This window comes from Lissotriton vulgaris, chromosome 7 (assembly GCF_964263255.1).
Source record: "Lissotriton vulgaris chromosome 7, aLisVul1.2, whole genome shotgun sequence".
Classification (NCBI taxonomy): domain Eukaryota; kingdom Metazoa; phylum Chordata; class Amphibia; order Caudata; family Salamandridae; genus Lissotriton; species Lissotriton vulgaris.
Window position 1 is genome coordinate 1,263,002,746 of NC_141695.1, and position 72,089 is coordinate 1,263,074,834.

The window sequence follows — 72,089 nt, forward strand, 5'->3', positions numbered from 1 at the left end:
GGAACTGGAGCCTGGACAGAAAGTGTGGGTGATGGAACCTGGAGAGCTAAACGCCCTCCAGGACCGTTGGACAGGCCCCTTTGAGGTTTTGGAGAAAAAGGGGAAGTCCACCTATTTGGTGGATCTTAAGACCCCGAGGCAGCCCCACAGGGTGCTGCATGCCAATCGCCTCAAGCCACATCATGAGAGGCCCGAGGTTGTCTTAATGATGGTAACCGATGGAGCAGAGGAAGAAGAAAGTGAACCTCTCCCTGATCTTCTCTCGTCCCAAGAAAAGGATGGGTCGGTGGAGGGAGTAATTCTCTCGCCATCCCTAACTCCTGAACAGCGGAGTGATTGCCGCCAGATCCTGGAGCAATTTTCTTCTCTGTTCTCCCTTGTCCCGGGTAGGACCCACCTGTGTACCCATGACGTGGACACAGGAGACAGCCCACCTGTGAAGTCTAAAATCTACCGGCTGTCGGACAAGGTAAAGGCCAGCATCAAGAGTGAAGTCGCCAAGATGCTGGAGCTGGGAGTGATTGAACCTTCTGGAAGCCCTTGGTCTAGCCCGGTGGTTTTGGTACCAAAAGCTGCCCCACCAGGCACCACACCTGAATTGAGGTTCTGTGTGGACTACCGAGGCTTGAACTCAGTGACCAAAACTGATGCCCATCCTATCCCACGGGCGGATGAGCTGATTGACCGGCTGGGAGCTGCTCAATACTTAAGTACCTTTGACCTAACTTCAGGGTACTGGCAGATTTCCCTTACCGAGGAGGCGAAGGAAAGGTCAGCCTTCTCTACACCTGAGGGACACTACCAATTTCGTGTGATGTCCTTTGGGCTCAAGAATGCCCCTGCCACTTTTCAGCGGCTGGTGAACAGGGTCCTTTCTGGAATGGAAGCTTTTTCTGCTGCATACCTGGACGACATTGCTGTCTTCAGTAGCAGCTGGGAGGACCATTTGCAGCATCTGCAAGCTGTTCTTCATGCCCTGCAACAGGCTGGATTGACAATCAAGGCCAGCAAGTGTCAGATCGGACAGGGGTCGGTGGTGTACTTAGGTCACTTGGTGGGCAGAGGGACGGTGCAGCCCCTCCAGGCAAAGATTGAGGCTATCATCGCCTGGGAGCCCCCCAAGACTCAAACAGAGGTCCGAGCCTTCCTGGGCCTCACTGGATACTACCGTCGCTTCGTGAAGGGGTATGGCACTATTGTGGCCCCCCTCACTGAGCTTACTTCCAAGAAGCAACCCCGACGGGTAGTCTGGACGGAGGCTTGCCAGCGAGCCTTCATGACCTTGAAACAAGCATTGTGTTCCGCTCCTATTCTCAAGGCTCCTGATTTTGCTAGAGAATTCATTGTCCAAACAGATGCGTCAGAACATGGCATTGGGGCAGTGTTATCGCAGCTAAATGATGAGGGCCTGGATCAACCCGTGGTCTTCCTGTCCAGGAGACTACTCCCCAGGGAAAGGAGGTGGAGTACAATTGAGAGAGAAGCCTTTGCGGTGGTTTGGGCTCTGAAGAAGCTGCGACCATACCTGTTTGGTTCGCACTTCCTAGTTCAGACTGACCATCGCCCCCTTCGTTGGCTGATGCAAATGAAGGGGGAGAATCCCAAGTTGCTGAGGTGGTCCATCTCCCTACAGGGAATGGACTTTAGGGTGGAACATCGACCTGGGGCAGACCATGCCAACGCAGACGGTCTATCCAGGTATTTCCGCCTTAGTGATGAGGACTCCCAAGGGGTTGGGTAGTTCTCCCCACTTTCAGCTGGGGGGGGGACGCGTGTTAGACCTGTCTGCTGCTGGGAAGACTCTAACCACCATGATTTATTTTTGTCCCCCTTAGCCTCCCAGAGTTTCTATTTTTATTTTTACATGTGTCCATCAGGAGTTTTTTATGCTGTCAGGGGGCTAGGTGCTCCTTGGCGATGACGCCATTTTTTCCCTCATAACCTGTGAGGCCTAGTCAGGCCCCTTGAAAATCTAGGGACATCCAGAAACCTAAAATGGTGTCCACCAACTGCCATAACGGACACTACTGGAAAACAGGCCATAGGCTAACATAGGGAATTTTCTAGAAGCAACCAGTGACTTCTGCAGGTCCCAGGCCACCCTATAAAAGGCCAGTGACCAGCAGCCATTTGGTGCATTTCTTGGAATGACCAGTGTGGAGAGAGGCGACTGGAGGAGGAGGATTGTGCACTAGTTGTGACAAGATCGACCTGCGGGGCCGGCTGTCGCTTACTGGGAAGTGCCCCCACCTTGGCTGACCAAACCCCACTGTTTCAGCAATCATCTTCCAGTTATCAGAGACTCTGCGACGAGTCTGTTAAGGACTGACATCCCTGAAGTGTGGCCACCAGGGATCTGTTCGACCCATCCTGAAGGTCGTGGGTATAGAGTACAATTGAGACCCAGCCCAAGCTAACTGACCCTAAATTCAGGGGGTAACAGACAAAGATACGCGTGACTGCAGCGCACCAGTTCAACACCCAAAGCGGCAGAACCAGCTGTCGTCCCTACCTGGAAGCGACGCTGCCGCCGAGAGCATTTCCTGACGTGAGGGCATCGGAAGAGGGAGAGCCCAGCTGTCTTGCCTCGTCATCTGAAGAGCTCCGTTGAGGCGCCGGAAGAGGCGGGAAGCGAAGCAGAGCCCAGCTGATCGCCTGCGAGGTGGTGAGGAACGCCGTCGCATCGGACGAGGTGCGCAGAGCCGGAACCGGCAAGAAGGACCCAGCGCGACGAAAGAGGCGGGCGCTAGGCGGAGTCAGGAGAGGCCGGTCGCGTCATCGGAGGTGCGTCAAGGCAAAGCTCCAGCCAGCGGTAACATCGAAGAGGCAGAAGCGCCGCATCGGTTACCTCTGTGAAGCGCCTCGGTCTGAAGTAGGCTTCTCTGACACGCCTCGACATCTGCGGGAAGACTTCCCTGGCACCGCGTGACCCGGGCAACACCGGCTGCATTGACCAGAACCTAAAAGTAAGCCGGGTAGAGAGGGAGCGGGAGGCGGAAGCATCGGGTGTCTAAAGACATCAAAGCGGGGGATTTCAAAACAAGGCAATTGACTTGAAAGCCGCCAGAACTACATACGAGGAACTGAGTTACAGAACTGCCCAGACCATTTAAAATCTATCACCTAACTAGATAAGAGGGGGAGAGCGGTGTGCAGGGAAAATTACAAGGCTCACTAGTAAAAACCCTTATAGCCTGCTATTAATTGAGGAAGTAGAACCTCCACCAGTAAGGTGCAGCTTGTGAATTGACCAGGGGGGAACCTTGTTGATTCTGCTTTGTCTTCTTTTAGTCACATGGCTGGGGGTTTATGCTGAGAAGATCCACCCCTGTGGTAGAGGTCTGTTGGGTTGAGAAGAAGGCTAAGAGCTGTGGGGTAATGTACCTGCTTAAGAGTGGTTAAATAACATATTGAAACTGTAGAGTGCAATTTCCTATCTGTAACCTCATAGTGGAGTAGTGTATTGTACCATAGACAGCCACTTATCACAAATGTAATGTACCTTTGAATCTCATATATTGACCGGGAAAAGTATTGAATGTGATTTGAAATCTATGAGAACTGTATAAATTAATTATACACTGCTTTTATTCAAAACAAGAACAAGAAAGTATATTATTTTTATAAAAGGTAACGGTATTTTTCCAAACAGAGGTGTTGTGTCTTTATTTTGGTGGTTCATCACTGTGTTACTGTGGGTAAGACTTGTAAGTACTTAGCCAACGCCTGGAGTTAGCTGTAGACCACTACTGTGCCAGGCTACCATATGTAGGCTTGGGTAATCTAGGTCCAACAATGTCTCTTTGTAAACTGTGTCATACTAGGATGGCAAGAGTCAGAGTTCCATTATCCAGGTCTTTACCTGGGATAAATGTGCAGCAGGACACACTGATCTTGGCACACACTCCTCCCTACATTTTGGTCATTAAATCAAACACATATTGATGTTGTATCTCCATGAGGCAGATAGCTCTCAGTTCCTCTTTGATCGCATTAAGGCTGAGCTCAGTGCTGTAAATCATCTTGAGCATCTCTGTTAGAAGGGGCGTTCCCAGGGGACAGGATGTACTCTCCCGACCACCCCGGAATCCTCCTCTCCCCCAAATACTGCAGAGTCTTATCGTGCGGTCCCCGCCGGGGAAGACTGGTGATCGTACACACTGAACTCACACCCCACTTAGGAACAGACACCACACCGTGGATCTTGAATAAGCACGTTCTTTATCACAGTTAAAAGGTATCAATATTTACAATACTCAACGGATCATAAAGTCTTGTTTGGAAGGAATAGGGAAGCGGGACAGTCTCAATAGTAAATGTAAAAATGTAAATTGATACTTGTATAGCGCACTACTCACCCGCAAGGGTCTCAAGGCGCTTGTACGAATACCGCTGTGGAACCCATCCTGGCTTTCCCTGTAAGGCGTCTACTCCTGGGCACCCCCAGGGTGAAGGCCAGGCATCCTTAGCGTTGTGGGGGCCATTGTGGAGATTAAGCAAGCTATTGCCCAGAGTTACAGAGTGGGACCCATGATTGGAATAGGCACCGAGGCGAGAATGATAAAATCCGTGGAATTTTGAGCCCAAGACGGGCCGAGGCGGGGAATTGAACCCTGGTCCCGGGCTAGACCTCTGCATCAGCGTCTGCCGCTCTAATCATTGATCCACACTTCTCCTAGTAGTAAGGTCAGTACGTCACGTACCCTGCGCACAGCCCTCAATCCTCGGGCCGGGAGAGTACGGAAGATGGAGGTGGTCCTACTCACTTCGGGTCGAGTCAGGCCGTTGGTAGCGTCGGTGGACCAGTGGACTCCTCAAGCCGCGACAAAGTCCGCAGGGCTTGATCCGGAGTGTACAGAGGCACAGTTAGTTTGCAAGGAGCCGCGACCGCGTCAGCAGGGCTCAGGATATTCAGCGTAGTCCTTTAGAGTTTCAAGGATGAGCCGCGACGAGGTCAGCAGGGCTCCGTGAGCTTAGGTCCTTTGGTTCGAGGGTGAGCCGCGACAGCGTCAGCAGGGCTTGTAGTTGGTAAAGTTCGGTCTCTCCCCAAGGTCAGCCGCGATCCGATCAGCAGGGCTTCCTTGTCCAGGATACTGATGGAGCGGTAATTTCTTCTGGTAGTTGCTCAATGCAAAACCTTCATGCTACCTCTAATTTACCGCTCAAAAGGTGTTGGGCCCTTCACACCATGTATTACCTTCAGGAGACTTTAAATAAAGATGAACAGTCAAAAATGTAATTACTATTTAAAGCCAATAAAGAGAGTTGTTGAGTATTTAAAGGGTTTTATTTTCTAGTCAAAAGTTAAGTTTTCTCTGATAGTTTATTCATTAGTAAAATATCAATCAGTTTACAGAATTTGAAAAACAGGAAAAATAGCATTAATACAGAACACATCACAGTCTGCATATAAGCATTGCATATAGGAAAGAAAATGTTGCGCAAAATGTCATTCAAAACTCTTAAAGAGTTTCTAAGAAAAATATAGTCTTGCAAGGTTAATCAAAAATCAAATAGTTTGCAAAAATCTCCCATTAAGAGAAATAAATGCATAAGTCAAATAAATCTTTTCAGACCTAATTAATTAGTCAAAGCATAAACTTATAGTTTAGCATCTAAATCTAAAAAGCCTTTCTATCTGTTTGGTGCCCTGTGCATCTCTGTGTCTAAAAAGCAAGCAGGGAGGGAGACAGCCCGCCCTTCACCAGACCTCAAAGGCATGTGGCCTGCAGTGCAAAAATATGACGTGGAAGCAAGAAACCTCCCCCTGACACTCCTCGGACGCCACTCCTACCTTCAGCAATCTCCTGGGATGTCTCGTACCTAACACATAGAATGTCTGGCCTAATCTGTTCCTTCTCTCAAGAGCTCACACACCACCCTAATGAGCCTAGAAGCCAGCTGAGCTGAGAAAGCCAGCCCCTCCTCCGGTGAGGTCAGAATTTATACACAAAATTTTGGCACACTACACAAAATGTTTCAACTTCAGGAAAACCTGTACGTGATTGGTCAGTCATGATGGCATGAGTTCTCACAACCCTGACTCATTCTAAAAAAAACTGACTTTATCAGTTTTAACAAAAGAAGCATACATGAATAACTACATTTTATAAGTTTGCAACAATTGCTAGGGAAAATGTTTCTATAGTTCCTTCCTTCCTGTCACAGTGCAGCAGGACGGATACTTTTAACTAACTGGTACATTGGCACAGTCACAAGAATGTACAGTTCAAGCTGTCCTTGACTCCTTCCACAGTTTGAGTCAAGCTGCCACAGTCTGCGCATGCTCTCTTCTCTTTCAAAGCAAGCCATAGCCTTGCTGGTTTCACAGGCAGCCATTTAATGGTAGGCCCCAAAATAAAACAAACACAAAGATAATATTAATTTCATGTAAATCAGCCCATTATGTTTCCCAACTCTATACTAATACCCCTTATAAATGTTTACCTAGCCAAGCTACTAGTGTAAAGCAGCTTTTCTATTATTTATGACAACATGCAAAATAAAGGTGCAATGTGCAACAAAGAAAAAGAGGTGTTATTAACTGAAAATATTTATCAAAATATGCAACAAGTCAAAGTCTCTTAAGACAGAAATAGTGGATTTAGGGATGAGCTGAGAAGAGAGAAACATATTCTATTAATCTTCAAAGCTAAAAAGGCCACTTTTCTCTACATTGCAAAAACACATGTTAATTCAATTTAAATGCAGTCTGTCTGAAGCACAAAAATAAAACAATGCCTGACTGCAGATGAAATCTCCTCCATCAATACAACTGCCCGTTAGTTCTGAGGCGGGCCTTCACATAGTCCAGCGGCCCTTTGATGTCCGGACCCTCGCAGGAGGAGATTTCGTGGTCCGGGGGCAGGTCGGCAGAGTGTTCTGTCGGCTGGCCCTTTGATGCTTTAGAAGATGTGTCCGGGGATTCCCAGACGGCCATCAAGGTCTGGAGCCAGCTCTCGGGGAGGCCAAAGGTGTGATCGAAACCAGTCCCCAGGGGCAGGCTAGAGGTGTGAGCGAAACTAGTCTCTCGGGAGGAGGCCGGAGGTGCCATTGAAGTCTTTGGTCCGGGGTACTTGGAGGGTCCTCTACCCCCCAGCCGGGTCAGGCGCTTCTGCCGCCTAAGCTTCTCCGGGGCCGGGGTCGGCCGAGCCCGGGATGGCGGAAAGGGAAAATGGCGGCTGGTGGTCCTGTGTGGCCATAATGGTGTCCAGTGGCCACGTGTAGGGATGGGGGAACGGGGCAACAGGCACTGGGTCAGGGCATGCGTGGTGTAGGGCTCTGGGCGGACCGGGGACAGGTCGACCAGTGGTTCTGTGGGTGCAGGGCTGCGTGCACAGGGTGCTGAGGATCGGGGGTAAGCACGCCACGAGGCCAGGTCCAACACCCGTCCCCCCCAGCTGAAAGGCGGAGAGAACTACCCATCCTCTTGGGCGTTCTCTTCACTGAGGCGGAAGAATCGGGACAGGCTGTCCGCGTTGACGTGGTCAGCACTGGGCCCGTGTTCCACAGTAAAATCCATCCCCTGGAGGGAGATGGACCAGCGTAGCAATTTGGGGTTCTCCCCTCTCATTTGCATTAGCCACCGGAGAGGTCGTGATCGTGGTCGGTTTGGACCCGAAAGTGAGTACCGAACAGGTAGGGCCTCAACTTCTTCAAGGCCCAAACCACCGCGCAGGCCTCCCGCTCGATGGTGCTCCACCTTTGCTCGCAAGGGAGTAGCCTCCGGCTTATGAATGCCATGGGGTGATCGATACCCTTGTCGTCTACCTGAGAGAGGACTGCTCCGATGCCGTGTTCAGAGGCATCCGTTTGGACCATGAACTCTCAGGAGTAGTCAGGGGCCTGCAGTACTGGGGCGGTGCACATGGCAAGCTTCAAATCTTCAAACGCCTTCTGACAGGCGGGGGTCCAACTAACTTTCTTTGGGTTCTTTTTAGCGGTCAACTCTGTGAGGGGGCCTACAATGCTGCCATACCCCTTTATGAACCTACGGTAGTGCCCCGTGAGTCCCAGGAAAGCCCGCACTTCTGTTTGCGTCGTGGGGGCCTCCCAGGCATTGATTGCATCGATCTTGGGTTGGAGGGGGGCTACGAGGCCGCTTCCGACCTGGTGTCCGAGGTAGATCACTGATCCTTGTCCTATTTGGCATTTGCTGGCTTTAATTGTGAGGTTCGCGTGGCGCAGAGCCTCCAATACCTCCCAGAGGTGTTGTAGGTGCTCGGTCCAGTGGCCACTGAACACCGCAATATCATCGAGGTAGGCTGCACTGAACCCCTCCAACCCGGCCAGTACCTGGTTAACCAGCCTCTGGAAGGTGGTGGGGGCATTTTTCATACTGAAGGGCATCACCCTGAAGTGGTAGTGACCATCCGGAGTGGAGAAAGCGGATCTTTCCTTGGCTCCTTTCGTGAGGGCGATCTGCCAGTACCCACTGGTCAGATGAAAGGTACTGAGATATAGGGCCGACCCAAGGCGGTCAATGAGCTCGTCGGCCCAGGGAATGGGGTGTGCGTCGGTTCTGGTGACGGCGTTCAGCCCGCGGTAGTCTACGCATGTTGGACCCGGCCTCATGACGTGGTCCCACTCCTCCCACATGGCGGGCCCTGGACGACATAGACCCCTGTCCTCCCGCCTGAAGCTACCCCCCTCCAACCTTCACGAGAGCCGCCACTCCTGGCGACCCCCGGCTCTCCCCCTCCGGAACACGGCGACCCCTACTCGCCCCACTCTGCTGGTCCGACCCCTATCCCGGGCCACCAGCTCAGGCCCTGACTCCATCTTGGACCCTCCACATCCAGCCCCGTGGCCTCGGCCCGACCTCGGCCGCGGTCCCAGCGAAGACCCAACTTCGAGGCACCAAGATCCGACCAGGGGGTAAAACGGTCACTTGACGGATCAAGGAGGAGGAGAGTTTCGATGGCCCTCTAGCTGTCCCCGGACGCCTGGTTTCGATCGCCCTCCGGCCTCCCTGGGCGCTGGCTCCACCCCCCTACGGGGTGTCTGGACACTCTCATCCCGGCCCCTCTGACCCCCAGGCGCGAGGGTCCGGACATCAAAGGACTCCAGACCTATATCTGGGGCAGCTCTGGACTGGGTCAGGAGTTGTATCCTGGAGTCGAGAGTAATCGCGGCAGACCTCGCTGAAACCGTCTTTGGAGCCCTGCTGGCGCTGCCGCAGCCCGACCTCGCTAAACCATCTTCGGAGCCCTGCTGGCGCTGCCGCGGCCCGACCTCGCTAAACCATCTTCGGAGCCCTGCTGGCGCTGCCGCGGCCCGACCTCACGAAACCACCTTTGGAGCCCTGCTGGCGCTGCCGCGGCCCAACCTCGCTGAACCATCTCGGAGCCCTGCTGACGACGTCGTGGCTCGACCTTGCGGAACCCCCCAGCTCGAGGACCGAGAGCCGTGTGTAGGGTATCCCTGTGCCAGGCTGGTATTAAGACTGTCCCGCTACCCTATTCCCACAGTTACCGAGACATTACGGATCCCTCGATCCGTTTGTACATATTGCTGAAAGAACCTGCCTTGATTGCTGATAAAGACTCTAAGAATCTATCCTTGTGTGGTGTCCATTTGTAGTGGTGTGATTGCTCGGCTGTACGATTCTAGGAGAGGAACCTCGCCAGGAGGCCTCTCGATGGCGCTCGGGAAACTCCAGAAGGAGAGGTGGGTCTCGGGGTGGTCAGCTAGACAACTTCTGCCTCCCCCTAGGATCGCCTTTCTAACATTGTTGGCAGGTGGTGCGATCCGAGCCGACGCAAATCGTACAGAGAGTGACTCACCCACTACTGGCAAAAACACACCACAACCATGACTACCAAGGAAACCAGACCGACCGCGGAGTTCCAGAAGGAACGGTTGGAAGACTATAACCACAAAGAATTTAAACAATTCTGCAAGGACCTGGGCATCGCTACCACTGGACTAAGCACCAAGGACGATTTCAAGCAGGCCCTACAAACATGGGTAGAGGCAGGAGTGACGCCACCCCAGAACGAAGATAACACGATCCCAGATATGCACCCGGAAACCATCACAACCCCAGCAGAGGAAAGAAATACCAACATAAACACGGACCTCTCCCACGAAGACGCCCGAGAGCGAGAGAGGAGCCGGCTCCACGAATTGGAGCTCGCCCGACTCCATCTGGACGGAGAACTACAGCTGGCAGAGAAAAAGATAGCCCTTGAGCAACTAGGGCTGCAAGGAGACCTGGAGGAGAAACGAAGGCAGAGGGACGTAGAGGAGAAGAAGCTCACGTTCGAGCACAAGCTTGGCTTAAAAAAACTTGAGATCAAGGCCAAAAATGGGGAGGCCAGCGCCTCCGGGAACCGGAGCCCACCTCCTCCTGGGGACACGAAGGTCAACATCCCCAAAGATGTCGTCAAAGAATACTATAAAAATGACGACATCCAACAATGGTTTAAGGCCTACGAGGTAGCCATGACCTCACACCGAGTACCCCAAAAAGACTGGGGTGCCGGCTTGTGGGGGAAGTTCGTCAGCGAAGGGAGAGACGCCCTGCTGGAGCTCCCAGACGCCGAGATGACCTCTTACGAACATATGAAAGCCGCCCTCCTTACTCGCTATGGACTCACCCCAGAGATGTACCGGCAGCGATTCCGAGACTGTAAGAAAATCCCCGGTACTACATGGGTGGAGTATGTGAACTTCTATAGTAGAGCCCTAGAGGGGTGGATCAAAGGCAGCAAGGTCACCACCTACGAGCAGCTGTTCAACCTCATTGTATGGGAGCACCTCTCCAACAACTGTTTTGTCGAACTCAGGCAGCATCTCCTCGACAGCAAGCTGACCGAGCCACGTAAACACGCCGTCGAGGCCGATCATTGGGTGAGCACCCGGGTCCCCCGGAACTCGATGGGAGACCACGGCCGAGCTCCCCAGGGGCCCCACCGTCCGCGAGGCGGCGGAGGAGGCCAGAACAGGAACCGAGACTCCCCCGTGGTGCCTCCCCCGACCAACACTTCGCCATCCCTGGCCAGAAGAGGGGCCCCCCCAGCACGGCCGGGGCCCCGCTCGAACGTTATCTGCCACAAATGCCAGCGACCCGGTCACTATGCCAATGACCCCAACTGCTCGATGAACCAGCGGCCCGGCACCACCGGTCCGCCAAACCGCCAGATCGCGGCCGCCTCCCTGGGAGAGGAAAGGGGCGAAGAAGAGAACTATTGCCAAGACCAGACCGAGTGGGAGCCCGCCGCCATGTCCCTGGTATGTCTAGGCGAAAGAGTCATGGTCCCCCGGGCCCCAATTCCGGGCAACACTCAGAAGTACCGCCAGTGGGTCACCATTAATGGGCACCGGGCTGAAGCCCTCCGACACCGGAGCCAGCGTGACGGCCGTCCGTTGCCACTTGGTGACCCCTGACCAGATCCTGCCCAATGTGCTGTGCCCAGTACGGTCAGCGGACAATTCAGAGAGCCTGTGCCAGATGGCCCGCATCCCCTTCGAGTGGGTGGGAGTGTCGGGCATGCTGAAAGTGACCGTCCGGGATGATGCCCCCGTGGACTGCCTTCTCGGGAACGACCTGGAAAGTTCTCTCTGGGCCGACGTCGAGCAAAGAGAGCATCTGGGGATGCTAGGCCTTCCCGAGTGGGTCTGTGCGACCACCCGATCCATGACTGCCCAGGCCACCGCCCCGACTGAACCCACCCCAACCGAAGAACCGGAGTGGCCCGTGCCTCCGCCGCCCTCCATCCCCGAAGATGCCGACCCTGAGCCCGGTCCACTAGGGCCTAACCGTGAAGAAATTGCCACGCTCGGCGACCTCCCAGAACTGGCCCAATGGCGCCAAGAAGGTGGCCCCACACGAGAACAGTTCCGTCAAGAACAGAAAGCGTGTCCCTTCCTCGAGGGGACCCGACAGCAAGCCGTCGCTCAAGCCGCCGGAGACCCATCGGGGTCCCACTGGGTCTATTGGGACAACGATCTCCTCTACAGCGAACCAAAGATTGCCGAACTGTGGGCCAGCCGGGTGCTGGTGGTCCCCCTCCGGTTCAGAGACTTCCTCCTGAACCTGGCACACTATGTGCCCCTCGCCGGGCATCTGGGGCAGGACAAAACATACAGCCGCCTGGTGACCCATTTCTACTGGCCAAAAATGAGGAATGATGTGAACAATCACTGCCGGACTTGCCCAACCTGCCAAGCCAGTGGGAAGAGCGGCGGGAAGCACAAGACCCCCCTTCAACAATTCCCAGTCGTCAACACCCCATTCAAGCGGGTGGGGATCAACATTGTGGGGCCCCTGGAGCCCCGAACCTCTCAGGGTCACCGTTTTATTCTCGTCCTGGTGGACCATGCCACCCGCTATCCCAAAGCCATCCCTCTCCGGACCGTGACGGCCCCCATGGTGGGCCGGGCGCTGATGGGGATCTTCTCCCGGGTGGGCTTCCACCGAGAAGTCGTCAGTGACCGGGGTACGAACTTCATTTCCCGATGCATGAAGCCCCTGTGGCAACAATGCGGGGTCACGTACAAGTTCACGACTCCCTACCACCCCCAAGGGAACGGACTGGTGGAACGTTTCAATCGAACCCTCAAAGGGGATGATCATGGGCCTGGAAGAGCCCTTGCGATGCCAATGGGACGTGTTACTGCCCTGCCTCCTCTTCGCCTATCGGGAGGTCCCTCAGAAGTCCCTGGGGTTCAGCCCCTTCGAACTATTGTATGGGCACCCCGTCCGGGGTCCCCTCAGCCTGGTCAAAGAAGGCTGGGAGGTTGCAGTCCAGGATGCTCCCCCCGACGTATACCGGTACCTCCTAACCCTCCAAAACCAGACTCAGCGGTTCCGGGAACTTGCCAAGGACAACCTCGAGGCCAGCCAAGAAGAGATGAAACGCTGGTATGATCAAAACGCCTCTTCCATTGAGTTCGAGCCGAGCCAACAGGTCTGGGTCATGTCCCCGGTCGAACCATGTGCCCTCCAGGACAAGTGGACTGGGCCCTTCAAAGTGGTGGAGCGCAAGAGCCCTGTCACCTACCTGGTGGACATGGAATTCCCCAGAAACCCCCTCCGGGTCCTCCACACCAACAGGCTCAAACCTCACTTTGCCCGAACGGAGCTTAGCCTCCTGATGGCTACTGATGGAGGGGCTGATGACGACTCCGAGCCCCTACCGGACCTCCTGAGCACCTCAGAGAAAGACGGCTCTGTGGAGGGAGTCCCCCTCTCCTCCGCCCTGACTCCAGAACAACGCCAAGACTGCCAAAAGCTGTTGAGTCAATTTGCAGACTTGTTTTCTCTCACCCACAGAGTTACCCAGTGGTGCGTCCACGATGTCAACGCCGGGGACAGCCCGCCTGTGCGACACCGGGCCTACCGAGTTCCCGACCGAGTTCGGACCTGCATTCAATCGGAAGTCTCCAAGATGCTGGCCCTGGGGGTAGTCGCACCCTCGGACAGTCCGTGGGCCAGTCCCGGCGTCCTGGTCCCAAAAGCCGCCACCCCGGACGCCTCTCGCGAACTAAGATTTTGTGTAGACTACCGGGGATTGAACTCCGTCACTCGGACCGATGCCCACCCCATTCCCCGGGCCGATGAACTGATCGACCGCCATGGGGCGGCACGCTACCTGAGCACATTCGACCTAACCTCCGGCTACTGGCAGATCGGACTCACACCGGGCGCCCAAGAGCGCTCCGCTTTCTCAACCCCCGATGGCCACTACCACTTCAGGGTGATGCCCTTCGGGATGAAGAACGCCCCCGCAACGTTCCAGAGACTAGTGAATAAGGTGCTGGCGGGGCTAGAAGAGTTCAGCGCCGCATATCTGGACAATATTGCGGTCTACAGCCTCCACTGGGCCGAACACCTCCAGCACCTCCGGGAGGTCTTGGCGGCCCTCCGCCGGGCCGGACTGACCATAAAAGCCAGCAAATGCCAGATCGGCCAAAGTTCCGTGACCTATCTGGGACACCAAGTGGGGAGCGGCCAGGTGGCCCCCCTCCAACTCAAGATCGACGCCATCTTGGCCTGGGAGCCCCCGGTCACCCAGACAGCAGTCAGAGCCTTCCTGGGGCTCACTGGGTATTACCGGTGCTTTGTGAAGAATTATGGGAGTATTGTGGGCCTCCTCACCAAACTCACTTCCAAGAAGCAGCCACAGAAGGTGCACTGGACACCCGAGTGTCAGGCCGCCTTTGAGACCCTAAAGACAGCGATGTGTACCGCCCCCGTGCTCCAAGCCCCCGACTACAGCCGGGAATTCGTAGTCCAAACAGATGCCTCCGAGCACGGTGTCAGGGCGGTCCTTTCCCAAATCAACGCCGAACGAGTTGATCAACCGGTGGCCTTCATCAGCCGACGTCTGCTGGCCCGAGAGCAACGCTGGAGCACCATTGAACGAGAGGCCTTCGCCGTGGTGTGGGCCCTCAAGAAACTCCGACCCTATCTCTTCGGCATTCACTTCGGGGTGCAAACTGACCACCGACCTCTGCGGTGGTTGATGCAGATGCCAGGGGAGAACCCAAAGTTGCTGCGTTGGTCCATCTCCCTACAGGGGATGGACTTCACTGTGGAACATCGCCCCGGCAGCGACCACGCCAACGCCGACGGCCTGTCTCGCTTCTTCCGCCCCGGCGAGGAGAACCCCCAAGAAGATGGGTGACTCTCCCTGCCTTCAGCTGGGGGGGACGTGTGTTGGACCCGGCCTCATGGCGTGGTCCCACTCCTCCCACATGGTGGGCCCTGGACGACATCGACCCCTGTCCTCCGGCCTGAAGCTACCCCCCTCCAACCTTCACGAGAGCCGCCACTCCTGGCGACCCCCAGCTCTCCCCCTCCGGAACACGGCGACCCCTACTCACCCCACTCTGCTGGTCCGACCCCTATCCCGGGCCACCAGCTCAGGCCCCGACTCCATCTTGGACCCTCCATATCTGGCCCCGTGGCCTCGGCCCGACCTCGGCCGCGGCCCCAGCGAAGCCCAGACATCGAGGCACCAAGATCCGACCAGGGGGTAAAACGGCCACTTGAGGGATCAAGGAGGAGGAGAGTTTCGATAGCCCTCCAGCCGTCCCCGGAAGCCTGGTTTCGATCGCCCTCTGGCCTCCCTGGGCGCTGGCTCCACCCCCCTGCGGGGTGTCTGGACACTCTCATCCCGGCCCCTCTGACCCCCAGGCGCTAGGGTCCGGACATCAAAGGACTCCAGACCTATATCTGGGGCAGCTCTGGACTGGGTCAGGAGTTGTATCCTGGAGTCGAGAGCCCTGCAGGTGGAATCGCGGCAGACCCTGAGAAGAACTCGCTACTTTTAACCCTGAAACCTCAGAGCCCTGCTGGCGCTGCCGCGCCCCGACCTCGCTGAAACTGTCTTTGGAGCCCTGCTGGCGCTGCCGCAGCCCGACCTCGCTAAACCATCTTCGGAGCCCTGCTGGCGCTGCCGCGGCCCGACCTCGCTAAACCATCTTCGAAGCCCTGCTGGCGCTGCCGCGGCCCGACCTCACTAAACCACCTTTGGAGCCCTGCTGGCGCTGCCGCGGCCCAACCCCGCTGAACCATCTCGGAGCCCTGCTGACGACGTCGTGGCTCGACCTTGCGGAACCCCCCAGCTCGAGGACCGAGAGCCGTGTGTAGGGTATCCCTGTGCCAGGCTGGTATTAAGACTGTCCTGCTACCCTATTCCCACAGTTACCGAGACATTAAGGATCCCTCGATCCGTTTGTACATATTGCTGAAAGAACCTGCCTTGATTGCTGATAAAGACTCTAAGAATCTATCTTTGTGTGTAGTCCATTTGTAGTGGTGCGATTGCTTGGATGTACGATTCTAGGAGAGGAACCTCGCCGGAGGCTTCTCGACGGCGCTCGGCCAACTCCAAAAGGAGAGGTGGGTCTCGGGGTGGTCGGCCAGACAACTTCTGCCTCCCCCTAGGATCGCCTTTCTAACAACGCAGAACCTCAGCTCGGGAACAGCACCGGGGGTGGCCGCCTTAGGAACCAGGACCACGGGGCTAGCCCATGGGCTGTCAGAGGCCTCGACCACTCCCAGGGCTAACATTTTGGAAACTTCGGCCTTGATGCAGGCGCGGACGCGGTCAGGGACCCGGTAGGCTCTGTGCCATACCAGAGGGCTGTCTCCGGTGTCTACGTCGCGGACGCACCAGCTGGTGACACCGGGGGTGAGGGAAAAGAGGTCAGAGAACTGTCCCAACAACCGGCGATCATCGAGATGAGTCCTTCATTCTGCCTGCTTCCACAGGGAGTTCTCCAGGTCATTCCCCAGTAGACAGTCCACTGGCATGTCAGTGCGGACCGCTACCTGTAAGACACCGGAGACTCCCCCCCGGCCCCCCTCCACTCAAACGGGACCTGGGCTAATCGGCAGGCGCGGATAGAATTGTCTGATGCGATCACCCTGCAGGAGGCGTGGGGGATGATCTGGGATTCTGTGACCAGGGTGTACCGTACAGAAGTGATGCTGGCTCCTGTGTCACGGAGGGCCCCTACGCTGCGCCCGTTGATCATTACTTGTTGACGATATTTGTCAGTGTTGTCGGGCAAGGGGTCTCTGGGGACCATCTCTCTATTCCCTAAGGAGACTAATACCATGGCTGCGGGCTTCCACCCCTCGGGGTCCTCCATTCCTTCTTCCTCTATCGCTACAGAGGCTAGCTGGCGCGTGGGGGGACTCGCAGCAGCGTGTCTCTTGTTCAGGGGGCATTGGGTATCATCGGCATAATGCCCTGGTTGCTGACACCTGTAGCAGGCTACACTGGCGCGGGGGCCCTGTCTACTGGCGAGAGGAGCTGCCCTATTCGAGGGAGGGGAATTGGTTAGCTGGTTTCTGGGGGGACTACACTGGGGCCCTGGCTGGGACCCTTGCTGCCTTCCTCGGCCCCCTCCTCCCCTCTGGTGGGGAGGGCCTTGGTCGTTCCTGTTGTAGTCCCCCACGGGCCCCCTCTGGACCCGTGTGTTCACCCAACGATCGGCCTCGACAGCCAGTTTCCGGGGGTCGGCTAGTTTGCTGTCCCGGAGGTGTTGTCTTAGTTCCACAAAGCAGTTTGCGGAAAGGTGTTCATAGGCGATGAGATCGACCAGGCCTTCGAAGGTGGTCACTTTGCTGCCCTTGATCTACCCTTCTAAGGCCCGGCTGTAGAAGTTCACATACTCCACCCAGGTGGTGCTGGGGATTTTCTTGCAGTCTCTAAACCACTGGCGATACATCTCTGGAGTGAGCCCGTAGCAGGCTAGTAGAGCATCCTTCATGTACGGGTAGGAACTTAGCTCGGCTGTGGGCTCGTCCAGCAAGGTGTCTCTTCCCTCGCTGAGGAAGCGTCCCCACAAGCCGGCCCCCCAATCCTTCTCGGGGATCCGGTGGGAGGACATGGTGACTTCGTATGCTTTAAACCATTACTGAATGTCGTCTCCCTTGTAGTATTCTTTCACGATGTCTTTGGGGATGTGTACTTTGGCCTCCACCGGGGGGAGCGTTTCTTTATTTCCCGCGGGGCGGGTTTCTTCCGTTCTGGCTTTTAGCTCCATTTCTTTCAGGCCGCGCTCGTGCTCGAGTTGGAGTTTTCTTCCTTAATGCTCCCTCTGGAGCTTCTTTTCCTCTAGCTCTCCTTGCAACCTTAATTGTTCTATGGCCAATTTCTTCTCGGCCAGCTTGAGCTCTCCTTCTATTTTGAGGCGCGCTAGCTCTAGTTCGTGGCTTCTGTTCCGTTCTCGGTCAGTCATCTCCTTTGATGACAGACCTCTCTCTGTGCTGGGGCTGCGGGCCAGGGGGTCGGTACTCTCACCTCCCGTGGCGCTGGGTTCGGTCCGTGGTTCCCTCTCTCCGCTGTCTCTTTCTGGTAGGGGAAGGGGGGCCCCTGACTCTACCCAGGCTGATAGACTTCCTTGGTGCTCAGACCTGTTCTAGCGATGTTGAGCTCTTTGCAGAACTGCTTTAGTTGTTTGTGGGTGTAATCTCCCAACAGGTCTTTATCGAAAGTGGTCTGCTCGCTCATCTCTGCAGAGATCAGGGTTGCTTCTTTTTCTCGTTGCTGTTGTGCGTTCGTTCAGGTAGTGTGTCAGTGGTACGATCTTTTAGACGTAGGTTCGTATCGCGTCGGTGCCACCAATGTTAGAAGGGGCGATCCCAGGGGACAGGATGTACTCTCCCGACCACCCCGGAATCTTCCTCTCCCCCAAATACTGCCGAGTCTTATCGTGCGGTCCCCGCCGGGGAGGACTGGTGATTGTTCCTAAGTGGAGTGTGAGTTCAGTGTGTACAGACACCACACTGTGGATCTTGAATAAGCACGTTCTTTATCACAGTTAAAAGGTATCAATATTTACAGTACTCGACGGATCATAAAGTCTTGTTTGGAAGGAATAGGGAAGCGGGACAGTCTCAATAGTAGGCCAGTACGCCACGTACCCTGCGCACAGCCCTCAATCCTCGGGCCGGGAGAGTACGGAAGATGGAGGTGGTCCTACTCACTTCGGGTCGAGTCAGGCCGTTGGTAGCGTTGGTGGTCCAGCCGGACCAGTGGACTCCTCAAGCCGCGACTAAGTCAGCAGGGCTTGATCCGGAGTGTACAGAGGCACAGTTAGTTCGCAAGGAGCCGCGACCGCGTCACAAGGGCTCAGGATATTCAGCGTAGACCTTTAGAATTTCAAGGATGAGCCGCGACGAGGTCAGCAGGGCTCTGTGAGCTTAGGTCCTTTGGTTCGAGGGTGAGCTGCGACAGCGTCAGCAGGGCTCGTAGTTGGTAAAGTTCGGTCTCTCCCCAAGGTCAGCCGCATTCCGATCAGCAGGGCTTCCTTGTCCAGGATACAACTGCTCGCTAGTTCTGAGGCGGGCCTTCATATAGTCCAGCGGCCCTTTGATGTCCGGACCCTCGCAGGAGGAGATCTTGTGGTCCGGGGGCGGGGCGGCAGAGTGTTCCGTCGTCTGGCCCTTTGATGCTTTAGAAGATATGCCCGGGGATTCCCAGACGCCCATCAAGGTCTGGAGCCAGCTCTCGGGGAGGCCAGAGGTGTGATCGAAACCCTAGAGGTGTGAGCGAAACCAGTCTCTCGGGAGGAGGCCGGAGGTGCCATTGAAGTCTTTGGTCCGGGGTACTTGGAGGGTCCTCTACCCCCCAGCCAGGTCAGGCGCGTCTGCCGCCTAAGCTTCTCCGGGGCCGAGGTCAACCGAGCACGGGATAGCGGAAAGGGAAAATGGCGGCCGGTGGGCCTGTGTGGCCATAATGTTGTCCGGTGGCCACGAGTAGGGATGCGGGAATGGGGCAACCGGCACTGGGTCAGGGCATGCGGGGAGCGGGGGGGCGGGTTGTAGGGCTCTGGGCGGACCGGGGACAGGTCGACCAGTAGTTCTCGCGGTGCAGGGCTGCGTGCACAGGGTGCTGAGGATCGGGAAGAACCACGCCACGAGGCCAGGTCCAACAATCTCCCACCTCTTTATCGTTAACCAGTGGGCGTTTGCTTTCGTCTGTGCTGTGAAGGTGGTTATGGACCCCTCCTGTTTTGATTTGTGTGTCTGAATTTGTCCGAAATGTCCTTGTACTGAGCCAAGACAAAGCATTCAGCAGTTTTTTTATCAAGCCTTATGCAGCAGAGTTGTCTTCTTCCTTAGGTGGTGTTCGTGCAACTCTGACAAATTTTCTCTGGGAATGACCAGGGTTGGGGTGTGTATGGTGACGAAAGAGCAGAGGCCACACCATCCGGGGATGAGCTGAGCGTAAGCAAACTTGCTGCATTGCCAGTAGGTATCCATCAGTGTGGGGGTGCCCCATTGCATGTCCGGAATGTGCAGCACTGTACCACAGTTCTCATTTGTTCCTAATAGAATGTTTCCTATTCCTCTCAAACACAAGGAATACAGTGTAAGTTTCCATACGATTAAGGGTTGGCCCTTCTCTTCAAACCATGTATATCTAGTCACCTCAGTATTCCAGACTTCCTGACATGGGGTATCTATGCTGTTGTTTAGCCCCCCCCCCCCACAAGACTGATTTCCCTTCGTATCATCGAAGTGGATGGCCCTACACTGGAACTCCATGCCTGGGGTCCATTTGTTATTAAAGAAGACAGCCCCAGAAATGCTAAGGGCCACCCTGGGACCAGAGATGGAGGCAGGAGAGGACATGTTTTTGCATTGGTGTGGGAGTTTAGCTACCTCCAAAATCTTTTTTTCTGGAAAGTCTCTGGGCCAAACAGTATTCTCCCCTATGGTGCCCATTCTGACTTTCCTCTACAGCTCTGTTTGAATGTCTCTAAGCTCTGTGATGGGTACAATGCTGTGGGATTGTTCTTGTATCAGGTCAGATTCACTAACACTGTATTGGATTGTACTCTGTTGGGTTGTATATTGGCCCTAATTCTACATAGATATAGCTGGAGAAGGCATTTTGCTTTTTTGCGGGCTACCTCTTGGGACGAGTAAAGCCTGTCTCTGCCTACTGTGAGCAGCTTCAGTGAACAAACGTAACATGACCTGGATGTTGCCTTGAAGCTCGCGGTGGTCATGTACTGATAGCACATGTTGTATAAGAGGGTGCTATGTATTGCATGTGGAATGCTAATGCAGGGTTCAGTGTAATTATAAGTGATGTGGGGGGGAGTTCTCTATGCAAGCGCAATGATAGCTTCGAGGTAGACTCCATCAGACTTGGCAGTGCTTTGATGATGAATGGATGCAGAAACACCCATATCAAACAGAGGGTACATAGAAGTGCAACAATACATAACTTATGAAACATTGCAGTTCTTGGGACTGGATCCAGGGAGGTGTTGGTGATCCTCCGGCAATCGGGAGTGTCTTTAGTCAAAATGTTCAAGGCAAAAGTACACTGTACATTTCACAGCCCTTAATACGCACACTGTAGATTCTGTCAGGGTGTTGATGTGGCCTTTGAAAAGGTGAGGTGGTGCACTTAGACGTTAGTTTGTCAACCTGTTGATCAAGAACTATGTTTGGTTTTTTTAGTTCTAAAAAACAGTGAGGTATAACATGCACCTTCATTTTCCTTTGGGATTCCTGTGCTTTTTCTTTTGAGAGGTTTTGCCTCTTCCCCTTTCATTCGCACCTTTAGTGAGGCACTGGAAGGTTGCCCAGGGCGGCGTATTTTATTTTGCAAAGTTCGTTATTGTTCATGGAATACATGAATTTGTAGGGGTTGTTGGGCCTTTTAATTTTTTATGGGATGTCGGACCTCCCCTACCCCCCTCCCCCCCTCCCCCTCTCTCTGTGACTAGCTGACAGTAAGTTGGTGCAACATTTTTACAGGGTAATTTTGTGAATATTGGTTTCATCAATCTTGGCTAGGATTCCATGGGTATCGTCAGCCCCTCTCTCTAAGGTGTACATGGGAGGTGCTATCGGTGTGGGTGGTGGTTTTGACCTACACGTGTAGCTAAAAAGAATTATCTCGAGCAGAGAATAGACAAAGCCGATAATACGAGTCGGGAACTATTCAGGATTGTGAAGGAGTTTGTTGATCCTGTCGCAGGTGCCCGTTTACATTCGCATACGGAAGAGTGGATTAAACAGCTTGCAGACTTTTTTGTGGCTAAAATCATTAAGATTCAGGACTCCTTCCCGTCTGTGGATCCTTCAATTGATGCCGCTGCTTCAGGGTGTAATCTGAAGCTAAAAGCTTCCTTACAGGCAGAGTCCGGGCCCATACTATCTGTCTTTCCCCAGCTGTCCTGTGAAACATCGCTTGAGCTGCTATCCCGTTTGCAATCTGGCTCTCCTCTGGATGCCTGTCCAGCAAAATGTCTGGGCAGGGTGGCTTCAGCTGTGAACAGCTTGCTGAACCCCCTGCTTAATCTATCATTGAGCTCCGGGGTGGTTCCTCGACAATGGAAACACGCACTTATTCTGCCGTTGATCAAAAAGCCTCTGCTAGATCCCCTGCAGCTGGCTAACTATAGACCGATCTCCCTCCTCCCTGCTCTGGCGAAGCTGATGGAGAAACATGTTCAGCATACTCTTACCACCTTTATTGAGAACAACAAACTGCTGCATGACTCCCAGTCTGGTTTTCGTGCGAATTATAGCACGGAGACGGCTCTGGTAGAGGTGACCGACGCCATCAGGGAGACGCTCGATCAGGGGGGAAAAGCTATGTTAGTCATGCTGGACCTGTCGGCGGCTTTCGACACCGTCCCACACGCAGGTCTCCTTTTAAGACTCAGGGAGATAGGACTGCGGGGGACGGTGTTGGACTGGTTCCAATCCTTTCTAGCCGACCGCCGACAGGTGATCTGGGCTCCGCCGTTCTCTGCAGAAATGCCTTCGCTAGAGGTGGGGGTGCCTCAAGGGTCCATTCTGAGCCCCACCATCTTTAACATATACATGGCCCCTCTGGCGGAGGTAGCGGAGGCGTTTGGGGCCCGGGTCATTTCATACGCTGATGACATCCAGCTCCTGTTCACTTGCAGGAAGGGAGAGGTCTTCGACGGCGGCAGAATCAAAGACTGCTTGAGCGCAGTCTTTGCATGGTTTCAGCGGCACAGCCTGAAATGCAACTCAGACAAGTCTGAGCTGCTCTTTTTCGGCTGTGCCCCTGATCCTGGTTGGAAGATGTGGTGGCCCCAGGATATGTTCCCCCCGAGAAATCATCTTCTCAAGTAAAAAATCTTGGAGTTGTGTTCGACGATGATCTCTCCTTCCGTCCACACATTCTGGGATTATCAGGGAAATGTTTTGGCATCCTCAAGATGCTCAGGAAATTCCTCCCACTGCTCTCCCTGCAGTATCGTAAGAATGTAGTCCAGGCGCTTGTGGGATCTCGTCTGGATTATGCAAATGCGCTTTTTGCAGGCCTACCAAAGTATCTTTTATCCAGACTGCAAATCATCCAGAATTCGGCGGCCAGAGCCATCTTCGGCCTGCCAAGGAGAGCCAGTGCCTCATCGCTGCTAGCTAGGCTGCACTGGCTACCGATTTCTGGCAGAATCAGATTTAAACTCCTTACATTGGCGTTTAAAGCCCTTCATTCTGTTGGTCCCAACTATCTTAGGAAGCGTATTGCTTTCTATGTGCCACGGAGGACGCTGCGGTCAGCTGACTTGGCCAAAATGGAGGTGCCTGCGGTCAAACGTGCCCGGATGGGCGGCCGATCCTTCCAACACGTGGCAGCTCGCTTGTGGAACGAGCTCCCTCTCTCTCTCCGGAAAGCGAATAACCTCCTGGCTTTTAGGAAGGAGCTGAAGACCGTGCTCTTCACTAAGTAATCATCGTGACTGTAGCGCGTCTGCCTCTGGGTTTCTTTGTTTTTTTTCAGGCCTCTTTGCTAAAGCACCGGGACACCCTCTTGGGGTAGCCGTGCACTCAAAAAGTACGGCTTAACATTAACATTAACGTGTGTGGGCAATTGATAAGAGGGAGCGTGTCATAAATGGATTCAGGTGGTGATGGCAACGTGCCCTGAGGTCATGTGTAATCCCCTCTAGTTCTGTCATGTGGCGTGCAACGTGACCCTCCCAGTGTCACCAAGTTTCTTGACTATGCCTCTCTTCTTGAAACATCTTTTGAGCTGGCTTTGGGCTTCTTTTTGTCGGTCTTTTGGGCGCTTCCCTAGATCTCGTGGGATTTTGATATCCCATTTTATCAGGAGAGAATGGAAATGGTCGGAAAGCTGTCCTGTTGCCTCCATGTGTTATTGCAGTGTCCGAGATTAGGCCTCCTGGCTCCTTCAGGTTGGTGTGTGTACTGCCTGGGATGTTGGTTGACTGCTGGGACTTGTAAGGGGGGGAGCAGATTCTCTAGTTCTAAACGCAAATGGAGCTGTGGTGAATCTTTGCAGAGTCCCTGTTCTCGGATAAATTCTGCCATTAACCATCCTACATGTGGACAGTCAGGGAACATTTCCGTCAGGGCTGTCCCAAATTTGGTGCCTTTATGAACTGATTGTGCCCCTCGATGCTCTGTGTTTGTCAGCGTGACTGCTGGGACGCCAAGTCGGTGAACACCATGTTAGTCGGTTCTCTGATGAGGCTGTTTAGCAGACTTCTAGCATCTCTTATTGCTAGATTTAATCCCACTGTGTTTTTCTCAAAAAATGAGGTCCATTTCCCTGCAAGGGCGGCAATATGGTCCTTTGCCCTTCTTTATCCATCTGAGCCTATGGCACTTAGATGGTCCCAGACTTTCCCTTCTGCAGTAGTGCGTACATGTTAATGTGGGGGAGCTCCATTGTTTTTTTCCTAAGATAGCGTTCCCATCTTCTTTGCCAGTCTGCATATAGGGGAAGTTTCACTTGGGATCTCACTCTCCATGTCAGATGCAGTCTTCTGCAACAGCCATGTCCTCCAGTTCAAATAATCCCTCCTCCGACCAGGGTCTGTCAACACTGGTCCTTTCCCTATGTCCAGCGGGTCAGCCTATCTGTCTCACGCCTTCGGGAGGAGCAGCGGACTTCTTTTTCACTGCTTCCCTTGTGCACATGCAAAGGTGCCATCCTAGTTCTCGCAGGTCTTAGTTGAGTTTGCACCAGGCTACCTTAGTCTCTGATTTCCTGGTCAGCCCCTCCTACGTTGATGGTCTGGTGAGGCTGAAGTCCCAGCCGGAAGCCTTGCCTCTAGTTCTGCCTCAGACTCTTCCTCGAATGGTGCTCTGTGCAAACTCCGGTCTCCTCAGGGGGATGGCGCGCTGTTTGTCGTTCTGGCTGAGCGGGCTTGCTTTCTTTCTCATTCACACCTTTTCTCTAATTCCCACCTAGATTGCCTCCTTTGTTTCGAGCTATGCGTGGTTCTCTTTGGTGGGAAACTTGCCTTCAAATTGGCTACCTGTCATTTCTTTGGCTACCTGAGCAAACCCTGTGGCTCCCATCTCCATCGCCATTCCTCACCCCCGTTGTATTATTGTCCAGAACCACTATACATCTCCCTGTTAGCCCAGTGTGTTCACTTGACCTGATGGGAGTGTGTGTTCTTTGCCCCGCTGGGGCTTGATGGATGAACGTGATGGATGGGGGGCTCGAACTTCCGGGAACCCTAGCACTGGACTGGGGTAGTGCCTGGGTCTGCTGGCCTGTTAAGCCGTCATGCAACAGACTGCGGGGATAGCTGTCATCGGGTAGAGTACAAAGTCACCCATAGTTCAAGGTGCAAACAGTCACCAACAAGGGTGCAAAAGTCACCCATGTATCAAGGTGCAAAAAGTCACTAACAAGGGTGCAAAAGTCACCCATGAATCGGGGTGCTAACAGTCACCCATATTTAAAAACACAGAGAGATTAAGAAAAAAGGTAGACTAAAGTAATCTTAGGTTTGGAAATGTCCTAATGTGAGAGGGAAAATAATTCTACATCCTCTGCTGCCCTCACACACCCCGGGGGGTGTCATGCTTCATCATCGGGCGCTTGCTCCTCGTAGGGCCGGCGCTGCAATTCCCTACGGGTCCCCCAAAGGGTCACTTTATCGGAGATCTTTTTTGAGGATTGTGGGTGTCCTTTTGACTTAACAATCGGAGGAGCACTTGTAACGAGTCCTTGGTAAGCATGCTGATGGTTAACTACCAATTCTACATGTAGATAGTGCTGCCGACTTGAGTATGTTACATTATGTTACACTGTTGCCATCCGCTATACAAACCCCTAAGCTCAGTCTAGGTGCCGTACTTTACCACTAAAAATGTTAATCTAGCTTAGGGCCCTTATGAACAGCGGCCCCCGCCCCTCTTTGGACTGGTCCTGTGTGTCTGCCTAAATTTTCTGTTTGGAAGGATGTGTGCATAAAAATGGCACTCTGTGAAGCTTAAGATGTCATTGCTGCGCACTTGTGGTTTACTATGTTTTTCCTTTTCCTAGGTGTTACCCAGGAGCGGCTTCCATGTAGCAGCTGTAACCACTTTGAGGGTATACAGACCCGTCCTGGCTGAGTTAAGAGGGTTCTCATTTTAATCTTTACTTATTATAGCACGTGCACTATACTGTTTATTATTGTGGTCCTGAAGAAGCGCCAATGACCTACGGGCAACAGAGGCGCGAAACATGTTGGCCTTGACTTTTGACACCTAGGCCTAATGGGCCCTTTTGGGGTCAGTCATTTTTTACACTATCACGTGCACATAAATTGATTTACCCTCCTTTTACCAAATCCCCACACACCCGGATGCAACATCCGGCAATCCTCAAAAAAGATCTCCGATAAAGTGACCCTTCGGGGGACCCGTAGGGAATTGCAGCGCCGGCCTACGAGGAGCAAACGCCCGATGATGAAGCATGACACCCCCCGGGGTGTGTGAGGGCAGCAGAGGATGTAGAATTATTTTCCCTCTAACATTAGGACATTTCCAAACCTAGGATTACTTTAGTCTATCTTTTTTCTTAATCTCTCTGTGTTTTTAAATATGGGTGAGTGTTAGCACCCCGATTCATGGGTGACTTTCGCACCCTTGTTAGTGACTTTTTGCACCTTGATACATGGGTGACTTTTGCACCCTTGTTGGTGACTGTTTGCACCTTGAACTATGGGTGACTTTTGCACCCTGATCTAGGAACTTTGTCCTCTTTTTGATAAATAGATTTATATTAGGAGCATGGACACTGGACCTTTATAGCTCCTTGGTCCCCCTTCTTTGTTTAACATATTTTGCACGGCTGTGGGACCTAATTCCATTCCTTGTTATTCTTTTCCTTTCTGGCAGGCACACGAGGCTGGTCCTTGGGGTTTGTAGGAGTTGACTAAAGCCCAGCTTTATTAATTATTGTAATGTCCCTTTCTGACTATTTCCCTGTAGTGACAGATTTAAGGACACACACCTTAGTCCCCCTATTTAGGGGATCCAACTCCCTATCCTGGTAGAGTAATTGTCTGACCCGGGATATGGAGGGTTTAGGACTTACGTTCATTGACTCTGAGTTATGGTACTGTTACACTAGGTGTGACACAGGAATGAATTTGGGACATTGGCCATAACGGTGATACTCGAGACGGTGAAGGGTGTCAGACCGGTGTATGTCTTTTAGTGTTGCTGGCTACTGCACATCATTACAGGCAACGACATCCTTCAACCTTCATCAAGCGAGTGCGCATGAGCGAGGGAATAGCATGCCCCAGTGATACACATGCGCGGTGGCGCCGCCATGCTGCACATGCGCATTGAGTTACAACGCTGTGAGGTTTCACCGGTTATTTAAACCGTCCTTCACCTGACCCGAACTTTTAATTGCTGTGGTTTGCCGCCTGTATTTCCTTTCGACAAGCGTCTGGTCGAGTCAGGGGTAGGTGCACAAGAGGTAGCACCCGAATACAATTGTGAGTACATTCTAGATTCTTGTTTAAAGCCAACAGCCTTTACTTATTGACTATATGGGGCCCTTGTGTTTTATATCCAGTTATATGTCCTGGCTTATTTCCATAGCCTGACCATACGTGGGTGTCCTTTTGACCTAACGATCGGAGGAGCACTTGTAACGAGTCCTTGGTAAGCATGCTGATGGTTAACTACCAATTCTACATGTAGATAGTGCTGCCGACTTGAGTACGTTACATTATGTTACACTGTTGCCATCCGCTATACAAAACCCTAAGCTCAGTCTAGGTGTCGTACTTTACCACTAAAAATGTTAATCTAGCTTAGGGCCCTTATGAACAGTGGCCCCCGCCCCTCGTTGGACTGGTCCCGTGTGTCTGCTTAAATTTTCTGTTTGGAAGGATGTGTGCATATAAATGGCACTCTGTGAAGCTTAAGATGTCATTGCTGCGCACTTGTGGTTTACTATGTTTTTCCTTTTCCTAGGTATTACCCAGGAGCGGCTTCCATGTAGCAGCTGTAACCACTTTGAGGGTATACAGACCCGCCCTGGCTGAGTTGAGAGGGTTCTCGTTTTAATCTTTACTTATTATAGCACGTGCACTACACTGTTTATTATTGTGGTCCTGAAGAAGCGCCAATGACCTACGGGCAACAGAGGCGCGAAACATGTGGGCCTTGACTTTTGACACCTAGGCCTAATGGGCCCTTTTGGGGTCAGTCATTTTTTACACTATCACGTGCACATAAATTGATTTACCCTCCTTTTACCCAATCCCCACACACCCGCATGCAACATCCGGCAATCCTCAAAAAAGATCTCCGATAAAGTGACCCTTCGGAGGAGCCGTAGGGAATTGCAGCGCCGGCCCTACGAGTAGCAAACGCCCGATGATGAAGCATGACACCCCCCGGGGTGTGTGAGGGCAGCAGAGGATGTAGAATTATTTTCCCTCTCATATTAGGACATTTCCAAACCTAGGATTACTTTAGTCTACCTGTTTTCTTAATCTCTCTGTGTTTTTAAATATGGGTGACTGTTAGCACCCCGATTCATGGGTGAGTTTTGCACCCTTGTTAGTTTCAATTCAATTCAATTCAAATGATTTATATAGAGCGCTACATACCCAGAGGGTCTCAAGGCGCTTGGAGAAGGGTGGGGAATTACTTGTCGAATATCCAGGTTTTAAGTTGCTTTCTGAATGCTAGGTGGAGTGAGGCGAAGGTGAGTGGGAAGTGAGTTCCAGGTTTTGGCTGCCAGGTAGGAGAAGGATCTTCCTCCCATGGTGGTTTTGTTGATGCGAGGTACAGCAGCAAGGGCTTGGTGGGAGGAGCGTAGCTGGCGGGAGGGGGTGTAGAAGGAAAGTCGTGTGTGGAGGCATTCGGGTCCAAGTTCGTAAAGTGCTTTGTGTGCGTGGGTTAGGAGGCGGAATGTTATCCTCTTATTGACGGGGAGCCAGTGGATGTTTTTCAGGTGACCAGAAATGTGGTCTTTACGCGGAATGTCTAGTATGAGTCTGGCTGATGCGTTCTGGATGCGTTGGAGTTTTTTCTGAAGTTTTGCGGTGGTACCGGCGTATAGGGTGTTTCCGTAGTCCAAGCGGCTTGTAACCAGTGCGTGGGTGACCGTTTTTCTAGTTTCGGTGGGGATCCAGCAAAATGTTTTTTTGAGCATGCGAAGGATGTTGAAGCAAGATGAAGAAATGGCGTTGACCTGTCTGGTCATCGAGAGTGAGGAGTCCACAATGACGCCCAGGTTCCGTGCGTGGTCCGTCGGGATGGGTGCTTTTCCAAGGGACTCTGGCCAGCACGAGTCGTCCCAGGCGGAGGGGGAGGTACCTAGGATAAGGACTTCTGTTTTGTCGGAATTCAGTTTCAGACGGCTGAGCCTCATCCACTCGGCTACTTCTCTCATTCCTTTATGTAAGTTTGTTTTGGCGGTGTTAGGGTCTTTGGTGAGTGAGAGGATCAGTTGAGTGTCATCAGCGTAGGAGATGATGTTGAGGTTGTGTTGGCGTGCGATGGCCGCGAGGGGGCTCATGTATACGTTGAAGAGGGTGGGGCTGAGTGAAGATCCTTGTGGCACGCCGCAGATGACTTCAGTGGCCTCTGACTTGAATGGTGGGAGGCGGACTCTCTGGGTTCTTCCGGCAAGGAACGAGGTGATCCATTCCAGTGCTTTTCCTTGGATTCCTATGTTTCTGAGGCGTTGTAACAGGGTGCTATGACAGACTGTGTTGAAGGCTGCGGAGAGGTCGAGGAGGATGAGGGCGACTGTGTCTCCATTGTCCAGTAGAGTTCGAATGTCGTCTGTTGCTGCGATGAGTGCGGTCTCAGTGCTGTGTTTGGCTCGGAAGCCAGACTGTGAGGAGTCTAGGGATTTGTTGGTTTCGAGGAAGGCGGCGAGCTGGTTGTTGACAGCTTTCTCGATGACTTTGGCCGGGAATGGAAGGAGCGAGATGGGGCGGTAGTTTTTGAGTTCGGTGGGGTCAGCTGTGGGTTTTTTTTTTGCACCTTGATACATGGGTGACTTTTGCACCCTTGTTGGTGACTGTTTGCACCTTGAACTATGGGTGACTTTTGCACCCTGATCTAGGAACTTTGTCCTCTTTTTGATAAATAGATTTATATTAGGAGCATGGACACTGGACCTTTATAGCTCCTTGGTCCCCCTTCTTTGTTTAACATATTTTGCACGGCTGTGGGACCTAATTCCATTCCTTGTTATTCTTTTCCTTTCTGGCAGGCACACGAGGCTGGTCCTTGGGGTTTGTAGGAGTTGACTAAAGCCCAGCTTTATTAATTATTGTAATGTCCCTTTCTGACTATTTCCCTGTAGTGACAGATTTAAGGACACACACCTTAGTCCCCCTATTTAGGGGATCCAACTCCCTATCCTGGTAGAGTAATTGTCTGACCCGGGATATGGAGGGTTTAGGACTTACGTTCATTGACTCTGAGTTATGGTACTGTTACACTAGGTGTGACACAGGAATGAATTTGGGACATTGGCCATAACGGTGATACTCGAGACGGTGAAGGGTGTCAGACCGGTGTATGTCTTTTAGTGTTGCTGGCTACTGCACATCATTACAGGCAACGACATCCTTCAACCTTCATCAAGCGAGTGCGCATGAGCGAGGGAATAGCATGCCCCAGTGATACACATGCGCGGTGGCGCCGCCATGCTGCACATGCGCATTGAGTTACAACGCTGTGAGGTTTCACCGGTTATTTAAACCGTCCTTCACCTGACCCGAACTTTTAATTGCTGTGGTTTGCCGCCTGTATTTCCTTTCGACAAGCGTCTGGTCGAGTCAGGGGTAGGTGCACAAGAGGTAGCACCCGAATACAATTGTGAGTACATTCTAGATTCTTGTTTAAAGCCAACAGCCTTTACTTATTGACTATATGGGGCCCTTGTGTTTTATATCCAGTTATATGTCCTGGCTTATTTCCATAGCCTGACCATACGTGGGTGTCCTTTTGACCTAACGATCGGAGGAGCACTTGTAACGAGTCCTTGGTAAGCATGCTGATGGTTAACTACCAATTCTACATGTAGATAGTGCTGCCGACTTGAGTACGTTACATTATGTTACACTGTTGCCATCCGCTATACAAAACCCTAAGCTCAGTCTAGGTGTCGTACTTTACCACTAAAAATGTTAATCTAGCTTAGGGCCCTTATGAACAGTGGCCCCCGCCCCTCGTTGGACTGGTCCCGTGTGTCTGCTTAAATTTTCTGTTTGGAAGGATGTGTGCATATAAATGGCACTCTGTGAAGCTTAAGATGTCATTGCTGCGCACTTGTGGTTTACTATGTTTTTCCTTTTCCTAGGTATTACCCAGGAGCGGCTTCCATGTAGCAGCTGTAACCACTTTGAGGGTATACAGACCCGCCCTGGCTGAGTTGAGAGGGTTCTCGTTTTAATCTTTACTTATTATAGCACGTGCACTACACTGTTTATTATTGTGGTCCTGAAGAAGCGCCAATGACCTACGGGCAACAGAGGCGCGAAACATGTGGGCCTTGACTTTTGACACCTAGGCCTAATGGGCCCTTTTGGGGTCAGTCATTTTTTACACTATCACGTGCACATAAATTGATTTACCCTCCTTTTACCCAATCCCCACACACCCGCATGCAACATCCGGCAATCCTCAAAAAAGATCTCCGATAAAGTGACCCTTCGGAGGAGCCGTAGGGAATTGCAGCGCCGGCCCTACGAGTAGCAAACGCCCGATGATGAAGCATGACACCCCCCGGGGTGTGTGAGGGCAGCAGAGGATGTAGAATTATTTTCCCTCTCATATTAGGACATTTCCAAACCTAGGATTACTTTAGTCTACCTGTTTTCTTAATCTCTCTGTGTTTTTAAATATGGGTGACTGTTAGCACCCCGATTCATGGGTGAGTTTTGCACCCTTGTTAGTTTCAATTCAATTCAATTCAAATGATTTATATAGAGCGCTACATACCCAGAGGGTCTCAAGGCGCTTGGAGAAGGGTGGGGAATTACTTGTCGAATATCCAGGTTTTAAGTTGCTTTCTGAATGCTAGGTGGAGTGAGGCGAAGGTGAGTGGGAAGTGAGTTCCAGGTTTTGGCTGCCAGGTAGGAGAAGGATCTTCCTCCCATGGTGGTTTTGTTGATGCGAGGTACAGCAGCAAGGGCTTGGTGGGAGGAGCGTAGCTGGCGGGAGGGGGTGTAGAAGGAAAGTCGTGTGTGGAGGCATTCGGGTCCAAGTTCGTAAAGTGCTTTGTGTGCGTGGGTTAGGAGGCGGAATGTTATCCTCTTATTGACGGGGAGCCAGTGGAGGTTTTTCAGGTGACCAGAAATGTGGTCTTTACGCGGAATGTCTAGTATGAGTCTGGCTGATGCGTTCTGGATGCGTTGGAGTTTTTTCTGAAGTTTTGCGGTGGTACCGGCGTATAGGGTGTTTCCGTAGTCCAAGCGGCTTGTAACCAGTGCGTGGGTGACCGTTTTTCTAGTTTCGGTGGGGATCCAGCAAAATGTTTTTTTGAGCATGCGAAGGATGTTGAAGCAAGATGAAGAAATGGCGTTGACCTGTCTGGTCATCGAGAGTGAGGAGTCCACAATGACGCCCAGGTTCCGTGCGTGGTCCGTCGGGATGGGTGCTTTTCCAAGGGACTCTGGCCAGCACGAGTCGTCCCAGGCGGAGGGGGAGGTACCTAGGATAAGGACTTCTGTTTTGTCGGAATTCAGTTTCAGACGGCTGAGCCTCATCCACTCGGCTACTTCTCTCATTCCTTTATGTAAGTTTGTTTTGGCGGTGTTAGGGTCTTTGGTGAGTGAGAGGATCAGTTGAGTGTCATCAGCGTAGGAGATGATGTTGAGGTTGTGTTGGCGTGCGATGGCCGCGAGGGGGCTCATGTATACGTTGAAGAGGGTGGGGCTGAGTGAAGATCCTTGTGGCACGCCGCAGATGACTTCAGTGGCCTCTGACTTGAATGGTGGGAGGCGGACTCTCTGGGTTCTTCCGGCAAGGAACGAGGTGATCCATTCCAGTGCTTTTCCTTGGATTCCTATGTTTCTGAGGCGTTGTAACAGGGTGCTATGACAGACTGTGTTGAAGGCTGCGGAGAGGTCGAGGAGGATGAGGGCGACTGTGTCTCCATTGTCCAGTAGAGTTCGAATGTCGTCTGTTGCTGCGATGAGTGCGGTCTCAGTGCTGTGTTTGGCTCGGAAGCCAGACTGTGAGGAGTCTAGGGATTTGTTGGTTTCGAGGAAGGCGGCGAGCTGGTTGTTGACAGCTTTCTCGATGACTTTGGCCGGGAATGGAAGGAGCGAGATGGGGCGGTAGTTTTTGAGTTCGGTGGGGTCAGCTGTGGGTTTTTTTTTTTTGCACCTTGATACATGGGTGACTTTTGCACCCTTGTTGGTGACTCTTTGCACCTTGAACTATGGGTGACCTTTGCACCCTGATCTAGGAACTTTGTCCTCTTTTTGATAAATAGATTTATATTAGGAGCATGGACACTGGACCTTTATAGCTCCTTGGTCCCCCTTCTTTGTTTAACATATTTTGCACGGCTGATTGGCCGTGGGACCTAATTCCATTCCTTGTTATTCTTTTCCTTTCTGGCAGGCACACGAGGCTGGTCCTTGGGGTTTGTAGGAGTTGACTAAAGCCCAGCTTTATTAATTATTGTAATGTCCCTTTCTGACTATTTCCCTGTAGTGACAGATTTAAGGACATACACCTTAGTCCCCCTATTTAGGGGATCCAACTCCCTATCCTGGTAGAGTAATTGTCTGACCCGGTATATGGAGGGTTTAGGACTTACGTTCATTGACTCTGAGTTATGGTACTGTTACACTAGGTGTGACACAGGAATGAATTTGGGACATTGGCCATAACGGTGATACTCGAGACGGTGAAGGGTGTCAGACCGGTGTATGTCTTTTAGTGTTGCTGGCTACTGCACATCATTACCGGCAACAACATCCTTCAACCTTCATTAAGTGAGCGCGCATGAGCGAGGGAATAGCATGCCCCAGTGATACACATGCGCGGTGGCGCTGCCATGCTGCACATGCGCATTGAGTTACAACACTGTGAGGTTTCACCGGTTATTTAAACCGTCCTTCACCTGACCCGAACTTTTAATTGCTGTGGTTTGCCGCCTGTATTTCCTTTCGACAAGCGTCTGGTCGAGTCAGGGGTAGGTGCACAAGAGGTAGCACCCGAATACAATTGTGAGTACATTCTAGATACTTGTTTAAAGCCAACAGCCTTTACTTATTGACTATATGGGGCCCTTGTGTTTTATATCCAGTTATATGTCCTGGCTTATTTCCATAGCCCGACCATACGTGGGTGTCCTTTTGACCTAACGATCGGAGGAGCACTTGCAACGAGTCCTTGGTAAGCATGCTGATGGTTAACTACCAATTCTACATGTAGATAGTGCTGCCGACTTGAGTACGTTACATTATGTTACACTGTTGCCATCCGCTATACAAAACCCTAAGCTCAGTCTAGGTGTCGTACTTTACCACTAAAAATGTTAATCTAGCTTAGAGCCCTTATGAACAGTGGCCCCCGCCCCTCGTTGGACTGGTCCCGTGTGTCTGCTTAAATTTTCTGTTTGGAAGGATGTGTGCATATGAATGGCACTCTGTGAAGTTTAAGATGTCATTGCTGCGCACTTGTGGTTTACTATGTTTTTCCTTTTCCTAGGTATTACCCAGGAGCGGCTTCCATGTAGCAGCTGTAACCACTTTGAGGGTATACAGACCCGCCCTGGCTGAGTTGAGAGGGTTCTCGTTTTAATCTTTACTTATTATAGCACGTGCACTACACTGTTTATTATTGTGGTCCTGAAGAAGCGCCAATGACCTACGGGCAACAGAGGCGCGAAACATGTGGGCCTTGACTTTTGACACCTAGGCCTAATGGGCCCTTTTGGGGTCAGTCATTTTTTACACTATCACGTGCACATAAATTGATTTACCCTCCTTTTACCCAATCCCCACACACCCGCATGCAACATCCGGCAATCCTCAAAAAAGATCTCCGATAAAGTGACCCTTCGGAGGAGCCGTAGGGAATTGCAGCGCCGGCCCTACGAGTAGCAAACGCCCGATGATGAAGCATGACACCCCCCGGGGTGTGTGAGGGCAGCAGAGGATGTAGAATTATTTTCCCTCTCATATTAGGACATTTCCAAACCTAGGATTACTTTAGTCTACCTTTTTTCTTAATCTCTCTGTGTTTTTAAATATGGGTGACTGTTAGCACCCCGATTCATGGGTGAGTTTTGCACCCTTGTTAGTTTCAATTCAATTCAATTCAAATGATTTATATAGCGCGCTACATACCCAGAGGGTCTCAAGGCGCTTGGAGAAGGGTGGGGAATTACTTGTTGAATATCCAGGTTTTAAGTTGCTTTCTGAATGCTAGGTGGTTCTGAGTGAGGCGAAGGTGAGTGGGAAGTGAGTTCCAGGTTTTGGCTGCCAGGTAGGAGAAGGATCTTCCTCCCATGGTGGTTTTGTTGATGCGAGGTACAGCAGCAAGGGCTTGGTGGGAGGAGCGTAGCTGGCGGGAGGGGGTGTAGAAGGAAAGTCGTGTGTGGAGGCATTCGGGTCCAAGTTCGTAAAGTGCTTTGTGTGCGTGGGTTAGGAGGCGGAATGTTATCCTCTTATTGACGGGGAGCCAGTGGATGTTTTTCAGGTGACCAGAAATGTGGTCTTTACGCGGAATGTCTAGTATGAGTCTGGCTGATGCGTTCTGGATGCGTTGGAGTTTTTTCTGAAGTTTTGCGGTGGTACCGGCGTATAGGGTGTTTCCGTAGTCCAAGCGGCTTGTAACCAGTGCGTGGGTGACCGTTTTTCTAGTTTCGGTGGGGATCCAGCAAAATGTTTTTTTGAGCATGCGAAGGATGTTGAAGCAAGATGAAGAAATGGCGTTGACCTGTCTGGTCATCGAGAGTGAGGAGTCCACAATGACGCCCAGGTTCCGTGCGTGGTCCGTCGGGATGGGTGCTTTTCCAAGGGACTCTGGCCAGCACGAGTCGTCCCAGGCGGAGGGGGAGGTACCTAGGATAAGGACTTCTGTTTTGTCGGAATTCAGTTTCAGACGGCTGAGCCTCATCCACTCGGCTACTTCTCTCATTCCTTTATGTAAGTTTGTTTTGGCGGTGTTAGGGTCTTTGGTGAGTGAGAGGATCAGTTGAGTGTCATCAGCGTAGGAGATGATGTTGAGGTTGTGTTGGCGTGCGATGGCCGCGAGGGGGCTCATGTATACGTTGAAGAGGGTGGGGCTGAGTGAAGATCCTTGTGGCACGCCGCAGATGACTTCAGTGGCCTCTGACTTGAATGGTGGGAGGCGGACTCTCTGGGTTCTTCCGGCAAGGAACGAGGTGATCCATTCCAGTGCTTTTCCTTGGATTCCTATGTTTCTGAGGCGTTGTAACAGGGTGCTATGACAGACTGTGTTGAAGGCTGCGGAGAGGTCGAGGAGGATGAGGGCGACTGTGTCTCCATTGTCCAGTAGAGTTCGAATGTCGTCTGTTGCTGCGATGAGTGCGGTCTCAGTGCTGTGTTTGGCTCGGAAGCCAGACTGTGAGGAGTCTAGGGATTTGTTGGTTTCGAGGAAGGCGGCGAGCTGGTTGTTGACAGCTTTCTCGATGACTTTGGCCGGGAATGGAAGGAGCGAGATGGGGCGGTAGTTTTTGAGTTCGGTGGGGTCAGCTGTGGGTTTTTTTTTTGCACCTTGATACATGGGTGACTTTTGCACCCTTGTTGGTGACTCTTTGCACCTTGAACTATGGGTGACCTTTGCACCCTGATCTAGGAACTTTGTCCTCTTTTTGATAAATAGATTTATATTAGGAGCATGGACACTGGACCTTTATAGCTCCTTGGTCCCCCTTCTTTGTTTAACATATTTTGCACGGCTGATTGGCCGTGGGACCTAATTCCATTCCTTGTTATTCTTTTCCTTTCTGGCAGGCACACGAGGCTGGTCCTTGGGGTTTGTAGGAGTTGACTAAAGCCCAGCTTTATTAATTATTGTAATGTCCCTTTCTGACTATTTCCCTGTAGTGACAGATTTAAGGACATACACCTTAGTCCCCCTATTTAGGGGATCCAACTCCCTATCCTGGTAGAGTAATTGTCTGACCCGGGATATGGAGGGTTTAGGACTTACGTTCATTGACTCTGAGTTATGGTACTGTTACACTAGGTGTGACACAGGAATGAATTTGGGACATTGGCCATAACGGTGATACTCGAGACGGTGAAGGGTGTCAGACCAGTGTATGTCTTTTAGTGTTGCTGGCTACTGCACATCATTACCGGCAACGACATCCTTCAACCTTCATTAAGTGAGCGCGCATGAGCGAGGGAATAGCATGCCCCAGTGATACACATGCGCGGTGGCGCTGCCATGCTGCACATGCGCATTGAGTTACAACACTGTGAGGTTTCACCGGTTATTTAAACCGTCCTTCACCTGACCCGAACTTTTAATTGCTGTGGTTTGCCGCCTGTATTTCCTTTCGACAAGCGTCTGGTCGAGTCAGGGGTAGGTGCACAAGAGGTAGCACCAGAATACAATTGTGAGTACATTCTAGATACTTGTTTAAAGCCAACAGCCTTTACTTATTGACTATATGGGGCCCTTGTGTTTTATATCCAGTTATATGTCCTGGCTTATTTCCATAGCCCGACCATACGTGGGTGTCCTTTTGACTTAACGATCGGAGGAACACTTGTAACGAGTCCTTGGTAAGCATGCTGATGGTTAACTACCAATTCTACATGTAGATAGTGCTGCCGACTTGAGTACGTTACATTATGTTACACTGTTGCCATCCGCTATACAAAACCCTAAGCTCAGTCTAGGTGTCGTACTTTACCACTAAAAATGTTAATCTAGCTTAGGGCCCTCATGAACAGCGGCCCCCGCCCCTCGTTGGACTGGTCCCGTGTGTCTGCTTAAATTTTCTGTTTGGAAGGATGTGTGCATAAAAATGGCACTCTGTGAAGCTTAAGATATCATTGCTGCGCACTTGTGGTTTACTATGTTTTTCCTTTTCCTTGGTGTTACCCAGGAGCGGCTTCCATGTAGCAGCTGTAACCACTTTGAGGGTATACAGACCCGCCCTGGTTGAGTTAAGAGGGTTCTCATTTTAATCTTTACTTATTATAGCACGTGCACTACACTGTTTATTATTGTGGTCCTGAAGAAGCGCCAATGACCTACACGCAACAGAGGCGCGAAACATGTTGGCCTTGACTTTTGACTCCTAGGCCTAATGGGCCCTTTGGGGGTCAGTCATTTTTACACTATCACATGCACATAAATTGATTTACCCTCCTTTTACCCAATCCCCACACACCGGCATGCAACATCCGGCAATCCTCAAAAAAGATCTCCGATAAAGTGACCCTTCGGGGGACCCGTAGGGAATTGCAGCGCCGGCCCTACGAGGAGCAAACGCCCAATGATGAAGCATGACACCCCCCGGGGTGTGTGAGGGCAGCAGAGGATGTAGAATTATTTTCCCTCTCACATTAGGACATTTCCAAACCTAGGATTACTTTAGTCTACCTTTTTTTCTTAATCTCTCTGTATTTTTAAACATGGGTGACTGTTAGCACCCCGATTCATGGGTGACTTTTGCACCCTTGTTAGTGACTTTTTGCACCTTGATACATGGGTGACTTTTGCACCCTTGTTGGTGACTGTTTGCACCTTGAACTATGGGTGACTTTTGCACCCTGATCTAGGAACTTTGTCCTCTTTTTGATAAATAGATTTATATTAGGAGCATGGACACTGGACCTTTATAGCGCCTTGGTCCCCCTTCTTTGTTTAACATCGGGTAGAGTACCTCCATAACTGCATATGGCGGGGGAGGTGCAACCGCTTAACCTATTGTCTGTGGAATAGGAGTAAAGGCCTGGGCTTCCTCAGAGATGGCCCGCATTTCCAATAGTGCCTCTCTACTGTCTCTCTACTGTCCTTCTGTCCTGCTTATTTAGTCCGTATGTGTGTCCTTGAATTTTCAATTGTTAATGACAAAGGTTCCCTCTTCAGGCCAGGAAAACATGTATGCCTAAGTGTGTGCGTGCCATTCATGGCAACACTTGCTAAGTGTTTTTGGCTGTATGGAGAACCTGGTTTGCTTGTGTTTTAATGACGACTCTGTAGGAAGCTGGCTCTGTATATACTATACCAAAGTGAGGTATAGTGCGCACAGAGTCCAGTGGATCCCCAAAGGTAGGTAGAGGTAAAGTTAGATAGCACCTCACTCTCTATTTGTGGTAGTGTGGTTGAGCAGTAAGGCAGTATCAGCGGACAGGGTTAAGCATTTGTTGTACACACTCAGTCAGCAAATGAATTCACAAACTCAAAGGATGAACTTCAGACCAATTGTTTTTATATGAAAATATTCTTTTAGTTATTTTATTTTCTAGAACCAAGCAAGCCTGGCACAGGTAAGGAATACATACTTTACAGTAGTAATGCAGTTTGTAAACCATTTGAATGATAATTGTATATGCACTTTGGTTTGATGTACAGTTTGGATGCAGAGAAATGCAATACTTTGTAAATGCAGTACATAGACTTGAATTGGCTTTTTAGTAAAATAGCAAGTAAGTAACTTTTGAGATTACTAGGCTTACACAGAGTAGTATACCCAGATACTTCTCTGGGACATATCCTGAAAACAGGTAAGTAAAATCGTTTTTGTTAAACAATACAATTTTAGATAATTTCTTTAGGTTTTCAAACTTCACACTTTAAAACTATTCACAGAAAAACAGTCAATGTTATCCTATGAAGGAAAATAGTGTGTTTGGGTTGGAGGTAAGTATTTTTTAGTGGGAGTTGAGGTTCTGGGCTTAGAGAATTTCTTTAGGTTTTCAAACTTCACACTTTAAAACTATTCACAGAAAAACAGTCAACGTTATCCTATGGAGGAAAATAGTGTTGTCGGTTTTGAGGTAAGTATTTTGTAGTGGGAGTTGAGGTTCTGGGGGTAGACTCAGGGGTCCCCCAGGGTCAAGTATGCACTCTAGTTAGACCCTCAGCGGCACTAGGGCGGCCGGGTGCAGAGTGCTGAGGCCTAATTTTATCCAGTTGGGGATAGGGGGCCTCCGGTTGGTGGCTGCTGGCAAGTAGGCCACTTGGTTGTGGGAGCAAAGCTCCTGGACTTTAGCTCGGGGCAAATGGGGAAACAAAGTAGCACCAAAGGTGCACCCTCAGCGGCACTAGGGCGGCCAGGTGCTGTTTTGATGTCGGGCGCCCCTGTTGTTTTCAATGAGGAACCTCCGGTTTGCAAAGGCACTGCAGGCTTTGGGATGAAGGACTTGTGGGTGTAACCACCACTTCGAGAGGGAAGTTAAGAAGTTAGGGGTTGGTTAGGCAGTCTGTTTGCGCATCCAAGGCCGCGGGGCATCGGGTGCAGGGGTGCCTTTTGGGGTCGGATCTTCTTTACCAGCTCCTGGTTGCGGTTGGGGGGACCTTCCGAATTTTGGCTGCAGGTGTCAGCTGGAGGCTTGAGGCAGGTAAGGGGTCGCCAGGTCTCGGGTCAGGATTACCAGGGTGACCTACTCATGGTGTTTTTCCACTCGAGCTCGGCCCATGGACGTCCGGTGCAGACTGGGGTGGATCCGCAGTGTCCGGCCGTAGCCAGAGGTTGCAGAAGAACAAATCCGGTGTTCACGGAAAACCAAGTCTTTGTTCTTGAAGGCAGGCAGGTCCTCTGGGGTTTTCAAGGTTGCTGGCTGCAGGACAAACCGGGATTTCGCAGGAGCAGGTTTGAGGGGCCGGTAGGGCTGGAGTCAAGTGAGAGGGCGTCTTCCTCTTGTTAGCTGCTGCACGGCTTTTCTGTCCTCCTTCTTCTTGTAGTTTCTTCTTGTCTGCTTTCTTGGTTCAGGGCTGCCCCCTAAATACTGTATTTAGGGTGCCTTTTAGGGGTCTAGTGGTCAGTAGCCAATGGGCTACTGACCTTAGGGTGACTATACCCTGGGTGTGCTCTCCCCACTTGGGGGAGTGAGCACAATCCCTAATCCTGATTGGAGAGTGCCTGCCCTCTGTAAGATGGCGGGCACTGAAGAGTGGGCTTCATCTTGCCTCCCCCACCTGAGGGGTGGAGTTGGCAAAGGTGGGCACACATTCTGGGCTGGCTAGTTTTTTCCGCCTGTCTTCCCGCTGAAAAGGAGGGAAAACAGGAAGGGGGCCTGCTCCTGATAGCAAGAGAGGCTGGGGGTCACATTACAAAGGCTGCCAGGCCTTTGAAGCTTTTCTGCCACAGATGGCTCTTCCTGTCCTGGGGAGGTGTGAACACCTCCGCCCAGGAAAGGTCTTGTTTCTGGGCTCAGGGAGCAAAGGCTCCTACCCTGGGGGACCAGAAACATGTCTCGTGGTGGCAGGTTGGTGTGTACCAGTCAAGGAAACCACCAAAGACTAGTCGTTTTTCAGGGGGCATCTCTAAGATGCCCTTGGTGTGCATTTTTCATTAAATCCCACACTCGCATCAGTGTGGGTTTAATTTGCTGAGAAGTTTGATACCAAATGTAGGAAGGTGGATACTGGACTATGGTTACCCCAGATTTTTTGCCTAGTGTTTAGCTGGTTTTCGACTTAGTTGGCCTGGGATCCTGCTAATCAGGGTCCCAGGCTATCTGCTCTCTCTGTAAAATGGACTCCATGTACTTTAGGTACATACCCAATTGGACATTGGGTCACCTTATCAGCATGTACAGTGTACTCTAGGTACCCAGGGCATAGGTGTATCCAAGGCCTACCAGTGGCTGCAGCATATCTTTTGCCACCCCTGGCTGGCTATTCAAACTGACACAACTGGCTGATCACTCAGCTGGGCCAAGGTCGTGTAATCACCCCTTGCTTAGATATAGTATACCTATATCTAGACACATATACACCTATAAGTCATTCCTATGGCAGGCCTTATCAATCCTGGAGGCAGAGTGCTTGGTTTTATGTGAGATGGTGCTCTAGCATGAGCTGAGCCTGTCTGCAGTTGTCGGGACCAACTCCCTTAGCTGTTCCGGGATATTGCCATACCATATACTCTTAAGTGCATTATAATCCTCGCGGTTTCTTGCTAACTTTGGTTTGGTTTTATCAAAACATGTCGTGCAAGATGTCATACGCTTTGGAATACTACCCCCTCGCCAGTCCTGGCGACGGGGGTAGCATTCCACCCTTCTAGAAGGAGAAGACATGTTACTTTGCTTAAACGCGGTTAAATCTAACCAGAGCCCCAGCATCACAAAATGGATGCTGCTGCCACAGACACAAGTCTGGCCTCCTGATGCTGACCGAAACTCCGGCAGGGGAGGCCTGGACAAATGGTATCCTGTCACAGGGAGGTGTTACACCACCCCAGACAGGAGATAGTGGATTGTAGCAGGGAGGGTTGAATGAAACTAGACACTGCCTGGGGAGCACAAGGCGTCACATGCATAGCCCAGTTCAAACCGGTGCTGGGGCACTCCAGCCCCAGCTCTGGCGCGAAACTGGACAAAGGGAAAGGGGTGTAACCACCCCCTTCCTGGGTCCCACCCATAGGAGGGACCTAGCAGGTGATCCAGCCCCTTGATTTGGAATAAAGGTAGGAGCTGTGCAATGCAATTTAGATGATCCTGACTGAAACTTTGAAACATACATCTGGACCCTTCGACATCCTACTCATCGTAGAAGACTGAAGAATCTCCCTTGTGGTCAAGGAGTGGCCTCCCTGTGCAAGCAGGCACCCTCAAAGCGACAAGACTTTCTTTGCCGTTGCTCCCGCCGGAGCTCGAACGACCGAGACCGACAAGACCTGGACTCCCAGACTTCCAACAGCCCGATTCACAGTCCTAGTAAAGGTTAGACCCATGGAGGCGACGTGTGACGTGGGAACGGCCATCTTGACAAGTTGACGAAGTGCTTCCTGTGCAGCTCCTGAGGTCCCTTCAAAGCTGTGCATTGGGGTTTGAGAAGCCCCAGCCCGAGCAGCTCTTGCACCAAAGATCACCTCTCTACACTCGCTGAGTGCTGCGTGGGGCTCTTTTGCATTTTCCTGCTCGACGCGTTGTCCGGTCGCTTGCCCGTTGGCTAGTGGCCTCTGTGACAATGAAACTTCGAAACTACACTGCTGGTCTGGTTGCTCCAGACTGGCCCCAGCTCCCTTGAAAAGGAGCCATCGATCTGACCTTCCCGGTCCGATCAAGAAGACATCTTCAAATCCTGCGTGGGTTGCCTTTGCCAAGGCTTGGTGACTCCGAATCGAGTACCGACACTGCCGACAGCAAGAACCTTTGTGGGGCAGCTCGTGTTCACCAGCTGGACCTCCTCGATTCTTCCTGGTCCACGTGGCAGCGGAGACAAACACCTCAACATCACCAGATTGCAACCCGACATCGCCTGGTTCCTTCCTGGTTCCTCGCTGGTCACTGGCTAGTGACCTGAACTCTGTCCCCTCTGCTTTCAGGTACTCTACATCTTCGGTCAACAAAGGGAGAGACAGGGTTCAAGGGCACTCTTAGTCCCCAATCAGTAGATATATCAACAAAGGAAGAGTGTCCGTCAGTTTGGCGTTAATATAATGGAGATAGCACGTAAAAATATGAGGCCAGCTGTGGTTGGTCAAAAGACTGGACCAACTTTCAAGAAAAAATTCGTGATTTTTTCAGGAAACCCTCACTCACCCTAGTGGTGACATGCTTCATCATCGGGTCCACTAGGGAGATCGAGTACCTCCCCAGTGTGCTACGACGCCAGGAGACTGCGGAGCAGGTTTTGTGAGAGTGAAGAGTGAAAAAGGTGTGGTTAAAAATGTCAGCGGTTGTCCCAAAAAACCATTTATTCGCTGGTCAACTTGACATATTAAAATTAAGAACTATGTGCAGGGAAACTATCCAAAAGAAATACTGGTGTTTCCCTGTTAGGGGAAGGTCAACATGTTTCTGCCCTTTAAGTGTATGAATTTACAGGGCTTTCGTCAGGACCAGTAAGCGAGTGTTACCTCCGCAGGTATAGGCGCGCTAAGGCCTACCCTGCCGTAGGCAGTGAAAGTTAAAAAGTAGCACTATGTGTAAAAATTGGTGCGTTAAAAATACAAACCAAAAGGCTAGGGGATTTACCTCTATTGCGAGGAGCCCAGAAGTCTGCAGGTAGGTGAAAGACAGACAAACAAACAATACACAAAACATAAAAAGAACAGACAGTCGTTATTGATCATGTTTTGTTGCCATTCAACTTATAGTGTAGCGTGATACGTGCTAACAAACCTATCAATGGCCGTGGCCGAGATGGATTGCATTGTAGAATGGAGGTTGTGCCCAGGAACCAAGGTGATGGGCCTCAACTAGAACCAGAGTCGAGTGATCTGGCACAAGGCGTAGCACAATTAGTGAGGTAATGTAAATGGAGGCTTGCAGTGCTAAGTCCATCCGTGTGGGAGGCCAGGCGGCTGCCCGTAGTTGTAACGTTACCTATGGTAAGGATACGGAGAAATGATCCCCGAGGTGTAGCGTAAGAAGCAGAGCTACGTAATAGTAATGCGCAGCCCTGCTGGCCGTGAATTAGAGAGCTTAAAATAGGCACGCTAAATGAAAATATAAGTGAAACAGTCCTCACTTGTATTCAATGTGAACCACACCCCATAGATTCAGGGGGGGGGTGGGAGCGACAATGGCACACCCTATCAAGGTAAAAAACAAACAGACAACGGAGAGTTCAAGGAAACTGGCAGAAAATCACACACAAACACTTAGCTTATTTAGATGTCAAATCGGTTGGACATACGCCCGCAACGCTCAGCACCCACTCGGCACCTAGCTGTCCCCCGCTGGATCTCGTGGATCACGAGCGAGGGGCAAGCCCGGCGCTAAGAGAGGGAGGCGTCGAGGCGTCAGCCAATGGGAGACGTTTGTTTCAAACGAGGCTTGGAAAGCAAGCCCCGTGCTGTCGCGTGTGAAGCGCTCGGGTTTTTCTCCATTATATTAACCCCAAACTGACGGACACTCTTCCTTTGTTGATAACTCTACATCTTCGATCCACCCTTGGATCCAACCGGACTCTTCTCTCCTGGCCGCTTGCAGCATCTTCATCCACAGGCTCCATAGAACTCCACGACGAAACCCGACACACTATGGCACCGATGCACCCGCTTCCTGTGGGTGAGGTAACGAGCTAACTCCGGTGCTCCCATAGGGTATTACACCTCTAATGTCCTAGTTTTAAGTGGCTAAGTTCTAGTCCAGTCGGAAGACTCCTAAACCTATAACTTTCTGATTTTTACGCACCATTGACTTGTATGGTAAACGCGGTTGCCTATAGATTCTGCACCCGTATCCTGTGGGCCTCTCCCGACCTAACCTTCGCTAGTGCAGTGTAGGCCCAGTGATTCCCAAGGCCCTAGGCCTGTTCATTGTTCGTGACGTGGTACTTATACCACTTTCTTAATATATGGTTTGAGTGGCCACCCGGCCTATCCATAATTGTGCAGCTTATTGTATGTTATACTGAGTTCTTTGTTTAACGCTTGTGCTCCTGTGCTCATAAAGAGTTAAGGGGATTATTTTTGAAATAAATACATATATTTTATAATATATAACTTGTGTGGTGTCCTTTCATTTGGTATTAAAAGGGATTGCATATGGTAAAACAGCTGGCTTCACATGCCCTCTTGAGTTTAGCCTAAGACTGCTTTGCCCACGCTACCATTATGATAGCTGGTCTATAAGGTTGACTTACAACCAATCACCATAAGGGTCGATTGGACTGTACAAGGTGCTCACTAGAATTAGTGGTCATCATATACCAGGCCAACTTCTCACATTGGGTGCAGCGGTTGGGATTTGAGCTTGCTGTTGTTTTACCAATTGTAATCTTTGACAATATCATTTGAAAGATCACATCAAGTACCTAGGTACATATAAACAAAGCTTAGCATACTTCTCCAGTATTAGGGGTGTCTTTCATAGATTCACATGCTTGAATATTCCCCGTCGTCGAAGTGGGAGTCCCACGGTAAATAAAATAGCAATAATGCTAATATATATATAATATAGAATCATAATAAGTAGTAAAAACAGATAAAATATATACTGAAAACCTTCACAAAGGTTGCTACATAGGAATGCATTAGAGAGAAAAAACTAATTTGCAACATATCAGTGTCATTATGTTATTCCAAACTGCAGCCAATCAGGCTCAAGCACCCTCTAGAACCTTCTCCTCAGAAGCTCAAGCCCTCAGATTTTCTACCGCACGTCGTGTGAAGGAAGTCTCCCTGAGCTCTGCTCAGTTTTTTTCTTCATATCTACTCTTCTCTCAGTTTTCACAAGATGTCAAGTAAGAAGTCTTTATTTAGACCTTGTTCTTCCTGTGGGAAATTACGTTTATTTGAGAAGGACCCTCACGAAAAGTGTATTTACTGCCTGTATCCTGAACACAAGGTGGTTGATTGTAGGTTCTGTAGAACTTTCAATCCTAAAACCCTCAAGGACAGGGAGGGTCGTCTTCTTTTATGGCTTAAGCGCCTTCAGGATAAAGACACAGTTATTTCTGACGCAGAAAGCCTTCAGTCAGCTCCTTCTTCTGTGGCTTCAAAGCGTGGCAGTGTTCAGGAGTTACCATCTCCTTTTCTGAAGAAAAGAAAGCTGGCTTTGACTGTGGCTGCAGTGCCACCTACTGCTACTGTGACTACGCCCACGAGACCTGGCTCTCAGGCGTCTTTTCCAGCCTCTATAAGTGTGGTTACACTTATGACAGCGCGGTCGTCAACGGGCTCGTCGACGACCATTCCGACGACGAGATTGGCTACTGTGGCTTCGTCTACGACTACAGTCACGACGACGTCGTCGGCGAGATTCTCGTCGACGGCTTTCACGTCTACGAAAGCCTCTATCTCTCCAGTCCCGTCGACGATCCCTATCATGTCATCAACGAAAAAGCCACCGTCGACGAAGAAGCCATCGTCTACGATCCCGTCGACGGCTAAGCTCCCGTCGACGGCTAAGCTCCCGTCGACGGCTAAGCTCCCGTCGACGACAAAGCTCCCGTCGACGACAAAGCTCCCGTCGACGACAAAGCTCCCGTCGACGACGAAGATTCCGTCGTCGACAAAGATTCCGTCGTCGACGAAGATTCCGTCGTCGACGAAGATTCCGTCGACGAAGGCACCGTCGACGTCGAAGTTGCCGTCCACAACCCAGTCGACGTCGAAGACACCGTCGACGACCCAGTCGACGTCGAAGACACCGTCGACGTCGAGAACCACGTCGACCACCTCGTCGACGAGCACATCATTGACAATAGTGTCAAAGCCTTCTAGGTCTACGGAGACACCTACAGCATCGCCGTCTACGGCGACTGTTTCCAAGTCTTCATCGTCTATGCAGGGATCTGCATTAACAACAACTTCTAGTTCTCTATCCTTCGCCAACATGCCTTTAGTGCCCTTGGACACTTCAGTTTCGGCAATGAAGTCTTCAGTCAGCATTGTGGAAGATTCCACTTTCCACCTACAATCACCTGCTCTACAGCCACCATCTCAGTTGTTCGTGTCAGACCATGAGACAGAATCAGTTCCGGATGACACTGTTTATGGTGACGCCCAGAGTCCATCGGATTTAATAATTAAATGCCAGGACACTACTTCTGAAGAAGATGAAGATGAGCCGGTAGACCAGCACGAAGACCAATGCGTGCAGGTTACCATGACGTCTTTTCCAATGACGCTATTTTCCAACCTCCAACATATGTTGGACGATTACAATAAACGATTTCCGCCTACCCCCCAGGGTACTCCGGTACATGGATCCTCTGACGTAGCAGTTTCATTTCAGCCTCAGCAAACACCTCCTAGGCAGTCTGCTCCTTCAGAACATTTGCGTGCACCTCTCTCCTCTAATCCACAATCACATATGGACGATGACTCAGAGCCAGAGAGAGAGGAAGGAGAGGTTAATCAGGATACGGAGGATGAACAGGATCCTTATATGGCGGAATTCGATGACTATCGGGTTCAGACGCCCTCGCCACAACAGGGTGCTTCAAGTGATTCACCTCCGGTGGACATCACTAGTTTTCATAAACTAATGGACAAAGCGGCGGACCGCTTTAAGTTGACAAGGGTCCAGCGAGATGAAGACTGTTTCCTTTATGATTTTAAGAGTCAGCCATATAAACAAGTGCATACCATACCAATTATAGAATGTATTTGGAAAGAAGGGCAAAAGATTATGCAGGCTCCTAACTCCTTGCCTGCCCAAATACCTAGATTGGAGAAAAAGTATAAGGCCCCAACGGGCTCGCCTGCATGTCTGCTCTCTCATCCGAAGCCAGACTCCGTGGTGACTCAGGCAGCACAACGCCGTGCGCGCAACCCTGCAGCGCCTGTCACTTCCCCTCACGATAGAGAGGGTCGACGATTGGATGCAATTGGAAAGAAATTTTCGTCCATGGAGTCAACTTCAGCCCGTGCCGCAAATGCTCTCGCTATTTTGGGTCGTTTTGACCGACAAATGTGGTCAGACATTTCCGTCTTCCTTGCACAGCTTCCGGAGACATCCAAAGCGGAAGCGCTCCAGGTCCTTCAGGATGGACAAAGAGCTTCAGAGGAAATAATTGACTGTGCTGTGGACGTGGCAAATACTGCATTCCGTATCCTGGCCAGTGCTGCGGCGCTCCAACGCTAAGGATGGTTAAAATCTACGTCATTCAGGCAAGAGGTCCAGTCAAAAATAATTGACATGCCGTATGATGGCGAATCTTTGTTTGGTTCTCAAATCGACACCTCTTTGGAGACCATAAAAAAGGATACCGACACGGCAAAGTCGCTTGGGTCCTTACAATTCAAGAAACAGCCCTTTCGTGGAGCGAGGGGACTGGGCACCTCGTCCAATTTTTCACGAGGAAGACAGTCACAGTACCGCCAGTACACTCAAGGGAACCAACGGTATTCAAATCAGTAGTCTTCTCGTCAACAACACTCCAGGTCCTATAGAGGAAAGTCCAATTATAGAGGTTCCAACAACGCCAACAAACGGCAATGACTTGCCAGTTCATCAGGATGTTGGAGGTCGAATCTCGCAGTTCTACTCTCAGTGGTCTCAAATAACATCAGACCAATGGGTTTTGGACATTGTGCGCAAGGGTCACGCCTTGGAGTTCACAGAGTTTCCTCCTCATTCTCCGCCTACGGGTCCGCCACCTCCCCATCTAGAAGAACTACAACATCAAGTTCTACTTTTGTTAACAAAGGGTGCAGTCGAAGTGGTTCCTGTATCTCAGCGAGGGAAAGGTTTCTATTCGAGGTTTTTCCTCATTCTAAAGAAGACGGGGGAGTGGCGTCCCATTATGGACTTGAGGACACTCAATCTATTCCTAAAACAACAATCCTTCCGCATGTTGACGTTGTCAGAAGTCTTGCGACTACTCTGCAGCGGCGATTTTTTAACGACAATAGACCTGCAAGACGTCTATTTTCATGTACCAATTATCCCTCGACATCGGCAGTACTTGAGATTCAAGGTGGGACACAATCACTATCAGTTCAAAGTCCTACCTTTTGGCCTCAGATCAGCTCCTCGTGTGTTCACGAAAGTTCTGGCCCCGGTCATGGCTTATCTGCGTCTTCAGGGAGTCCAGATATTTCCTTACCTGGACGATTGTCTTCTAAAATCCCAATCCTCAATCCAGTTGGATCACGACACACGCTTGTGCCAAACCCTGTTCAAGTCTCTAGGGTTGACCATCAATGTGGAGAAGTCACACTTCACACCTCTGCGAAACAGGATATTCCTCGGAGCTGTCATAGACACGGACGTGTCAAAAGCGTTCATCTCCGCCGAACGGAGACAGAAGATAGTTCATCTGGTCTCCACCATCAGATCAAAAAAGTCAGTTTCAGTGCGAATGTTAAAATCATTTCTGGGGATGGCATCATCTTGTATCGCACTGATCCCGAATTGCAGGTTACGTACCCATCCTATACAGGAGGAATTAGACCTACAATGGCGACAGGTATCAGGGTCGTTCAACGATCAGGTGACAGTCACACCCTGCATGAAGAGCAGTCTGCTCTGGTGGGAGCAACGAACCAATCTGATCGAAGGGGTCTCCTTCCTTGCCCAGTCTCCAGATCTGACATTGACCACGGATGCGTCCATGGACGGATGGGGAGCCCATCTCCTGGACCTTTCCATCAAGGGAAAATGGACAACGATTCCGAAAACCTGGCATATCAACAGGCTAGAGTTGCTCGCAATCTTCCTAGCGCTCAAGGCTTTCTTACCTGTGGTGCACGGAGAATCGGTGCTGGTTCAAACAGACAACACCACCAGCATGCACTACATGAACAAACAGGGCGGCACAAATTTCTCAGCCTCTGTCTCGTCTTGCTCAAAGAATTTGGGAATGGGCACTTCGTCACCAAATTTCTTTGACAGCAGTCCATCTGCCGGGAGCATCAAACATACTGGCAGATTCCCTCAGCAGGTCTGCGTCATCCACTCACGAATGGGAGTTACACCAGCCGACTCTGGACCTAGTGTTCCATCAATGGGGTCATCCCAAGATAGACCTCTTTGCAACTCCAGTGAATTGGAAGTGCCAGGCTTTCGCCAGTTGGCATCCTCATCCAGAATCCAGCGGCAATGCCCTACTCATGGATTGCAGCGGCCTGTTTGCTTATGCGTTTCCACCGATCCCATTGGTGCCAAGAACGTTGTGGAAGATGCGCAGGCAACCCTGCCGCTTGATTCTAATCGCCCCACGTTGGCCCAGGCAGGCTTGGTTTTCAGAACTCCTTCTAATGTCACAATGCAAGCCCATTCGTCTACATCCACGTCCGGACCTCCTGACGATGGACGACGGACAAATTTGCCATCCAGACCCGTCGACGCTTCAATTGTCGGCATGGAACCTGAATACGTTGAATTTGCCTCTTTAAGTATGCCCCAAGAATGTAGAGACATCCTAGCGTCTGCTAGAGCGCCATCAACCATCAAAACATATAGGTTAAAGTGGAAACGTTTCTGTCATTGGTGCGCAGCATCCAACGTACACCCAATCAATTCCACTCCAGACCAACTTTTACCATTCTTTCTAAGTCTTGCTCAGTCTGGTCTTTCACATGCCACATTGAAAGTCTTTTTGGCGGCCATTTCGCGCTACCGCCATGATGGCTCTACGTCTCTCTGTTCATCCAGAATCATCCGACAGTTCTTTAAAGGACTTTTCAGGAAGTTCCCTCCGTTAAAGGCGCCCTCCTCCAGCATGGCACCTCAACGTGGTATTATCACAACTTATGAAACCTCCATTTGAGTCAATTCATCGATCACACCTCAAGTTTCTTACCTGGAAAGTCACTTTGCTTTTGGCTTTGACATCATCTCGTCGTGTAAGTGACTTGCACGCTTTTACCATCAAACCTCCGTATTTCCAGTTCAAGCCCGATGGAGTGTCACTTCGTACCAATCCTTCTTTTCTACCAAAAGTACCTACTGACTTTCATTTGAACGAGCCTGTCTTCTTAAAGACTTTTTTCCCGGATCCAAAATCTCCTGCGGAACAACGACTACATTCTTTAGACATAAAACGTTGTCTAAAATTCTACATTTCAAGAACAGCCCCTTTCCGTAAATCTGATCAGCTATTTATAGCATATGGGCTACTGCGAAAAAGGGCATTCAGTGACTAAACAAACAGTAGCACAATGGCTCTCTTCAGCCATATCATTTTGCCATCAGCAGGCTGGCAGGCCTTTACCTACTCCAGTGAAGGCACATTCTACAAGGGCGATGGCATCGTCCACCGCGTTGTTTGCCGGAGTGCCTCTACACCAGATTTGTCGAGCAGCGACATGGTCCAGCAGGCACACCTTTACCAGACATTATTGTTTGGAAGCTGTCAACGAGGCGGATACCGCAGTGGGGCAAGCAGTGCTTCGTCATCTTTTCAAATAAGGTGAGCCTCTGTTCCCTCCTCCATTCTTGAGATTGCTTTACTTTTAAGCTATATGTTGTTCTTCAATTGTTTGGAAATGTTGCATTCTCAGCTCTAGGAGGTTACTGCTATCTATTCTATTCAAGCATGTGAATCTATGAAAGACACCCCTAATACTGGAGAAGAACAATTGTTACTTACCTGTAAACAGGTGGTTCTCCAGTATTGGTGTCTTTCATAGATTCACATGCGACCCACCCATCCTCCCCTCAGAGGCTCTTCTTCTTCTCCTCATGCGCTATTATTACTAGTGCTACGAAAATCTGAGGGCTTGAGCTTCTGAGGAGAAGGTTCTAGAGGGTGCTTGAGCCTGATTGGCTGCAGTTTGGACTAACATAATGACACTGATATGTTGCAAATGAGTTTTGTCTCTCTAATGCATTCCTATGTAGCAACCTTTGTGAAGATTTTCAGTATATATTTTATCTGTTTTTACTACTTATTATGATTCTATATTATATATATATTAGCATTATTGCTATTTTATTTACCGTGGGACTCTCACTTCGACGACGGGGAATATTCAAGCATGTGAATCTATGAAAGACACCAATACTGGAGAACCACCTGTTTACAGGTAAGTAACAATTGTTCTTAAGTTCTACTGAACTTAGTGGTTGTAGACCAAAGGGCTTAGCACACCCTGACTACAACCTCTAGAGAGGTTCAAGTAGGAAAACAAATAGTGTAGGTAAGTGCACCACTTACACCTCACTAGTCATGCCTGGCACAGGTGAACCATCCAGTTCTCTACCTGTGGGTGACCCTCCAAAGGCACCATCCAGTTATGAAAAACTCAGCCACAAGGACTTGAGTGCCCTATGCACTTCAAGGGGGTTGAAAAGGTGTCACAACCCCACCATCCCTATCCTCATAGCAATCCTAGAGTAAGCTGATCTTGAGAAGGAATCTGCTTCAGGTCCTTCAAGTAAGATAGGAGAAGGAAACCCACCTGATAATACTGATGCCCCAGAAGTTGAACCTGAAGAGGTAGACGATGATGAGGACGGAAATGAGTCAGATGATCAGGGGGAGGATGGCCAAGTTCAAGTTAGAATATTGAACCAGGCCAACTTAAGCCTACATGGGAATGGAGGTGTCCACCTTTCCAGGCCCAATAGTAGACTTTACCCAGGCAATAGGTTAGGTCTCCCTCAAGGGACTCTGACCAGTCTAATGCCTCCAGGGGATCACAAAGGGGAATGACTTCCCCCCAGAGAAAAGAACATGAGGCTAGGATGAGAGCTGTCCAACTCCAGATTGAAAAGCAAGAGGTAGCCCTGGCGCAAGCTAAACTTGCTTTAGGAAGGGAGCAAAAATTGTGTGGATTAGATTCTACTGGTGGCAGCAATATCCCTAAGGCAGAGGTCTTCAATCTGTGGGGCGCGACCCCCAGGGGGGTCGTGGAGTCCTGGGAAGGGGGTCGCAGATTCTGCCAGAGTGCAGTTCCTGGCGTCGGGCTGATCGAGGGTGCTCAAGGCGGAGGCCGCCTAATTCACACCGAGGTGTGAAAAACATCAAAGCCTCGTTAACAAGTAAAGGTCTTTTAAAGACCTGTGATAGTACTCTGGTGTGCCTTTGTGTGTGTCCAAGCTGTTTCGGCCAGGCTGATATACAGGAGCTGGGGGGGGGGGGGGGGGGGGAGGCTGTAGCCCTTTGAGTTCAATGGACTTAGCTGTGGGTTTATTTTAACTTTTAATATTTTATATAGCGCTAGTTTAACCCGTAGGTATCAGAGCGCTTTACAAATACACAGTAAACAGCAGAAGGACAGCAGAAGGACATTACAATCATATCATTGGTTCAAGTCCAACGAGCCCTCATACCTGGCGCCTGTGCAGGAGAAATGTGGCTGAGAGTCTGTTCTTCATGGTGAGATGTTTTCACAGCCGGCTGCCACCCCCCCCCCCCCCCAAGCAGGGAGGCACAGAGATGCCCTCCCATGAGAGAGGAAGACGAAGCAGAGAGATACTGACCCCCTATGAGAGAGGCACAGACAAGGTGGGTGAATGAATGATGGGTGGATGGATGGATGAAAGGGTGGACGAATGAAGGATGGATGGATGAAAGGGTGGATGGCTGTATGGATGGACGGATGGAAGGATGAAAGGGTGGACGGATGTGTGAAAAGGTGGGTGGATGAATAATGAGTGGATGGATGTAAAGATGAAAGGGTGGATGGATGGATGAAGGATGGATGGATGTGTGAAAAGGTGGGTGGATGGAGGATGGATGGATGAAAGGGTGGATGGAAGGATGAAAGGGTAGATGGATGAGGGATGGATGTATGGATGGATAAAAGGTTGCATGGATGAATGATGGATGGATTTGTGAAAAGGTGGGTGGATGAGTGATGGGTGAATGGATGGATGTAAGGGTGGATGGATGAAGGATGGATGGAAGGATGGAAGGATGAAAGTGTGGATGGATGGATGAAGGATGGATGTATGGATGGATAAAACGTTGCATGGATGAATGATGGATGCATGGATGGATGTGTGAAAAGGTGGAGGATGAATGATGGATGAGTGGGTGGATGGATGGAGGGATGTATAGATGAAAGGGTGGATGGATATATGGATGGAATAATGAAAGGGTGGATGGATTAATGAAAGGTTGGATGGATGAAAGGTTGGATGGATGAAGGATGGATGTATGGATGGAAGGATGAAAGGGTGGATGGATGAAGGATGTATGTATGTATGGATGGATGGATAAAAGGTTGCATGGATGAATGATGGATGGATGTGTGAAAAGGTGGGTGGAAGAATGATGGGTGGATGGATGGATGGACGGGTGGATAGGTAAAGGATGGATGTATGGATCTAAAGATGAAAAGGTGGATGGATGAAGGATGTATGGATGGATAAAAGGTTGCATGGATGAATGATGGATGGATGGATGTGTGAAAAGGTGGGGGATGGGTAGATGGATGGATGAAAGGGTGGGTGGATGAAGGATGGATGTATGGATGAAAGGGTGGATGGATATATGGATGGAATAATGAAAGGGTGGATGGATAAAGGATGGATTTATGGATGAAAGGGTGGATGGATGAAGGATGGATATATGGATGGATGGATGGATAAAAGGTTGCATGGATGAATGATGGATGGATGGATGTGTGAAAAGGTGGGTGGAAGAATGATGGATGGATGGATGGACGGGTGGATAGGTAAAGGATGGATGTATGGATGGAAGGATGAAAGGGTGGATGGATGATGGATGTATGGATGGATAAAAGGTTGCATGGATGAATGATGGATGGATGGATGTGTGAAAAGGTGGGGGATGAATGATGGATGTGCGGGTGGATGGATGGATGAAAGGGTGGGTGGATGAAGGATGGATGTATGGATGAAAGGGTGGATGGATATATGGATGGAATAATGAAAGGGAGGATGGATGAAGGATGGATGTATGGTTGGAAGGATGAAAGGGTGGATGGATGAAGGATGGATGTATGGGTGGATGGATAAAAGGTTGCATGGATGGATGTGTGAAAAGGTGGGTGGAAGAATGATGGATGGATGGACGGGTGGATAGGTAAAGGATGGATGTATGGATGGAAGGATGAAAGGGTGGATGGATGATGGATGTATGGATGGATAAAAGGTTGCATGGATGAATGATGGATGGATGGATGGATGGCTGTGTGAAAAGGTGGGTGTGTGGATGGACGGGTGGATGGGTAAAGGATGGATGTATGGATGGAAGGATGAAAGGGTGGATGGATGAAGGATGGATGGATGTGCGGAAGTGTGGGTGGATGAATGATGGATGGATGGATGTGATGACGTCTAACAGGCGCAGTTATGGTTGTCGATAGTTGTTTATGATGAGGAGTACCAGTTTCTAGAATCTTTTGTCGGAAGGGGGTCCTTACGCCTAAAAAGGTTTTACAAGGGGGTCTCGGCATCAAAAAGTTTGAAGACCTCTGCCCTAAGGATAAAGACAGGTCCTATGATAGTAGAAACCTGAGTAAGATTGTGCCCCCCTACGGAGATGGGGATGATATCCACAAATGGATAACTGCTCTTGAGAGAGCCTGCATGGTACAGCAGGTTCCTCAGGATCAGTGGTCAGCAATCTTGTGGCTTTCCCTTTCAGAAAAAGGAAGGGACATGCTCCTCGCTGTTAGACAGGAGGATGCAAAGAACTACACTGTCCTGAAGAGAGCTCTAATTGAGGGGTTTGGCTTAACCACTGAACAGTACAGGTTAATGTTCAAAGGCACCCAGAAGACACAGACACGGGACTGGAATGATTTTGTAGATTTTGCTACTAAGGCTCTGGAAGGTTGGTTGCATGGCTGGCAGCAAAGTACATGACTATGCAGGATTGTATAATTTGATTATGAGGGAGCAGATCCTTAGTAATTGTCAAAACCAGCTTTTACACCAGCACCTGGTGGACTCAGATCTGACCTCTCCACAAGAATTGGGTAAGAGGGCAGACAAATGGGTCATAACCAGGATTAGGCCTAGAAATCAGGGTAATGACCAGAAGGAGTCTACCAAATCTCAAGAAAAGGGTGGGGGTAAATCTAAAGAAAAGACTTCCCCAGGGCCCCAAAACTCCAAGGATGGGGGTGGGTCCCAAGACACTTCCTCTACAGTGAAAAAGCCTTATTGCCATACTTGTAAAAAGCCTGGCCATTGGAAGACTGACAGCAGTAGCCCTAAGGCCAGTAATAAGGAGAATATTCCTCCAGGTAATACTCCAACACCTCCTGTTACTATTAGTAGTAATCCCCCTGGTGGTGGGAGTGCCCCCAAGAATTTGGCTGGGTTTACTTGGGGAACACAGGTGGACTATGGCCTAACCAGGTCCCCTACCACAGCTACTCTTGTCTGTGAAAATGGCATGGGGTTTGCCAACTTCACTGCTTGTCCCAACACTTTGGACAAGTACAGACAGGAGCCCCTCATCAATGGTCTGAAAGTTGAGGCCTATAGAGACACAGGGGCTAGCATCACTATGGTGACTGAGAGTCTAGTCCCCTCAAGGCAACTTTTACCTGGAGCCACATACCAGGTGATCAACATTGATGGAGTGCAGAAAGATCATCCCATGGCAGTGGTAAATCTCAGCTGGGGAGGTGTCACTGGCCCCAAGAGAGTGGCAGTGTCATCAAACTTGCCTGTAGATTGTCTACTGGGGAATTATTTAGAGATCTCAGCCTGGGCTGAGGTAGAGCAAGAAACCCATTCTAAAATGGTAAATCTCCATGGAAAGGTTAGTGGGGCTGTGATGGCCACAGCCCCAATCCAAATTGTCCTCCCTGAACAGGTCAGGAGGGCTGTGCCAGTCTCAGCCCAATCTCAAACAGATTCCTTCCCTGAACAGGTTGGCAGGGCTGTGATGGTAACAGCCCATACACAAACTGAGTCCCTTCCTGAAAAGGCGGGTGGGACTGTGATGGCCACAGCCCAAACTCAAACAGATTCATGTGTTGTGAAGCCTGAAACTATGGATCACTCCACACAAACAGAGAGCATTGAGGAGGAAGAGGAATCTCCTTCCCACCAGACTTTAGGAAAGGATCAGCCTCCTCAGGGAACTGATCTTTCCCCTTGTGAAGAAACTGCCCCTAGCCTGGCAGAGCCCCTGATGTCAGTGGACCCTTCCAAGGTGGGACCCAGTCTGGAGCAGGTAACCTGCCCCTCTCTAGCCTTGCTCAGCCAGCCCAGGGCTGCAGAGGTCAAGGAGGCCAGTGGTGGACCCCAAAGGGCCCCCTGTCCAATAAAACTTCCCCATCAGCAGATTAGGGGCACCAAAGCTAGCAGCCCTAGCAAGATGAAAAAGTAAAAAACTCCTGAGGGACCTCCCTTACACTTAGTTAGGACCCTCCGCCAGATGGATTCTGTTGGGCGCAGCCAAACCTGGGACCCAGAGGCCCCAAACCTGACCTGTACCTCCAGTAATCCAACAAAAGGGACCCAACCTCCAGCTTTAGGTAGCCAGAGGTTGACCCAGAGAGCACAGTGCAACTCAGTCCTGGAAAGAAAGGCATCCATGGTGGATATTGATTGGAGGAAGCTGAGCCCTACATTAGTGGAGCCTCACTTCAATACTCCATTCCGACACCAGCCTTTTACTTTGCCAAAACACACCACAGGTAGTGATTCCCTATGGTGTAGACCCTCTGATACCCCTAGGGTGAGGGATTGCTTAGTGGGCCATGAGACAGGGGGTAACCATGCTAGTGCAGGTACTTCCTTATATGGCCACTTAGGCAATATAGGCTTACCTGGTCAAGGATAGCCTTATCTCCTTTCGTTGGGTGGGGGGGGGGGGGGGGGAGGGTATATAGGAAGGTGGATACCTGACTATGGTTACCCCAGATTGTTTGCCTAGTGTTTAGCTGGTTTTCGACTTAGTTGGCCTGGGATCCTGCTAATCAGGGTCCCAGGCTATCTGCGCTCTCTGTAAAATGGACTCCATGTACTTTAGGTACACACCTAATTGGACATTGGGTCACCTTATCAGCCCCTGTACAATGTACTATAGGTACCCAGGGCATAGGTGTATCCAAGGCCTACCAGGGGCTGCAGCATATCTTTTGCCACCCCTGGCTGGCTATCCAAACTGACACAACTGGCTGATCACTCAGCTGGGGCAAGGTCGTGTAATCACCCCTTGCTTAGATATAGTATACCTATATCTAAACCTATATCTGGACACATATACACCTTTAAGTCACTCCTATGGCAGGCCTTATCAATCCTGGAGGCAGAGTATTTGGTTTTATGTGAGATGGTGCTCTAGCATGAGCTGAGCCTGTCTGCAGCTGTCGGGACCAAGTCCCTTAGCTGTTCCGGGATATTGCCATACCATATACTCTTAAGTGCATTATAATCCTCGCGGTTACTTGCTAACTTTGGTTTGGCTTTATCAAAACATGTCGTGTAAGGTGTCATACGGTTTGGAATGCTACCCCCTCACCAGTCCTGGCGACAGGGGTAGCATTACACCCTTCTAGAAGGAGAAGACATGTTACTTTGCTTAAACGCGGTTAAATCTAACCAGAGTCCCAGCATCACAAAATGGATGCTGCTGCCACAGACACAAGTCTGGCTTCCTGCTGCTGACCAAAACTCCGGCAGGGGAGGCCTGGACAAATGGTATCCTGTCACAGGGAGGTGTTATACCACCCCAGACAGGAGATAGTGGATTGTAGCAGGGAGGGTTGAATGAAACTAGACACTGCCTGGGGCGCACAAGGCGTCCCATGCATAGCCCAGTTCAAACCGGTGCTGGGGCACTCCAGCCCCAGCTCTGGCGCGAAACTGGACAAAGGGAAAGGGGTGTAACCACCCCCTCCCTGGGTCCCACCCATAGGATGGACCTAGCAGGTGATCCAGCCCCTTGATTTGGAATAAAGGTAGGAGCTGTGCAATGCAATTTAGATCATCCTGACTGAAACTTTGAAACATACATCTGGACCCTTCGACATCCTACTCTGCTCTCCCTTCCCTTTACCCTACCCATCAATTTTATTGTTTTTTTTTTTGTTCAGAACAAATTTTATTATGTTGTTGACGAATTACACATGGGACACTGTCCCTCAATACATCGAAGGAAATAGTGAGTCATCGCATACATTCAGTTCAATCAACATTTGGAAATGAATTAGCCCTCCCAACTTCCCACCCCCTGTCCTTCTTCCCGGATCCCACCCCCATCCCCGCACAGTGTCAACATAGTCCGAAAGCAAAGGTTATCGAATCGCTAACAGTGTGTATTCCATTTCACCCAGGTTCAACTAGTAATTGTTCTGCACCAACATCCTGTTGCGCAGGTGGTTCTAGCCACAGCCCTCTATAGTCCGCCCATCGCTTCCATATCTTAAAATGTTTCCGGGGGCAGCCCCTGGCCTCGAACACTGGACGCTCCAGCCCCATGCAAAAGTCCAACCCCCTCCTCCACACTTCCAGCAAGGGGGCCCTTGGGTCCTTCCAGGCCCGAGCTATATCTCTTTTGGCCACTGTAAGGCCCAGGACTAGTAGATGGCGTTTATAAATGTTTCCTCCAGCCTGTTCCATAATGTGCAGAAGGCCCAGCTGCGGCGAGCGGGGAAGGTCCCAGCCCAGCACCTCAGACAGACAATTCCATACACCCATCCAGAACCTCGACAGCCTCTCGCATGACCATACTGTATGGATAAATGTGCCCACCGTCCGCTCGCACCGCAAGCACTCGGGGGAGGCAATCAAACCAGCCCTCCACAGTCGGTCTCTGGTATAATAGGCCCTATGTAGGTATTTGAATTGAATGAAACGTAAGTGCATTGCTATTGCCACTCCTCTCGGGGCTTCCAGGGCCTCCCTCCAGTCCTCCTCCTCGAAAGCCCCAATGTCTCCCTCCCACACAGAACGCAATTTATCTAGTGGAGAGGAGCAATGTGTGACCAGGGTCTGATAGATGTTAGAGATTTTCTTTTCCTCCAGTTCCCCCATAAACACCTTAGCTTCAAGGGGGCTAAATTCGGGCAACAAATCTAAGCCTACCAGGGAGGGGGACAGGGCGTGCCGCAGCTGCAGGTACCTAAAAAATTGGGTGCTAGGCATAGCATATTCTTCTCTCAATGCTTGGAACGACTTGAGGGTTGTGCCTTTCATGACGTGCCCCAACGTCGATATGCCAATGGCATCCCAGCCCCGAAACCCCTGCAAGGACGCCAGGGCCGGCAGTTGTCCGTTCTGCCACAGCGGAGTCTCTCTCGTCAATTTATTCCACCATCCTATGCGGCGTAGAGCACCACGCCACACTCGGAAGATCACTGGGGTAACCACGGGAAGCCTCTTCCTGACGGCCGCCGAATACAGGATGGTTTGTAGCGTGTCTGGTTCCATCATGTACCGTTCGAGGGCATAGGCCGGGTCACCCCGGTCCCCATACCACCATTCATTTAGCACCAGCAAGTGAGACGCTTGGTAGTAGGACAAAATGTCCGAGGTGGCTAGGCCCCCACAGTACGTGGAAAGAAAGCAAGTACGAAGAGCCACTCTTGCCACTCCTCCGGCCCAGAGGAACTGGCTTTACGCCGAGTTCACTTGTCGAAACCACTGTGGCGCTATGGGATATGGGTAGTTCTGCAGCTGATACAGGAGGCGCGGGAGGGCCACCATCTTAAATATTGCCGAACGACCATATGTGTTTAGGGGCATTCTGGACCACGTTTTCATATCAGATCGCACGCGATCCCAGACAGGCACCTCGTTGCGAGCCCAAGCTTCTCCCGGCACATCAGTCAAAAAGACGCTCAGGTATTTAATACCGCCAGCCGCCTCCTGTAGCGCCAATGCCCAGGGTCCCCTCCTCTCACGTCCCCCCAGCACCCACAGCGTGGATTTCTGCACGTTTAAGTGTAAGCCTGATATCTCCCCGAACACACGCATTATCTCAAGGACTCTAGGCCCAGATCTATTTATGTCCGTAAGAAAGAAGAGGACGTCGTCGGCGTAGAGTGCAATACGATCAGACGGACCCATCTCCCATTCGAGTCCCAGCAACTGTGCGTCCATCCGCACCCACGCCGCCAGCGGCTCCATGGCCAATGCAAATAGATAGGGGGAGAGAGTGCAGCCCTGCCTGGTACCCAGGCCGATAGAGAAGGGGTCCGACACCACTCCCGCCACTCTCACAGACGCCGTCAGGTCTGTATACAGCAATTGTAGGTATGAGAGGAAGCGAGGCCCAAGATTCAGGCGGGACAGAAGCGCTCAGAGATAGACCCAGCTTAGGGAGTCGAATGCTCTATCTATGTCGGCCAGAAGGAGCGCCGCCGGGATTCCGGCAGCCCGGGCCGCCTCCACTACCACCTGTGCGCGACGAATATTGTGTCTCGTCGCCCTATGGGGCATAAATCCAGCCTGGTCAGGGTGAACTAAATCTGTAATATAGGGGAGGAGACGATTGGCCAGGGCTTTCGCCAAGATTTTCGCTTCAAAATTTAGGAGCGATATCGGCCTATATGAAGAATGGTGTTCGGGGGGCCTCCCGGGCTTACAGAAGACCACAATTTCGGCATGTCGCCAGTCCACCGGAAGGCGATCACGTTCCCTGGCTGCCTCCAATGCCTTTCTATAACGCACCCTCAGTTGGAGATGAAAGGCCTTCATGAATTCACATGGGAACCTGTTTGGTCCAGGGGCCTTCCCAGTGTTCAGCTCCCCCAGCGCCGTACCCAGCTCCTCCAGTGATAGAGGGAGCTCCAGTCGGTCGCGACCCTCGTCCGAAAGCGCGCGCGGCGGAAGGTCTGCCAAAAATGTGTCTACCTGCTCCGCTGGGAGAACTTCTTGGGGGGCATACAGGGCCGCATAATACTGTGCGAAGCTGGCTGCAAGGTTCTCCGGGGCCGTCACAGGGTCCCCCAGCTCATCGCGAAGACCCGGCAGGGACTGCGCCCGGAAGGTATTCTGGCAGAGTCTGTAGAGCATGGTACTGGATTTATCTCCCCACTGATAGATTCTACACTGTGTGGCCAACCACAGCTGGCACGCCTCGTTCAGTAACAGGGATGTATAAGATTGCTGCGCTAACAGCAGCTGCCCGACAGTCTCAACCGTGTCGCAAGTACTACACTCCCCCTCCAAATCCCTGACCCGCCCGCTGCTTCCGCTATGTCCTTCCTACGGGTTCTGCGAGCTCCCGCATACCAGGCAATGTCGACTCCCTGAATCACAGGTTTTAGAGCTTCCCACAGGGTGACGGCATCCGTTTCGGGCCTATCATTGTCGTTCCAGTAGTGAGATATGGCCTCTCGAATATGTGATTGGTAACTGTCTTGTTGTAGGTGCCACGCAGACAGGCGCCACCTAAAGGGCTGTCGCTTCTTATCTAAGTATGGGTTTAGCGTCACAGGGGAGTGATCGGATATACCGCGCGGGAGTACAGACGTAGAGGCTACTCTCCCTATCCAGGGAGAAGGAATGAACAAATAGTGCAGTCTGGAGAAGAACCGGTGCACAGCAGAAACATAGGAGTATTCGCGGCCATGAGTATGCTAGTATCGCCATGAATCAATCCATCCCATTCCCTGCACCATGCCGCTCAGTTTCGCGGGGGCGTCTGCTGAGAGCCCCCCTCCGGGCCTATATCGGTCCATTCGTCCATCCATCACATCATTCTAGTCACCACCCACGATCGCCAGTACATTCGGGATTTCGGCCCACACCTCAAACATCTTTTCAATAAGCGCTTCCTGCAATGGGGGTGGGGCATACACACTACCAAAGTTCATCGGCTCATCCCCTACCATACCTTTAACAAACACAAATCTACCATGGGCATCAATCCATTGCGTCTCATGTACATAGGGGAGCCTGCGATGTACTAGGACTGCTACTCCACGAGACCCTCTCACAAAACCTGCATGAAACACTTGCTTGATAGCCATACCGCTGTAAGCTAAGGGTTTTAGTGCCTTGGAGGTGCGTCTCCTGCAAGAGGAGGACGTCCGCCTGTTTTCTTTTCCCCAGCTGCAACACCACCCCTCGTTTGATTTTATCCGGGCATTCCAACTCACCACTCGCAACAACGCCTGTGAAGGGCCTGTTCCCTGGACGTCAGCCATTATCAATGGGAAGGAAAGGCAAGGTCCTGGGCTTTTGGAGCCATACACACACACATTTGTGCAGCCGAACTTGCGCAGACACTGTGTCTAAAGGAACTACCCCCTCTACGGCACCATTACCCCTCTCCCTCCCCCCGTCCCACCCAACTGCACCCACAACACTCCCTCTCTTCTCTCCCACTCTTAACTACCCCCAAAACACCCCCTCCTCCCCCCACCCCATACCTCAGCAACATTAAAGTATCTGTCGCGGTATAGATCGTCACCGGCCCCCAACGGGAGGTCCGAGACCCACTATCCCAATGGATCCCCAAGAACCACCCACACAGTCTCAACTAACCCCCCACTAACAACCCTTCCGAACTGAGGGGCCCCGTCCACCCTCTTTCTTCTCCCAACCCGCGCTCCCAAACCACAAAGTTACTTGTTCAGCTGAAGTCTCAAGCAGCAGCCTGCAAAAGTTGTCCATGTTCAGGAGGAGTGCAGTCCCCTCGCCGGATCGTGGTCTGAAGTCCGCCACACCCCTCTGAGGCTATGATGCCGGATTTTGGGAGTCTGTAGCCTCAGTGGCTTCTGTAGAGTCATTCTCCGGGGAGGATTCTTTTTAGTACGGGATCTCCAATTTCTTCTGCTACGTGACCGCCGGGGGGTCCGAGGGGGCCCTGCTGCGGAGGATGTGTCCGAATCCCGACCTGGGGGAGTATGTACCCTGATCCGGACTGTCTCATCTGTCCAGGCAAAACCTTCTTCCGGAGTGTTGAAGAATTGGGTCTTGGACTGGAAAACCACCCGTAGGCGGGCTGGGTAAAGCAAAGCATACTGGATATTTAAGCCCCGCAGTCACGCCTTGGCCTCGGTGAAGGATTGACGCTGTTGCAGTACCAGCCTGGTGTAGTCCGGAAATATCAGAATTCTGTGATTTTCAAACAGCAGAGACTCCTTCATGCGCTCTTGCCGCAGGATCGTGTCACGGTCGTGATAGTTAAGCAGTCTGGCTATCACTGGTCTAGGACGAGCTCCCGGCGGCGGCTTTTGGATCAGCGCTCGGTGCGCGTGTTCTATGATAAAACAGCGCGATAGAGAGTCCGGAGGGAGCCACCCCTCCAGCCAGTGGGTCAGGAAGGCCTCCATGTCGCCCTTCTCACAGCCCTCTGGAAATCCCATAAAGCGTAGATTGTTTCTTCGAGCACGTCCTTCAGCATCTTCAGCCCGTAGGGCAAGGCTCTTCTGGATCCCCTCCATGTTGGCCACCTTCTTTTTCAGTGTCGCCACATCGTCTTCCACTCCCGTGATCCTCGTCTCTGCTTCTGTAATGCGAGCCACCGCATTACGCAGGTTCTGGCGCAGTAATGTAACGTCGGCTCCAACTGCCCCAATTTTTGCGTCCAGCATATCTCTGGATTGAGTTATCGCTGCCATGAGGGCGGCGTTATCAGGGCCGGACGCTGGGGGGCTCCCCGCCGCTCCTGCACTCCCAGTCAGCCCGGTAAATTTGTCTATAGTGCCTTGCTTCGAAGTGTGCCCACTGTTGCCACCCCTCGTCATGGTGGTCCGCAGATGCAGGTACCAGGTCCAGGGCATCACAGGAGTACTGACAAGGGTGTGGACGTCCACCCCCAGGCCGGTATGCGTGGCCGCCTGCGCCGTATCTCCTCCTCGCGCCGGAGGCACCGCGTTGGGTTTGCGCCCCCTCCAAGACCCAAGCCGGCAGGGGCACTATGGTGGGCACTGGGGTTGTGCTGACCTCCCCGTCTTGTAGGCTTCACTTCAGGGGCCCCACCACCAGTCCGCCGAGGCCCACCATTTCGGAGCCAGGCCACAAAGTGTAGTCAATCACGGGGGTGGCTCGCCTCTGCTGCCGAGCACCACCGCATCGCCGCGTCGCCGCCCGTGATCCCCCACTGCAGGATCGGTCAGCAAGTCCCCGGCCGCCGGCCTCGGGGGGGGTCCCATTAGTGGCCTTGCAGTGTCGCGGAACTGGGTGGAGGTCCCAGCACACCGCATATGAAACACCCTCTGAGCGCGGCGGCCAACCTCAGCCGAGGTTCCTCGCCTCCCCTGTAGTTAGCACCCAAGCCTTCAGCAGAGTTCCAGTAGGGGGTAGGGGGGAAAGGTGTTCCGCCGCCCCCACAGGCCCGCAGCGTCCCTTTGGTCCGATACGACCTCCAAATGGGGCTCGTGTAGTCTCTGCCACCACCTCACCTCGTCAGCACTGGAGGTCTGGGTATTGCAGCCGTGTCGCCAGGTACCGCGTCTCTCCCTCGCCGTGTCTTGAAGCACACTGCGATAGCTCAGGCACCGGAAGTGCCGGGCTGCCCACTGCTCCTCCGCCACGTCGGCCGTGTCGCACTTCCGCCCGGCGGCTTGGAAATCAAGGCCCCGGCTTTTCACGTGTCAGCAGGCCGCACCACCTCGGAACCCGGACCTCCGCTCAGCAGTCGACTCCAGCCTCCAAATTGCAGTCGGGGCACCGCTGCCGGGTCTGACTGCTAAAAACACTGATTAGGGCGTCTTAGGGTCGGGGAGACGCAGGATTCTCGCCGATATTTGATCGGCGGGACGGAGCTCGCTTAGGCTGCGTCCGCCATGTTCGCCGCCGTAGCCCGCCCCCAATTTTATTGTCCTTTTTAACAGACTTGAATAAATCTTTTTTACTTAAAAGGTCATTTTTGTATGTGTATATTGCAGTGATTTTAAATAATTGTGCAATAAAATGTTTTACTTACTTACTACTCAACGTAGAAGACTGAAGAATCTCCCTTGTGATCAAGGAGTGGCCACCCTGTGGAAGCAGGCACCATCAGCGCGACAAGACTTTCTTTGCCGTTGCTCCTGCCGGAGCTCGAACGACAGAGACCGACAAGACCTGGACTACCAGACTTCTAACAGCCTGATCCACAGTCCTAGCAAAGCTTAGACCCGTGGAGGCGACGTGAGACGTGGGACCGGCCATCTTGAAAAGTCGACGAAGTGCTTTCCGTGCAGCTCCTGAGGTCCCCTCGAAGCTGTGCATTGGGGTTTGAGAAGCCCCAACCCCGAGCAGCTCTTGCACCAAAGATCACCTCTCCACACTCACTGAGTGCTGCGTGGGGCCCTTTTGCATTTTCCTGCTCAACGCATTGTCCGGTCGCATGCCAGTTGGCTAGTGGCCTCTGTGATGAGGAAACATTGAAACTACACTGCTGGTCTGGTTGCTCCAGACTGGCCCCAGCTCCCCTGAAAAGGAGCCATCGATCTGACCTTCCCGGTCTGATCAAGAAGACATCTTCGAATCCTGCGTGGGTTGCCTTTGCCAAGGCTTGGTGACTCCGAATTGAGTACCAACACCGCCGACAGCAAGAGCCTTCGTGGGACAGCTCGTGTTCACCAGCTGGACCTCCTCGATCCTTCCTGGTCCACGTGGCAGCGGAGACAAACACCTCGACATCACCTGATTGCAACCAGACATCGCCTGGTTCCTTCCTGGTTCCTCGCTGGTCACTGGCTAGTGACCTGAACTCTGTCCCCTCTGCTTTCAGGTACTCTACATCTTCGATCCACCTTTGGATCCAACCGGACTCTTCTCTCCTGGCCACCTGCAGCATCTTCATCCACAGGCTCCATAGAACTCCACGACGAAACCCGACACACTATGGCACCTATGCACCCGCTTCCTGTGGGTGAGGTAATGAGCTAACTCTGGTGCTCCCATAGGGGATTACTCCTCTAGTGTCCTAGTTTTAAGTGGCTAAGTTCTAGTCCAGTTGGAAGACTCCTGAACCTATAACATTCTGATTTTTACGCACCATTCACTTGTATGGTAAACGCGGTTGCCTATAGACTCTGCACCCGTATCCTGTGGGCCTCTCCCGACCTAACCTTCGTTAGTCCAGTGTAGGCCCAGCGATTCCCAAGGCCCTAGGCCTGTTCATTGTTCGTGACGTGGTACTTATACCGCTTTCTTAATATATGGTTTGAGTGGCCACCCGGCCTATCCATAATTGTGGAGCTTTTTCTATGTTATACTGTGTTCTTTGTTTAACACTTGTGCTCCTGTGCTCATAAAGAGTTAAGGGGATTATTCTAGAAATAAATACATATATTTTATAATATACAACTTGTGTGGTGTCCTTTCATTTGGTATTAAAAGGGATTGCATATGGTAAAACAGCTGGCTTCACATGCCCTCTTGAGTTTAGCTTAAGACTGCTTTGTCCACGCTACCATTAGGATAGCTGGTCTATTAGGTTGACTTACAACCAATCACCATAAGGGTCGTTTGGACTGGTACAAGGTGCTCACTAGAATTAGTGGTCATCATATACCAGGCCAACTTCTCACACCAAACTTCTCAGTTTTCTGTGTAGCCATTATGGTGCTGAGGAGTTCGCAATGACAACCTCCCAGTACCATAAACTCTTAATGGCAGCACTGCACTTACAATGTCTAAGAATGGGGTTAAAAACTGTAGGGGTACAGGGCTCATGCACCTGTATTATTTATTTATTTAACTTATAAGGCGTGCAGCTACCCGCAGTGGGTTTCCCGACGCCAAGGGACAGATTAAAGAAGGAAAAGAGAACAACCATAGATCATTGCCGAAAGAGCCATGTCTTGAGTCCTTTGCGGTTGCGGAGATAGATAGTTTCAGTTTTCAATGCAGCGGGCAAGGTATTCCAAAACTTAGGGCCTAAGTGGGAAAATGAGCGGCCTCCCATTTTCACCAGCCTAAATCTAGGAATTACAAAATCACCTTTACAAGAGGATCTGAGAAAACGAATGGAGTGATAAGCTTGGATAAGTTCCTGAAGGTATGCAGGGGGTGTGCCTTGTTTGATCTTGAATATATTGATGCGTTTTACCTAGGATCCCGATTCAATATTGTGACTTTATGCCCCTATACGGCTATAATCAATAATATCCCTATAATGGCATAATAATCAGATCCATATTTCAGTAAATCGCCCTCGCAGTCCAAGGCATGGCAAAAGCGACTTCCTTGGATTCCTAGAGAACACACTGAGTTCTTTCGACACACCAAACCTCCAGCAACCTGGGAAAGCCCCGCTTGCTTTGTTTTGATTTGTAATAGAACACCTGCGAGCACTGTAAGAACGGCCAGTTCTTAGTGACATCTTTATTGAGTTCTTATGTCCAAACCTTACGTCAAACTCGGCACCTTTCAGGTATAAATATACCAACGTTGCCTTATGCAAACACACAGTGGTGATTCTGGAGCAGAGCAGCTAATCTACTTTCCGAGAGCCCAGCAGAAGTGAGAAGCCCACGGACGCTGCCCCTCCTCTTTGACGCGCTGAGAAAGACGCTGTCTTTTCTCCTGCCGAGAAAATCCAGCTCCGGCGTTTCCTGCCTACCCTTGCGGGTGACTGGGATATCGAGTCCTGAGAGAGAGATACCAGACCTCTTACATTCTATTCCCAAGTTACAGTGCTGACCAAACCCTTAGAGAGAATTCTTGAACAGATCCTTGGCAACAAACCTACTTAACTTAAACTGCTACTCACGTGGGGGGCCACATATTGGATTTAGTATGCTCCAATTTTAATATTGTGATGTCTCGTCCTGAGAGCGTGACTTGGTCGGATCACGAGCTAATCAGGTTTACCTGGCCCATGGAAAAAACGACAGGGGCCGGGGATACCTTTTCAAATGTTCACCCCCAGAAGATTAACTTAGCCACTTTTGTGAATACCCTCTCCCGGGACCGCCCTTTTTTGGCCTCGCAGGTGGGTAAGGCTGTAAGGAATTTCAACACATGGGTGGAACAGGGGGCGGCTGCCTCCGTTAACCAGGGCCGGATCCACAGATTGCGTTTCTCTCCCTCTAAACCTTGGTTTTCACATGCTCTTCGGGAATTGAAACTTGGCTGCAAAAAACTTGAACGCATATGGAGACAAGGGTACTTGCCCGAGGCAAAAACTATCTTGCGAGCGGCCCAAAGAGACTACTATGCTGCGATTAGGACAGCAAAGGGCAGCTACTACGCAGGAAGAATTGCCAAGGCGAATAACAATAGTAAAGACATTTTCTCCATCGTCCAGAGTTTCTTATCACCTTGTGCCGCACAACCCCTAGTGTCCTCCTCTGAACAATGGTATGCGATTCTCATAAATCCTCACCAATGATGCCTTCCCTGCCTATGCCCAAACCTGTAGATCAGTTTGTGGCCTTTTCTCCCTTCGCTGATGCAGATATCCTGACAGTACTGAAGTCCTTGAAGCCGGGCTCTCCAACGGACCCATGTCCGGCTCGGGTGCTCGGGGGGGGTGGCTGAGAAAGTATGCGGGGAGGTCACTCAGATTGCTAACCTCTCTTTTTCCACTGCAACTGTCCCAACTTGTTGGAAGCAGGCGAAACTACTGCCGCTTCTAAAAAAGTCTGGGCTGGATCCAGCCGCCCCGTCAAGCTACCGTCCTATTTCATTATTGCCGGCTCTGGCGAAAATCTGTGAAAAGATGGCCTTTCATCAATTAGACAACTTCGTGGAGACTTTTCATGCCTTGCACCCTGCCCAATCAGGGTTCCGGACAGACTATAGCACTGAGACTGCTTTGGTGGAGGTATCAGAGGCCATCCGGGAATGCCTGGATGGAGGCGGCAGAGCAGTTCTGATTTTGCTAGATCTCTCTGCCGCCTTCGATACGGTGCCCCACGGACTCCTCCTCTCCAGACTCTCAGCTATTGGCATTTCTGGTCTAGCACTTGACTGGCTGACGTCATTCTTAACCAACAGGACGCAGCAGGTTTGGATACCACCATATGCATCCCAGCCTAGGCTACTCTCCACGGGTGTCCCGCAGGGGTCTACTCTTAGCCCCTTGCTGTTTAACGTTTGTTTGACCCCTCTGATTTATTTGGCGGAACATATGGGGGCAAAAACTATGGCCTACGCCGACGATACCCAACTTTTGTTTACCTGGCCAGGTGACAATTTGGATACGTCGGCTTTTCAGGATTGCCGCTCCTCTGTCTTCCGTTGGCTTGCACTAGCACAACTAAAGTGCAATGAGTATAAATCCGAGGTCCTTTTCTATGGAATCTTCCCCGGTAATTTCAGAGATCTTCTATGGCCACATGACATTCCCTGTCCAAAATCGATGGGCGGCCCAGCCAAGAACCTGGGTGTGTGGTTTGGAGATAATTTAAAGTTTGACGACCATATCAAAAAACTCACAGGTGTCTGTTTTGGAACCCTCAAAGCCTTGCGCAGATTTTTTCCCCTACTCCCAAGAGATGCCAAAGAGAAAGTGTTGCGTGCCCTTATTCTATCCTGGTTGGATTATGGGAATGCCCTATTTATCGGCATACCATCCTATTTGATCAAACGGCTCCAGGTAGTCCAAAATGCGGTAGCCAGACTCCTGTTTAATATTCCTAGGAGGTCTAGCGTCCGCTCTCACCTGCGTAGTCTCCACTGGCTGCCGGTGGCACAGCGAATTCTCTTCAAACCGCTGGTTCTTTCCTTCAGAGCGACGCATGAGATCGGGCCAGTGTACCTGAGAAAACGCTTTGCTCTGTATGTCCCCAATCGCTGTCTTAGATCTGCCAACCAGTGTAGGATGATCCTTCCAAGATACAAGTACGCTAGGCTTGGTGGCCAATCTATATCTATCATGGTAGCAAGAGCTTGGAATGCCCTTCCTCTCCACCTACGCATAATGCAGAACTTTGTCCATTTCAAGAAAGGCCTAAAGACCCATCTGTTTAATCTGTCCATTTAATGCTTCTATTGTTCTCCTTTCTGCTTTCCTCACACACCCACCACGAGCCAGGATACTCAAGAGTAATAGAGCGCGCTATAAAATATTTATAACATAACATACCTTACTTACTCCTTCCCACGTATTAGGCTTTGGTCAGGTACACAGGGGTAGGCTTAGTTTAGAAGCACCAGTTGAGCACGTTAGCCTATGTACATATGTATATATATTTTATCAATTTTAAAGTGTCTTATGGCTAAGAAACCATATCAATGCTTTTACAGTATTATTTCATAATACTCCTTTTACTGTACGTACTTTACTTTACATTAAGTATTGCAATTGTGGCAATTCATTTCTCTTGCATGAGAAGGAAGACTGCTCAATAAATAATACCTTTTATTGAAAACGCCCGTCTCTCTATTCTCTGCACCCTGGTGAAACTAAGTATGCACATCTGAGTGAAATAGCTGTCTATTGTTTCACACGACTCTAGAGATTGACTCTTATTCTGAGGGAGCAAAGTTGTCATGTTTATGCGGTTGTCGGAAGCTGAATCCCTTCTTGTCTGAGCCAGGGAAGCTGATCACTTCCTATTCATTCAAGAAAGTTTCCAGTGACCTCTGAGCTAGCTGGCGCAAACCTAAATTAAGTCTAACGTAGTTAGTAGAGACCTAGAAGACCTCAGTCCTACGTCTAAACTGCTGTCTATGCTATTCCAATGCGCAAGGCCTATAGGGAAAATAGGAACTACACTACATGGCGCCCAACGTTTGGTAAGGCGATAAAACTAACGCAAGACGTTAGAGTAACTCAGTCGTGCTTTTTCACACAGACCCTTTCTCCCGTAAATACTCCAATAGACGTCTGGAGTGGGTGAAAGGTTAAAATCCGCCGGAACTTAGTAGGAAGAGATTCCTATGTAGAGTTTTTGGTTTAGTCAACGTTGAAGGATACAGTGTTCCAAAATATTGTGCACCTAATCTTTTGTCTCCTTGAAACCTGATCTGCAACAAAAAACCTTTCTGACAGTAAAATGCCAGATAGTGAAGACGAAGGAAAGCAGCTAGATTAGCAGCCC